We start from the raw sequence: 72,089 nt of genomic DNA, 5'->3' as shown, positions 1-72,089 counted from the left end.
GAGAGTTAGCTAAGGGATCTAGTAAAAAATCAGGTGGAAAGTTTGAGTAGATTAAATATCATAACTTATTACACATTACCTAAACAGGAGAAACAGAATAACAGAGACTCCAACTCAAAACCTGGAAGATCTGGGTACAAGTCCATCTTCTGACATAAAAGAGATTGTATGACCCTGTACAATGAACCAGCCAGAACTCTAGGTAATTTGCTAAGATTCTAAATTGCAGAGAAAGTGTCAACTTGCATTAGTGTAGAGAGTTTCATCCCCCCTGTAACTCCCTATGCCAATGAAATCACAATCAAGTCCCTATACTACTTAGATATGACTAGCCTTTCACTCAACTTTCAAACTCTTCTGTCACTTAGTGTCAAAATTTGGGATTGAAAGGCCCAGTAGAGGCCATCTAGTGTAACCTCTCATTTCATAGATGAGGAAATTCAAGCATTAACCCACCCACATCACCCAGGCAATGATTGGCAGAGATCTGCTGCTCTGATTCTATGCACAGTATTCTTTCTACTACATCATCTTTCCTCCTCTATCATATTTAAGTATTTATTCCAAACAAAATCTCTAAAAATCATTCTAGTAGTATCAGAAATAATTTTCCAGCATATGATTCAAGAGTTTAATCATTGTTTTTTACCTTTTACACAGTGATTATAACTGATAAAGGTTGTAGCACAGGATTTACCATACATAATAATAGGTCAGCTTCAAAGAACATATTGGTTCTAGTAGATGATGGCATAAATGCCGTCAATAGAATTTAAACTAAGAACCGATACTAAGTAGCTGTAACAATCAGTGAAACAAAATTCTTCTCATACTGCTTACTGAAGACTGTCTGTAAGTTTTAATCATAAGAGAATTATAATACACTACAAGGAAAAAGGTTAAGGGCAAAAATCTAATCATCAAATTTCAGAATTGGAAGGTACCTCAAAGGGCATGTTGTCCAAACAGTTCCTGAATAAGAATCTTCTTCCCAACTTCTCCAAGTGGATCATCTAGCAACTACCCAAAGATATTAGAGATAGCTAGTCGTGCAGTGGATCAAGTGTTGGACTTGTACTCAGAAAGACCTTAATCACTCCATTTGCCTCAGTTTCCTCAACTGTAAAATAGGCAATAACAGCACCTATATCATGGTTATTGTGAAAAGCAAATGAAATAACATATTAAAATAAAAAAAAATTAAAACACTTAGAACATTGGCTGGTACATAGTAAATGCTATACAAATGTTTCTTCCCTTTAGATGTTATATAAATAAAATTTCCTTTACCTTCATCTAAAGACCTCCAGTGAGATATAGAGTTGTGAAAAGTGAAATGATGAGAGAAAAAATTGAGGTCAAATGCAGCATCATAGATTTATCCTTGAAAGAGACATTGGAAGTAGCTTAGTGTAGAGACCCCCTCCTCCAAAAGGCTAAGTGATTTGGCTCTAGCCATCCTGATAGAAATGGCCAAGTCAAGATTTGAAACCAGCTATTCTGGCTCCAGGTTTAACCCCTAAGGAAGGAAAAGGCATCTTCTCTAGTAAGACTGCTTAAGTCTTACTCCCTTAGGACAGGGCTGGTGACAACAGCAGAAATTAGTGGTAGGACTACATTAAAATGCATTAAAATTTCAAGTTTCTTCTGTGAAATAGCATATAGATAGCTGAGACCATAAATATTCTTCCTGGCCCACTTTCCTCTGATTTTCACCTAAAAAGAACTTGGAACCTCTTTCACTATTCATCTTTCTGTTTCAGTACCCAGTGTCCTCCACAGTATATAGTTCTTCACTTTTATCTGGATATCTTTCTTGATTCCATTCTCATTTATCTTCTCTATCAGATCATCAAGTTTTTTAGCCACATTATATGTGTGTATGGTTTTTAATCTTTTTTAAATGTGGAGACAATTCTTTTTTCATAGGCTCATAGGATCAAAAATAAAGAACTGGAAGAACTTCACCTACTCCATCTTTCTGACCTTATAGAAAAGGAAATTGAGTGCCAGAAAGGTGGAATGTGTTACCTAAAATCACAGAGATAGGAGCATCATCTTTTTTTCTATGGTAGCAGAATATATATACATATATATATATGTATATATATATACATACACACACACTATATATATATATACATATATACATATATATATACATATGCAAATAGATACCTACAGGCAAGTACTTAAGAAACTTTTTTTCTGAGATGAAAAATAAAACTAATTGTCATCTTCCTACACACAAACATACACACTCACACACAAACACACACACAGAAAAACACACTGCTTTCTTTAAAATCAAAGTTCCTCCCAAGTTGTTCTTCTCTTTTGATTCTAGTCATGGCAGTACAGCTTCCTGCCGCTGAGACTGTGTTAAAGACCATGTGTGCATTGCTTAAGAGGCTTTGCTACTTCTCCACCAGCTGTCTTGTTCCTCTACAAAACAAACAATTTAGACTGTTGGGACAGGCATTTCAGAGAGTAGAGAAGCAATAATGCATCATGCAGCTGGCAAATAAATTGCTTATTAGCAGTATCACACTCCAATTCATGTCATATCATGTAGATTCAATCTATAACCCTTATGAGCAATTGGAAAATCTGATCATTAGATGTAGTTCTATGCCAATTCCCTGAGCATTTTTCTTGTTATTTCTTAAAGCTCTTCTCCTTCTGGCTCTATCCTGAACTTTCTACTTGCTAGTGTGAAATGAGGGCAGCATAGGGTCCATGTTCTCTAAAAACTATCCCTCCGAGAAGAGTACTCTTGGGTCCTCAGATTCAACATTTTAAAACCACAATTTAAATGCAGATTTTTAACTCCCTTGCTCCACAGCCAAAAGGGAAGCTTCTGACTTGATTAAAATACTAATGTAAAATTATATGCACAACATTTTTTCTTTTATAGCATGAACCCAAGAATTTGTGGTGGTACTAAAGAAAGTTTTTTCCATGAACTTTCAAGTAATATATCATCTCAAATGCTTATTATTTCCATCAGTCGGTTTTCTAATCCTTAGCCCTAAAGACAAGAGTATATTATCTACCATGGTACATATTATTGTCTTTCTGCAGGTTAGCATATATATTTGTCAGGACTGCTGATATCCATCAGCAAACCAAATAAATTTAGGGCCTTAAAACACTATATGCTTAATAAAGATTAGTTGTTGAAATGACTGCCCAACCCTAACTCACAAGCCTTAGTCATAAACTGTAACCTATTCTCACTGTCATAGAAGTTCTGAAATGCAAAGGATCCCAGAAGTCATTTAATACAACCTAGATGTGAACAAGAACCCCCTCTACAACATTTCTGACTAATGGTCATCTATCTTTGGCTTAAAGACCTCCAGTGGGTCACTACCTTCTGAGATAATCTGTTCAACTTCAGAAATAGTTCTAATTGTAGGAATTTGGAGGGTTGCCCCTTACAATGAACTGAGATATATTTCTCTGTAATTTCCCATTAATCTTAGTTCTGATTTCTGGGACCAAGTAGAACATGTGCAATTTCTCTCCCACATGACAGTCCTTCAGATATTTGAAAATAATGATCATATCCCTTCCTAGACTTTTTTTCTGTAGATGAAATATAATTCCATCAACTGGAAATTTAGAGGATGCCCATCAGTTGGGGAATGGCTGAATAAGTTATGCTATATGAATGTAGTAGAATATCATTAATCTGTAAGAATCACTGGGAAGGCTGATTTCAGAAAAGCCTGGAAAGACTTACATGAATCAATGCTAAATGAAGTGAGCAGAACCAAGCTACAGCAACAAGACTATGTGATGATCAACTGTGATGGACTTGGCTCTTTTCAACAATGAAACACTTTAAGGCGATTCCAATAGACTTGTGATGGAAAGAGCCATCTGCATGCAGAAAGAACTATGGAGACTGAATATGGATCAAAGCATAATATTTTCACCTTTTGTTGTTGTTTTTGTTTGTTGCTTTTTTTTCCCTTTCTGGTGTTTTTTTTTTTCCCCTTTTGACCTGGCTTTTCTTGCACAGCATGATGAATATGGAAACATGTTTAGAAGAATTGCATATGTTTAACCTATATCAGATTGTTTCCTATCTGGAGAACAGGTGAGGGGGAGAAAAAATTGGAACACAAGGTTTTGCAAAAGCAAACACTGAAAATTATTTTTGCATGCATTTGGAAAAATAAAATAATATTAAAGAAAAAAGAAAAAAAGAAAATAAAATTTGCCTAATTTAATCATAAAAATATATATAATTCTTCCAATCAATAATTATATGGCTTAATCTCAAGGTCTTTTGCCATTTTAATTAATCTAGGAACCTAGTTTGTCACTATTCTTCCTAAAATATAACATCCAGAAATGAACACCATAATACAAATATGATCTGTCTAAAATCAAATATAAGAGAACTATCACCTCCATTATTATGGATAATATAGATGACCAAATACAATGTAAAATCATATTTGTTATTGGAGTTGCTATGCCATACTATTGGATCATATAGAACTTACAATTCCCTAAAACCCCCAAATCTTTTTCACACAAACTTTTCTAAACATATCATCCCATTGTATATTTGTTCAGTTTACTTTTAAATCAAATGTAAGATTTTATGTTTATTCCTAATTAACTTTCATCTCGTCATTCTAATTTGCTGAAATTTCTTTAGATTCTGTTTCTATCATATATTGCATAAACTATCCCTAAATGCAACCCCTTTTAGATTTTTCATCATATGAAAATATAATAAGTAAGCCTTTCTACCTTTAAAACAACTGATAAAAATATTTAAAAAGTAACATACTCTCATGCTCCTTGTCCCCAATTAAGGTGAATCAATCAACTATAAGAGACAACTAAGTGGCAGAATAGATAAACTGCTAGATATTATGTCAAGAAGTTCTAAATGAGATGTATACCCACTATGTGACCCTGGACAAGACTTAGCCTTTGATTGCCTTAGTTTATTCAACTATAAAATAAGTATAACAATAGCACCAATCTTATAGGATGTATGAGGATCAAATAAGATAACATACAACACTGCTTTGCAAACATTAAAAAAATGCCAGCTGTTATTATTGTAAGAATACAGATCTACATTCTCAAAATGCTAGTTGGCAGATATGTTAATGAGTGAGGGGCAACACTTATTGAATGGGAGAGACAATGAAGGGTAAATTATAATATGAGAAGTTGGCAAGACATGAGATAAACAATAAAATGAAAATAAGAGAGAACCTAGTCCTTTTTCCCCCTCAGAATTACACATCTTCAGCTCTGCCTCTTCAGCACATTAAGAACAATGAGGGGGTAAAAAACTTAAGGAGCAATCAAAACAGGATTATATACCTTACCACATGCATTACAAGATGCTACAATTATTCTCACTATCTCAACAATAATATAAACAAGAAGAATTTCCATTTAATTCCTACTGATCATGATAATCCCAAAAGTTAATATGATCTTCAATAGCAATAATAAAAACAAAGTATCCAAAGCAAGAAAAATGACAAGTCCTCTGGACTCTGTCTTGATCATACCACATCTGGACAACTGTATTCAGTTCCAGGTTCCACATTTTAAGAAAGAAGTTGACTGGCGCACATGCAGGTGTTGAGCACAATGAGAAAAGGATTATAGACAAAATCATATAAGAATCTAGTAAAGGAACTGGGGATATGTAGGTTGGAAAAGGTTTTTTTTTTTTTGGGGGGGGGTAGTGAGGTAGGTGAAAATGATAATTTTCTTTAAGGATCTGAAGGGCTGTCATGTAAAAGAAAAATCAAACTGTTTTGGCTTGACCCCACAGGGAAAAACTGGGAATGGTGTTTAGAAATGATAGAAAGACAGATTTTTGTCTTCATTATTACCCCTATTTTATAGATAAGGAAAAGGAGGCTTAGGAAAGTCAAATAAATTGCTTATGATCTCACAGTTAGCATAGTATTTGTAAATAAATAAATAATGCTAGAATTGCAGTCAGAAGACCTAGGTTTTAATTCTGCATCCTACTTCTTGTATAATTTGAGACAGACCTTTTAACCCTTCTGGGCCATAATTTCCTCATACGTTAAATTAAGGTTTTGGAATAGATGATCTCTAAAATCATAGCTAAGTCTGTGATCCTTTGATATATAAAATGAGAATACTAGATGACCTCCAAAGTCCTTTTCATTTTTAATTCCTATGATTTTTCTGTAGTAAGTACAACAAAGTACAGCTAAAAAATTCAACAAAAGATACATCTCTGCTACAGATAGAACACAAGTGAAAAAGGTACTATGTCAGTCTTGTCAAGAGTTTACCAACAATATCCTTTGAAATATTATCATCCCTTACCTTTACACCAAAAAGTTAATTCTAACTTCCTCAGATTAAGATACAAGTTAAGAACAAGATCTATTTTCAGTGTTGCTTTTGTATCCCCAATATTTAGCATAGTACCTGTTATATAAGTACATAATTGATAAATATTCAGTTAAATTATTTGAGTAACATATATAGTTTTCAATTAACCCAAGAAACCAAGGTTTAATTTTATTTTATTGAATTAAATCAGGATATAAACTTATAGTGTGTTTTGAAAGAATAAGCTAAAATAAAGTATAGTTTTTGTCAGATGTTGATATTCCTTCCTCTTCTTTCTCTGTCTCCAGTTTGATTAACTGAGGAAAATAAATGTGAGCTGGAGACATTATTCATGACTATAGTTGGGGATACGTTTAGGAGAAAAAAAGGGAGGAAAGAAAAAGAGAGAAGATATCAGTGATGACTAAAGAATAAATCAACAAACATTTTTAAGTTCTTACTGTGTGTTAGGGGCAGCTAGGTAGTATGATGGATAGAGTGCTAGGCCTACAGTCAGAAAAACTCATCTTCCTGAGTTCAAATATGTCCTCAGACACTTACTAATTGTGTGACCCCGGGCAAGTCACTGAACCCCATTTGCCTCAGTTTGCTCATCTGTAAAATAACCTGAAGAAGGAAATGCCAAATCATTCCAGCACCTTTGCAAGCAAACAAATAAATATACCCCAAACTTCAAATGGAATCACAAGAAGTGGAACACAACTGAAATTACTGATTGACGATAATAGTGTGCTAAACTCTGGGGTTATAAAGACAAAAATGAAACAACTTCTGCCCTCAACAACTTATATATTATAGGAAGAAGGATCTTAGGGGATTTACCTTCATGTTGCCTAAAGATACACAATAAGATAAAAGAATACTCAACACTTGTCCTCAACTTACCTGAAAATTTCTGGGCTCCCTGGCTGTGCTGGAGCTACTACTAACATGTAGAATGCTATCATTCATTTCAGATCTGTTTCCCTCCTTTAAAAATAAAAACTTTCTTCTGTAATATAGTGAAGTTGGGACTTGCAAGCACTTGTAAATGTAACTATACTAAAGTGACATCTTGCATAAATTTTCCCAGATATCCTGGGTAGAGGCTATAAATAAAGCCAATAGGGTTCCAACTCAGGTCTTTGTAATATGAGAATCTGAAATGAGGATATAAATTTAAACTACTTACTCACTTTGTTATATTCTTTTTTCATATCATGATTGAACAAAAATTAAAACTTCCTCCTTGCTACTTGTATTAAAAAAAAAAAAAGTGAAAGATGCATTTTCATTAAGAGGAAAAATCAGGAAGCTAATAAAATACTAGCCTAGAAAATGTTTCTGAATCAATTACCATATTAGAAACATATAATAGATTAAAGGTGCCATTATTTAATATAACTATTCTTCTGATTTGGTGTGAGTCAATTAACTATTTGTAACTGAATTTTCTTTCCTTTAAACTGTGTAGACTATCTGTCAAATGATGATTTTTTTGATTAATGTCTTTTTTTAATTTTGATTTTGATTTAAATTAGATATGTCCTTTTTAATATCATGGTTAGACTGGAACATTAAAATTCACTCTTTGCTGGGTTTTTTTAAAGCTATAAAATAGATAGCGTTTAGGTTTTGCAGAAAATTTTAGATTTGCAAGGCACTTTAGAAATGTTATCTTATAATGCTGAATGTTGGAGAGGATGTAGGAAAACTGGGACACATACATTGTTGGTGGAATTGTGAATACATCCAGACATTCTGGAGAGCAATTGGAATTATGCTCAAAAAGTTATCAAACAGTGCATAGTCTTTGATCCAGCAGTGTTACTACTGGGTTTATATCCCAAAAAGATCTTAAAGAAAGGATATATGTGTCAAAATATTTGTGGCAGCCCTCTTTGTAGGGGCTAGAAACTGGAAACAGAGTAGATGCCCATCAATTAGAAAATGGTTGAATAAATTGTGGTATATGAATGTCATGGAATATTATTGTTCTGTAAGAAATGACCAGCAGGATGATTTCAGAAAGACCTGGAGAGATTTACATGAACTAATGCTGAATGAAATGAGCAGGACCAAGAGACCGTTATATACTTCAACAACAATACTATATGATGATCAATTCTGGTGGACGTGGCTCTCTTCAACAATGAGATGAATCAAACCAGTTTCATTTGTTCAATAATGAACAGAATCAGCTACACCCAGCAAAAGAACTCTGGGAATTGAGTGTGAACCACTACATAGCATTTCTAATCACTCTGTTTTTGTCTGCTTGCATTTTTTATTTCCTTCACAGGTTAATTGTACATTATTTCAAAGTCGGATTCTACTTGTGCGGCAAAATAACTGTATGGATATGTATACATATATTGTATTTAACATATACTTTAACATATTTAACATGTATGGGTCTACCTGCCATCTGGAGGAGGGGATGCAGGGGAGGAGGGGAAAAATTGGAACAAAAGGTTTTGCAATTGTCAATGCTGAAAAATTACCCATGCATATATCTTGTAAATAAAAAGCTATAAGAAAAAAAAGGGATCTAAAACCAAAAAAAGAAAGAAAGAAAGAAATATTATCTTATTGGATGCTAAAAATTTTGTGAAGCAGATGTTATTTTATCCCAGATTTACAGTTAAAGAAACTGAGGCTGAGGGAGAATAAGTGAATTGCCCAGGCCACATATGTAATAAATATTTGAGGCAAGATTTCAACTCAAATCTTTCTAACTCCAAGTCCAGTGATCTAGCCACTGTATCATCTAGCTGCCTATACATTTGTTGAGCAGAAAAACTGGAAATTAATGGCATGTCAGCCCAAAAAATGTAACCCATAGAATTAAAACAAAATCAAGATTAAAAAACCACTAAAATGCAATTATTTGAATATTTGGAGATAGCAAAAGGAAGACTCCCTTTTATAAAAATCCTTTTATAAAATCCTTTAAAAATCATTCAGCTGTAAAGACTTTCAAAATACTTTTTCCCTGTTAATAATTCCCATATTTTTCTTTACTATAGAAGTGGGAATTTTTTCCAGTTTTTTACCATGTCTGAAATTTATGAAACACTTTTGGTTTTGTGAGCTTAAATAGGTTGAAGGAACTAGAGAGGTTTGTCCTAGAGAAGAGAAAATTATGGGGAACATGATAGCCATCTTCAAATATCTGAAGACTTATCCTGTGAAAGAGAGATTAGATTTGTTATTTTCATCTTAAAGAGCAAATCTAGAAGCAAATAATAGAGATTGCAAAAAGGTGAATTAAGCTTTGAGGTGAGGAAAAACTTCCCAACAAATTAAAGTGATGGAAAAATAAAATGTTCTGCCTTAAGGATAAGTGGATTCCTCATCACTGGAGGTCATCCCAAAAGGACTAGAAGAGTACACCACATTCTTGCTAATATATGGATTGGGCTAAATGTCCACTGAGGTCCCTTCTGAATCAGAATCTCTCTGATTCTTACCATGAATACATATTAGCACAAAGTCCAGGGATTTTTTTCTTTGGGGGGGGGGGAGGTAGGAGAGAAATTTGTAGGGGGAAATAAAATTACTTTTCCTTCTCCAAATAGGTAGTACTGTTACTACCTATTTGGTGCTTATACAGAAGCATGCACCTGATCTCTTCACTTTAATGTCTTGTCAGATATTTCTCAGTAGAAGAAAAGGTAAATAAAATATAATCTCTACCCTCAAAAAGCTTTTATTTTAACCAAATGTATCACTTCAATAGAATTAGGAACTCCTAAGTCTAAATATATACCACTCATTTAAATATTAGCACTTCTCTGTCCTTATATTTTTCATTCCTCACCTCACTTAAACCCAAATTTCATCAATTAAAAAACCTCTTGGTTCAGATTTTGCTAAGTAAGATATGATTCATCACATAGTCATCTTCAGAATAAGGAAGGATGGGCTCAAAAAAGCTAGGTATTGCTAGTGCTCTCATCCTTAGCCACTAGCCCTGTTTGTAATCTTTTTAAAACCACTCAGGACTATTTCCAGTCACACAAAACCCCAAAACAGTTCTTCCTTGGAGCTCCCTCTCCCTATCATCCCTGCTGCTTTTAATCTATCTTTTTTTAAAGCTCTATTTTCCTCTCAACTTCTTGGGAAACATGTAATGATATTTAATGTTAATTCCCTAGCTACAGTGTGTCTCGTTGATTAGAAATGGAAGTTTCATGATGCAGTACCTTAATCTTCTTTGAAAACAGCACCTGGGGCTCTCTGCAGCTGGAAATTTTCAAAAACAAAGGCAGAATAGTGTTGTTGGTTTTTGTTTTTTTCAAAAAAAAATGTACATACACATGCTTTACATAATTAATTAGAACTGCAATACACAGCAGGTTTAAAAAGAAATGGATCCTTTGAATAAGTGAGAGGGTCTTTTAGGGACATCATTTTATTCATAGACTTTAGAGGAATCATTTAGAGATCTAATCCAATCCCTTCATTTTTTGGAAAAAAAAAAAACTAAGGCCAAGAGACTTGTCCAAGCTTACATAGTTAATAAGTTAAAAATAGGGATGGTATAATTGAATTCTTTTATCATATTGAATCTCTTTAGCCTTATTGTACTGCTAAGTAACTTAGTTTCTTTTTACATTTGAAACATCCCATTGTCTTCCACATTTGAACTTGACCATCATCTTTTCTGTCAAGGACCAAAAGAGAGGTATTGATCAAAAATATCATCACTTCTGTCACCTTCTTACAGAATATTGAGAAATAAAACTTATTTCCTAGTCATTGCCACAACCAAAAAGATCAATGCAGATATTACTTAGAGTAGGTCTGTTGGAGGCAAAGCTAGAAAAGAGGCAATAGATGTTATGATTCTTACAAAGTGCTAAGTCACTGGAATTGATAGGCACTTTGGGAGATTCACAAGTCCAGGAGATTCACAAGTTCAGTGGAGGAGATTCACAAGTTGCAGCTCCCACAGTCCCACTCTTGGAGGAGGAGTCAACCTTTGAGTTCACACTTTTAAGAGATCATATATAAGGCGCTCCCACAAGCCAACTAGAGACTTTGGAGAGATTGAGAAGCCAGGATTCAGTTGGTCAGAACCAAGAATTCAGAGAAAGCTGGAGGCTGAAGCTGGCAGAGGCAAAAGGACTAGCAACAGGAGCTCTTGGAACCAAGGAGAGAGAGAGAGAAAGGCCTCTAAGAAAACTAACTGGGCTATTTGGAAGAGACAATAAAGGACAACTTTTAACTCCTGGCTGCATTTGGAGTTATTACTCTGAACTGAAACTAAGGCTGCCTCCAGAAGCCCCCCAAGAAATCTGCTCCCAGAGAACTTTACATTTTAGAGAAGAGAACATTACAATATTTCTCTTTAAATACACACACACACACACACACACACTCCTAAACCCTTCCCTCCTTTCTGGGGTTCTTTCCATATGGTAAGTTTAATATGCCTAGTATGGGCATCCAAGCTGGTCATGTTTCCCTGGGCTACTTGGAATAGTTATTTTAGTACCCTCAGTTAGACTTGTTCCTTTTTCCAAATAATGACCTTTCAGTCTCTCTGTCTCTTTCTCTGTGTTTCTCTCTCTCTCTCTCTCTATTTCTCTCTCCTTCTCTCTCTCTCTCTCTCTCTCTTTCTCTTTCACACACACACACATACACATACACACAAATGCTTATACACAAGCATGCACCTGATCTTATCACTTTAATGCCTTGTAAAATGTCAGATTTTGCTCAGTAGAAGAAAAGGTTAATCAAATATAATCTCTACCCTCAAAAAGCTTTTATTCTAGTAGAGAAGATGACATTTTTCAAAGATAAGTATAATTTTAAAATAGAGTATAAAAGTATAGAGCATACATAGTATATAAACAAAATGTTATTACAGTAAAAAGCACACCATTTATGGAAAACCAAACATTGCTGGTTCCCCACTTGGTCAGAAGACCATCACAAAGCTATGCATTTGTGTAGACTTTTACTTCTGTTGTAGTGTTCTGTAGATGTTGCCATGAATGTTTTAGGAGTGAGGAGAAATGTTGGTACTTCTTTATTTAGTTAAATTGGCTGGTTGCTGTTCTTGTACAAAGATTGCTCTTGTTCATTTGCAGTCATTTCTGACTCTTTGTGACCCCATTCAGGGTTTTCTTGGCAAAAATACTAAAGCACTTTGTCCTTTCCTTTTTGAGGATAAGGAAATAAGGATAAGACAAATAAGGTTAAGTGACTTGCATGGGTTACATAGCTAGTAAGAGTCTGAGGCCTAATTTGAATTCAGGAAAATGAATCTTCCTGACTCCAGGCTTCTCTATGTATCTGCTTGCACCACCTAATTTTTGTTAAATTGCTCACAAAGTGAAAATAGGACTGAAACAATCCTCTAGAACTTAGAAAGATCACTTTTTGTTACCTGAGTAAATTCCTGAGGAGAAACTTCCCTGCCATGGACAGATATTTGTTTCTCTTTCCCTGTGTGCTAACTAGCAGGAAAATAGTCAGAGAAAATATCTATGTCATTCCCTTAGGTATCCAATAGCTTATGGCTCTCCTCAGCACCATCTCAAAGTGGCAAGAAATCATTGTTCCAGCAATGTCTAAGATAGTTAAGAGATCTTTCAGATATAGCTATATAGATATATATATATTCAGATATATTTCTATTGTGCCAGTTGTTCTGAAAATAAATGAATCAATAACAAGTAATTAAATAATGCACAATGTATGTTAAAGTTTGCAGAGTACTTCACATATATTATTTCATTTTGTCCTTAGAGCAACCATGTAATATAATTATCATTATTATACCCATATAACAGATGAGGAAACTGAGGGTGAGAGACATTAAATAACTTGCCCAAAGTCATATGGCTAGTAAGCATGTTTAAAGTCTTCCTTACGCCAAGTCCAGTATTCTATCTGTTATACCCCCTCGTTATATACACTTCCATCATCGTAAGGGCGTGCTATGACAGCCTAGATTTAACAGTGAAAAATCATGTTTGAGCTGAGCTGAATCATGAAAGAGAAGAATGCCTTTGATGATTGGTAATAAAAAAAAAGAAGAGCATTCCAAGTAAAAAAGGAACAATTTGATTGGAGACGCAAAGTGAAAAAATTTGGGGTTTATCCAGGGAATGGCTTATAGTTCAATTTGGTTAGAATAAGGGTATGTGAAGGAAAATGAATTTTTTTTTAAAATTAGACTGTATTAAGATTGTAGAATGCCAGTGAAGGTGTTTTATATTTTATTTCTTAGGCACTCACAATGGGGGTGACTAGGAAAGACTTCCTGAAGAAATGGGATTTAAGATGAGTCTTGAAGGAAGTCAAGGGAGCTGGAAGGTGGAAATAAGAAGGGAAATAAATCAAGGAATGATGGACAGTCATTGAAAAGTCATATACTGTGATGAATGACTTTTACGAGGAACAACAAGAAAGCCAGTATTGCAAAACTGTAGAGTACATGTAGAAAGAGTAAATCATAGGAAGACTGGAAAGATAAAAAGAGGCAAGATTTTGAAATCCTGTGTATGCCAAAAAGTATTTTTGTAATAGATGTAATATTCTCCTGGATGTAAGACCCATTAGAGTTATTGAATATTTGGATGATCTGATCAGACCTGTACTTTAGGAAAATCACTTTAGCAGCTCAATAGAAAATGGATTAGAATGGGGAGGTAATTAAGGCAGGAAGACCTACAAGAAATCTATTCCAGGCATGATATTATGAGAGCATGTACCAGGGTAGTAGATTTGTGAATGGAAAAGAGACATATAGGAAGAATGTTCACTCAACTGATAAAACCAACCAAAAGCCCAGAAACCAAATTAATCCAGTTTCACCTGGTCAAGATCAAATATTCTGATTTCAGCCTTATATCTGTAAAAGTACACTCTCATGACCACGGTTGTCACAGAATGAAATTATGTCAAAATAATTGCATGTCCCAAATATTTTATATATAATCACTATAACGAAAATATTAATGACTGATATTTTAACATGATATTACACCCAGAGTATTTACAGTTTCAAGTTGATTCCTAAAGATATAATACTATTACCTTAAGGACTTAATCTATAAGGCAACATGACAGGCCAGGAAAGATATTGAGGGACATGAGATAATATTGCAATCCTATCACAGAAGCCTCTAACTTCTCTGTCTACATATAAGATTAGGTATGTCTATCAATTCTCACCATAGGTCTTAAAGTGGTATTTATAACCTTTAGTTAAATTTACATCATAATTATCAATTAATTCTTTCTGTGAACAGAATTTATATTTATATATAAATATATTGTTTTTTAAATACAGAAAAGAAGAGATAGACAAAGAAGCCTGGCTTATTTTCTATTTGGGAGGGAGGACATGAAAGAAAAGAAGATTCAAAAAGATAGACAAACTCACTGCTACTTCTTCACTAGAATGTGTTCTAAAAATGGAAGGAACCTTAAAACAGGTGATTAAAGGTAAAGGGTTAAAAAAAATCCTAATCTTCTGAGGTTAAAAGGAGTCCAGGTCGTCTCCCCCTTCACCTTCACTTTCAAATAGGGAAGGATTTTTGGCTGGAGCTAGTCCTGGGAAACTTTGTGAAGGTTTGGTTATGTTTTGTAATTCAGTTTTTTTTAGTTCAGGTCTGTTGTAGGAAACTTCTGGTGAGTAAGTTCCCTCTACCAAAGCAGGAGTACAGCTTAACAGTGGCCTGAAAATTTGAAAGGCTGAGTGATACACAGTCAGTGTGTGTCAAAGACAAGAATCAACCTATCTATGCCTTCATGACCCTGTGGCCAACTCTCTAGTCACTACACCATGATGTCTTGAACATAGTTTGCCTTATACACACACACATTTTAATTCCTTATCCAATGCTTTATTTTTCTTTTTTAATAGCTCTTATCTAAGAGACACAATGCATATCCTGCCCGTAGTATTGATCCAGTGCATATAACTTGCATATAACTTGTAAATAAAAAGCTATAATAAAAATTTTTTTAAAGATTAAGCCAGTTTTCTGTAATATAGTGAGATATAATTACTGAGATATAATATTAGAACCATATTAGAACCAGAGCTTAAATGTCCAGGCAAAGGACAGATCCAAGATAGTGGATGAGAGGTAAACTCTTTCAGCTCTACTAACATTCACCTCCCAAAAAAAACTTTAAAATGATACTTCAAATCATTTGGTTGCAGAACCAACAAAAGGTTAGAATGAAATATTTTTCTAGCTTAAGAAAATTTAGTAGGGCATCAGGACAGAGTTATGACACTGGGCTGGGGTATGTCCAAAGTGAATGCATATATTAACAGTAACAATTGTGGTGGCAGAGGCAGCTTTAGGAGCTCTCAGGCCACAAAAGGTAAGGGGGTCAAACAAATGGTCAGAAAGAGATTACAGAAGTCTCTTTGCTAACAGTTGTTGCAGCTAACACTGATGAGCAACTTTGTTGCTCAAATGTATTTCTGGGTTGCAGTTCCAGGATACAGAAGAGCAGTTCTTGTTCGTCACAAAGGAGAAGGAATCCAGTTCCCAGTTCTGTGACAATAGGAGAACAGGGAACCTGGTCACAATTCTGAGACTAAGAAGAATATTAGTGCTTGTGGTTACAGAGAAGTAGAGATACAAAAAGCACAAATTAGGAGAGCAGTCACCACATCTCTCCCCAGATCACACCATCTTGGAAGCACCAAAAAATTTGCAGAATCTCTACAACTACCTCTGAAGACAGCAGCAGGAAAAAGCATAAAGCTGAGTACCTCCCCACATAGTGAGCAGAGCCCGACTTTAACATAAAGTTCAAAATTAAGATATAGGCTGGAGAAAAGAATAAACAACAAGTAATAATAATAACTTGCATAAAAAGCTACTATATAGCAGGGAAGACCAAGACAAACTCAGAAAAAGACAACTTGAAAATAGCTACCAAAAGGCTCAAAGAAATATGCTAATTAGATGCAAGCTCAACAGTAATTCCTGGAAGAGTAAAAGGAGAAAAGAGGGGTAGTGAAAAATTTGGAAAAAGAAATGAGAATGATGTAAGAAAATTATAAAAAGAGATTTAAAATCCGGGAGGGGAAGAAGCTCAAAAAATACTGGAAAAATAATACCTCAAAAAACAGAATTAGAAAAGAGTAAAAGAAGCGCAAAAATTCATTAAAAAAAAGAACTTATTAAAAAGCAGAATAGGCCAAATTAAAAAAAAAAAAAGATACAAAAGCTCATTGAAGAAAACAATTCTTTAAAAATTAGAATTGGACATGTAAAAATTAATGACACCAAAAAAAAAAAAAAAACCAATATCTGTGAAATATCTTTTTGGAAAAACAACTAATTTGAAAAACAGATCAAGAAGAGATAGTTTTAAAATTATTGGACAATCTGAAAACCATGATCAAAAAAAAAATTGCCTAGCTAGTATCTTTCAAGAAATTATAAAGGAGCACTGCCTTGGCATCCTAGAACCAAGGGGTAAAATAGAAATTTTAAAAATTCACTAAGCAGATCCTGATCCCATCCTATTCCATCTCTGACCCAAAATGAAAACTCCCAGAAATACTATAACCAAATTCCTCACTAGTGAAGGAGAAAATATCATGGAGCCAGTCTAAGTCACAAAAGATTTAATGGGGGCAAGGAGATAGAGCACTGGCCCTAGAGTCAGGAAAATCTGAGTTTAAATCCAGACTCAGACACTTAATGTCACTAGCTATGTGACCCTGGGCAAGTAACTTACCCCAATTGCCAAAATATTTTTAAAAATACTAAAATAAAATAAAAAATATTTGGTAGTTTCTATGCTAAAGAAGTAGAGGTATTAGAATATTATATTCCAGAAGCAAAAGGAGCTTGAATTACAACCAAGCATAATCTACTCCACAAAAAAGTAAAATGCTTCAGGGGAAAATATGGATATGTAACAAAATAGAAGATTCTGAAACATTTCTGATAAAAAGACAAGAACTGAATAGACATTTTGACTTTCAAATACAAAAACTCAAGAGAAGTATAAAAAGTAAACATGAAAAAGTAACCATAAAAGGCTCAATAAACTTAAACTGTTTACATTCCTATACGGGAAGATGATACATACAACTCATAAGAATTTTATCATCGTTAAGGCATTTTAAAGGAATTTACATAGACAGAGGGCATGGGAGTAAAACAATTATATTAGAATGATCTTCAAAAAAAAAAAAAATGAAGAACAAGAAAGAACACATTCCCAAATAAACAGAAATGGGAAGGGAGTGGTAGAAGGGGAAGATTTTTTTACATGAAAGAGAAAGAATGGGGAGAAATGCTTGAATCTCTTTCCTATCAGAATTGGTTCAAAAAAAGGGAAATATATATATATACTTTCAGCTATGTATAAAAATCTATCTTAGGCAATAGGCAAACAGGAGGGGAATGGGATTACAAAAAGGTGGGAAGGTAACAAAAGGGAGGGAAGACTGAGGGATGTAATGGTTAGAAATAAAATAGCTGGAAAAGAAAGATAAAGAGAGAAAAGAAAAGAAGAAAACGGGGAGGGAAATACACAATAATCATAATTGTGAATGTGAATCAGTGAATTCATCCATAAAATGAAAAGGAGATAGTAGAATAGATTAGAAATAAGAATCCAACAAACAATATGTTGCTTAAAAGAGACACACCTGAAGCAGAAAGATATACATAGAATTAAATAATCTAACATGCTTCAACTGAAGTAAAAAAAAAAAAAAAAAAAAGGTAAAGGTAGCAATCATGAGCTCAGACAAAGCAAAAACAAAAATAAAACCAATTTTAAAAGATAATCAGGAAAACTACAATATGCTAAGAGGTACCATAGGCAGTGAAGTAATATCAAAAATTTTTACAGCAACTTTCTCTAATAAAGGCCTCATCTTCCAAATATATAAAGAACTGAGTCAAATGTATAGAATTTATTCCCTAACTAATAAATGGTGAAAGAATATAAAGAAGAAATTTTCAGAAGAAGAAATCGAAGTTATATATGATCATATTTTTAAAATGCTCTAAATCACCATTGATTAGAAAAAGGCAAATTAGGACAACTCTGAGATACTACTGAGGGGAGAAGAGAAAAGAGGAACACAAGTGAATTGTTAATGTAGTCATAAACTGGTCCAGCCATTCTGGAGAAAAATTTGGAACTATGCCCAAAGGGATATAAAAGAGTGGATACCCTTTGACCCAGAAATATCACTATTAGGTGTGCATCACAAAGAGATCAAAGAAAAAGAAAAAAAATGTATGTACAAAAATATTTATGGAGCTCTTTTTGTGGTGACAACTGGAAATCAAAGAGATGCTCATCAAATGGGGGATGACTGAAGATGCTGTAGCAGATGAGTATGATGGGGTCCTATTATGTTGTAAAAAAATGTCAAGGGGATGTCAGAAAAATATGACAAAACCTATATGAACTGAGGCAAAGTGAAACGAGGACCAAAAGATCATTGTGCACAGTAGCAGCTATTTTGTAATGATGATCAACTGTGAAAGACTTGACTACTCTGATCAATAAGGACACATGGTTTGATATATATATATATATATATATATATATATATATATATATATATATATCTCCAAAGAACTGGTTAATTCTTGAGTGCAAATTGAAGTATTTTTTTTTTGCTTTTTTTTGTTGCAATGTAATTAATATGGTAACATATTTTGCATAATTTCACATTTATAATTGATATCATAGTTGTTTGCCTTCTCAGTTTATAGGGAAAGGAATGAAAGGAAAGGAGAAAATTTGGAACTAAATTTTGTAAAGAAATAAATATTAAAAGCAATTTTAAAAAAAGATGTCAGTCAAAAAATGTCAAAGCAAAGGAGTTTGGAGTTCATTCATATGCAACCTCACTTCCTGACTCCAGTACCACCTAGAATAGGAATCTGGGCACAGCAGATCATAAGGAGGAGGGAATTTTATATTCCAAGGTTGTTTTTAGTTTTGTATATATGTGTACTTTGATACATTAAGAAATAGCCAAGGTTATTTCCTGAATTTCTTTTAGAAAAAATAATCTATAACTGATGAAGGGGAAGGAAATTTATGAATATTAATTTAGGATTGTTGGACCATATAATCATTATAGTTCCTTCTGGATTTAACATTTTAACATTTTGTTATTTTAGTCTGTATGAAGGGACCCCCAAAACTCTAAAACTCCTTTAAGGACAAATTCTCCTTGAATCCTGCCACTGTGGGGACCTCACCCAAGGACAAGCAGCTTCATTCTGTTGTCTGGGTGGGGCTGAGCTGGAGATACCAATCCTATTGAATTGGAGAAACACCCTATTCAACTGAAAATTTTCTATTCAATTCCAACTCCAACCATCAGACTCATCAGGAGGGGGAAGCAGGCCTTGGCTTGTAGCCAAAGACTTCCTTATAAAAATTGCAATTTTAAACTCATTTCTTTGCAGAGGTCATTCCATGCCATGCTATGCCATGCTATGCCAAGGAAACCTCTGCTTGCTGGAATAATATTCTCTTCCAGTGCTACTCTCTCTTTATCTCCCTCACCTATTTCCCTAATGAGACTTTATGCCTCTCTGTCAGGATTTCTCTAAACTTTACTCCTCCACTAAGGAATTCAGCCTTTGTGTTCATGCATAGCAAAGGCTTATTTTCCAATGCCAATAATAAACCTCTTTTATCAATCTAGGTTTTGGGGTTCATAAATTCCTTTACAAAGAATCTCTGCACCACCAGAAAGGGGATTCCCAAAACTCCCTACCCAAAGGGGTATAGGGTAGCCTAACCTCTCCATTTGGTTCCCTGAACCCTGAACCTGCCACTAGACTTCATCATTTAACTCCCTGACCACCAGGAACTCTAATCTTGACAACACTAAATCTAGACCTCATCATGTAGGCAATAAGGATTGTTCTACCTATAAATAAAAATTGTCATAATGATGAGGTCTAGATATGAGGTACCTAAATGAAATTAGGGTTTAGTTGAGGTCTAGTGGCAGGTTCTGGGTACTGGGAGTCAAATAGAACTCCCCTGCAACCCCATTGGGTTCAGCGCAAGGATACTGAGTTAAATGAGGTCTAGAAGCGATGCAAGTCCTCAATAAAAGCATTTATTGGCTCAAAAAGCTAGATTGATGAAAGAGGTTTATTATGGGGTTTGGAAGTAAGGTTAAAGTATAGTTAAGGAAATAGGTAAAGGTAGAGATAAGAAGGGCATTGGACACAGAGTTCCAGTGGACAGAGGGTCCTAACATGACAGGTATAAGGTTAGCATGTTTGGGACCTCTGCAAAGAGAGGGTCCCAGCTTGGCCCCTTTTATAATGGGAGATTTAGCTAGAGGGGCCTATGGGTGTAGCCCCAAATTGGCTCAGATCCGGGTGGGGCTGGGACAGGCCCAGATCTTCTATTGTAATTCAAAGGGACCAGGATTTGTGAATCAAAAGGTCCTTACATCTACTAGGAGAGGTTGGGAATCAGAAAGAAAGAAATCTTAAAGAGACAACACCCGCATCATTCCCCCCTCAAGCAATTGAAACTCAAATTCATTTAAGAAAAAAGACTTGGGACAAAGTGTCTTATTGAGGAAGAATTGCAGATTTTCTCCTTCCAGGATTTTCCAAGTTCGAGGGTCCCCTCTTCAATATAAACTATTTTCAAAGCAATATGGAAGTTCACATGAAGGTGCATCTTATAGCAAAAGAAAACAAAATCATTGAACTGTCAGAAGTTAAGGGAAGAATAATTGATGAGGAGAAAAAAAAAACAAAAAAAAATTTCCATAATAAAATTACTGATATTAGAAAAGGAGAATGTAACATTCAATCAAAAAAAATTATTTTAAAACTTTAAAAAGTTTAATTAAATTTACTTATTTTCATGCATTTAAAAAAATTAGCCACACTGCCAGTTAATCTAAAGGATAGTTCCAGATATAGAGTTTATTGAGAAAGATACATGAACAAACTGAAGTTTTGCATAGCAATGCACCATGTAAACTGAATGACTAAATATAAATTTAACAATTTTGGAAAATTTTTACTCAATTTTTTCCATGAGGATCCCACTTCCCTAAGTCTTCTGGGATAGCCTGTATAATACAAGATCTGAAGAAGAAGAAAGTTCAGGGTACCAGAGAGGCTTCACAGAGAAGATAGCAGTGAAATGGAAACTGAGGCCCAGAGAGATTAGATGGCTTACTTGAAGTCATACAAATAATAGGGAGGCAGAAACAGAATTTAAGCCCGAACCCAAGATTCCAGATTCCATGTTCTTTCCACTCTATCATGCTGCCAAGAAAATAAAAGCCTCTTCAAAATATTTTTAAATCAAATTTATGTTTATCTTTCAGAAAATAAAGTTGCATAGGGATGTGTTCAATAAAGTGTTCAAAAGAAAACACATAAGTTACTTTCATATTATAACTTCCCGTTAAAGTAATTGTAATTTGCTATTATAGTTTCTCTGTGATCATTTCTCTGTGTGTTTTCTATCTTTCTCTTGCTTTCCTTTTCATTCCCTTCCTCCCTAAATTTCTGCTATATGTTTCTGATCCAAGGGACCATTTGAAGTTTAGCTACTGTCTCTTTCCTCAGAAAGCCAATTAATTTTAAGCCTGAGGATTACATGGGGAAGATTGCAATAATTGCTGCTCCCCTGTAAATGTAAATAATTTTTAAGTAGATCATGTGTCATAATCTCTCAATTTAATTTCAGCAGTAATGTGTCTTTACTCTATAAAATTTTCCTCATAAAGAAAAATAACAAACAACTGGAAAAACCAAGAAGTGAGAGAGTCATGCTATGACTAAACTTGCAAAGCATCCCATTGATTGTCAACTAAAATTAGGTAAATAAAACCCCTAAAAGTTGAAAAGCAAGAATGGATTAAAATGCTTCTTTCATTTTTTTTTAATTACATAATGTAGCGAGGAAAGTGTTGGTCTTGGATTCAAAAGAGCTGGACTCAAATTCTAACTCTGCCAGCTAATTCTTATCTGTAAAATGGAAGAAAGCATTTATGGAACTTAAAGTTCCATGTGAGTATGTTATATATAACTCACATAAGTATATGTGAGTATATATATGACTATATACTTATATAAGTATATATAATACACATAAGTAAAGTTGTTATTCTCAACAATAGGAGGAAGAAAAAAAAAGCTTTTGCATGCTTATGATGTTTTAATTACTCCTTCCCTTTACATAATTAAGGTGAAAGAACAAGCTCTACCCTCAAGTAATTTACTCTCTATTAATTTATGTGAACATATTTATTCAAAAGGATAAGTATAAAGCCAAGTTAGTAGGAGTAAAAATCTTGAACCTGACCCTCCCTCAATGATCACACATAGGAGAATGGAGAACTGGCTGGCAGAGCACCTATAGTTAGAATTTTAGTTTAACTTAAGTCAAATTTCACCCTCAGAGATATGATAGAACTTAGACTAGAAGCAGGAGTAGGCTAGTAAATATTTAACAACTATCTCCAAGGAGGAAAAAATATGTGTATGCAACACACTATTAGCTTTAATCTGCATTATTAACACTTTCTATAGCACTTTCTTAAGTCTAAATAGTCAATAAAACAAGAAACCAAACCCTGAGTAATGTTCAAATGCTAATAATGAAAATTTAACAAATAGCTGAGCTAGTGGGAGCAGGATCCAGCATCCACACTCAAGGGATATTAAAGATTATTTAGTTTCCCTCCACCTCATTTTGGGGATATAGGTACCCAGTTTTTAAACTGCCTATCCTGAAGGAAGACTTGAATTCAAATCTAGACTCAGACATTTCTTAGTCATGTGACACTTAACCCTGTTTGCCTCAGTTTCCTCATCTGTAAAATGAGCTGAGAAGAAAATGGCAAACCATTTCAGTATTTTTACCCAGAAAATTCCAAATGGGATCACAAAGATTTGGGTATTAACTGAAACAACTAAACAACAACTCACTTTATTTTACAAAAAAGGAAAATAGGGCCTAGAGAACTTAGAAGACTTTCCACAAGTCACACAGTGAAAAGCAGTTGACACTATCATAAAATATAATTTGAGTTGATTCACAAATTAAAATTTAGGTTTGACTCAATCCCAGTGGGCAATATTTAGATACACAGAAATCCATGGTTATGAAAGCGTTTTACCAAGATTAGTTTGCAGCAATATATAGAATAGTCTGAAGAATTAGAAAGTACCTGATGTCAAAATGATTAGCTAAGTAGTCAAAAGTGACAATCAATAATCAGTCAATAAACATAAGCACATATTATGTAACTGTGCTAAGAGCTGAAGATACAAAAAGAGACAAATGATAGCCCCGGCTCTCAAGGAATTCACTCTTTAATGGCAGAGACAATAAGCAAACAGATATGAACTTGATATATACAAAATAATTTTTAAAAAAATTAAAAGAGGGAAGACATTAGAATTAAGAATTACTGGGAAAAAGCTTCCTGTAGAAGACAAGATTACATTATAATACTATTAATGAAAATAGAAAAGAAAGAGTTAAATTCAAGATATATATTTAAAATGTGATTTGAGTCCTTGACTATGAGGCAAAATCAGTGGCTGAGTCCACAAGTGCAGTATTTCAAGAATTGATAATCACAGATACTCAAAATTGGAAGGCACTTCAGAGGACATTGACTTCAATTTATCCTTTATGAGAATCCCCCCAAAATTGTCATATTTCCTTCACTTAAAAATTACCAGTAAAGGGGAGCCTATTTGTGCCTCATGAGGCTACCCATTCTACTTTTGACTCCTTGTTCAACTCTCAGAGGTGAAAAAGTGTCTAATATATTTAACATTATTATACATGTATAACCTATATCAGAGTGTTTGTTGTCTTAGGGAGGGGAAGGATAGAGAGGAAGGGAGAAAAATTTGGAATTCAAAATTTTACCAGAAAATGAATGTTCAAAATTATCTTTACATATAATTGGGGGAAAGGGGAAATATACTATTAAATGGTTGGGAAGGTAAAAAATAAGGTAGAGGCTGTGCAGCCTTTTTCCCCCTTTATGTCCCCAGTAGTTAGCACAGTGCTTAAAGGCATGTGGTAAGGTAAACATCTAATAAATGCTTTTTAATTTATTCACTCTACATTCTTTTCTAAATCCTCTATATATTAAATAAACATGTTGTGTATATGTGTATATATATATATGTACACACATATGCGTATAGATGTATATATCTACATACACATAAATATACAGATGAATATTATCTTCCCACTTTTGTCTTTGTATCACCAACATTTTACGTATAGTGCCTGGTACATAGTAAACATTTAATAAATGCTTGTAGATTAGTTTATAAAGATAATCTCCATTAAAACATTATACTCTATATCACCAGAATTTATCACAGTAATCTCTCCATAACAGATACTCAGTAAACTGCTTGATGATGATGATGATAAACATCATCATCATCATTGGAGGGAAAAAGAAACTGCTTTTGTTACTTTTGGGGAAACAGAGGCAAAATGAAGGAATAGGCTGTTGGCTTTTTATAATAGATCTCACAAGAAGTAAAAAAAAAAAAAAAAAAAGTACAGATTGTATCTCTATCCCTGCAGGGCAAACTTAATTATATATTTTGCATCTCCCTGGTGCTATATTAGATTCTTTTCTTAACTTTTCACCCTTTTAACTCAAAACACATTCCTGCATCTCTTTGCAACCCATAGGACAGTGTGAAAATTCTCTGGAGGTCAAGCCCTGTAGTTCCAACACTTTTCCCAACCCTCATTTCTAGTAGCCACAGCAGGACAGCCCATTGGAAAGGAATAATATGTTCTGCCTCTCCTTGTCCCTTAGGAGTCTAGGTTCCCAGATGTCTCTCCTCAATCAGATACTGTTTGTGTTTTAATTTTTTTAACTGTTTTTTTATTCATTTTCTATTCAGGTTGATGGTTTCCAGAATTCATGAAAATTCAAAAAATCCAAAGATCTTTCATGAAAATTCCAGTTAGAGAAGTCTAGGATAAAAGAGATCTGAAAAATTCAGGTCTACCTAATTCCACATTAATTGTTTCCTCTACATTCTGAGGTCTACCTAAAGCAAGTAGGAATAAACATAAATGAAAACTAAGATATACTATATCCTCTACATTACCCAAACTGGAACAAACTAGAAGTCCTATGGAAACTATAAATTATAATGTCTTACATCTCCTTTTCAATTCCTCTTAAATAAAAAGTTAAATAAGTTTTTTTTTTTAATTTATTCTATTGTTGGATCATTCAGTCATATCCAGTTCTTCATGAACCTATGGATCACAGCATACCAGGGCCATTCACTATCTCTCAAAGTCTTCTAAGTTCATTAACTTTTTCCATAACACTATCTATCCAAATCCACCTCTGCCATCCTGTTTACCTTTTGTCTTCAATATTTCCTAACATCAGGGACTTTTATCATTGTGACAACTCAGAATCCAGAACTAAGTTGACTTTAAAAGTTAAACCCTTTTGCAATTAAGACAACTCTGAGATACCACTATACACCTGTCAGATTGGCTAAGATGACAGGAAAAGATAATGTTGAATGTTGGAGGGGATATGGGGAAACTGGGACACTGATGCATTGTTGATGGAGATGTGAACGAATCCAACCATTTGGAGAGCAATTTGGAATTATAGTCAAAAAGTTGTCAAACTGTGTATACCCTTTGATCCAGCAGTGTTTCTACTGGAATTATATCCCAAAGAGATCTTAAAGAAGGGAAAGCTCATGTATGTGCAAAAATATTTGTGGCAGCCCTTTTCATAGTGGCTAGAAACTGGAAATTGAATGGATGCCATCAAGTGGAAATTGGCTGAGTAAATTATGGTATATGAATGCTATGGAATATTATTGTTCTGTAAGAAATGACCAGCAGGATGAATACAGAGAGGCTTAGAGAGACTTACATGAACTGATGCCAAGTGAAATGAGCAGAACCAGGAGATCATTATACACTTCAACAACAATACTATGTGAGGATCAATTCTGATCAAAGTGGCTATCTTCAGCAATGAGGATCCAATTCGGTTTTAATTGATCAGTGATGAACAGAACCAGCTACACCCAGCGAAAGAACACTGGGAAAGAGTGTGGACTGCTTGCATTTTTGTTTTTCTTCCTTATTATTTTTACCTTTCTAAATCCTATTTTTCTTGTACAGAAAGAGAACTGTATAAATATGTACACATATAGTGTATTTAAGATATACTTCAACATGTTTAACATGTATGAGACTGCCTGCCATCTAGGAGAGAGGGTGGAGGGAAGGAAGGGAAAAGTTGGAACAGAAGTATTTGCAAGGATCAGTGTTGAAAAATTACCCAAGCATATATTCTGTAAATAAAAAGCTATAATAAAAAAAAAATGTTAATCCATTTCACAGAAAAATGGGAATCTAAATTGCATAAAGTACTAGAGAATGTCCTCCCTATAAGTGAGTCCAGTACCATGGGACACAAATATTATCTGGCACACAGGTGACAAAAGGAACTAACAATGACCTGAGGAAAACAGTTCCAGCAAGTATGGAGAATAAGGATTTTTCAGATAGCTCTAGAAAATCCATTTTACTTATATTTCTTCCACTGTAAATTAATAGAAATATATGCAAAATATAGATGTCCCTATGTAAAGGTAAGGTGGAAGAACAAAAGTAAAGTCTCTATTCTCCAGATAAACCAGGAGATTGAATCATTCCTTGAAAGAAAGAAAAATATTTCTAAAGGAAAGCAAAAGAAAAAGAATCCAAGGAAGCAAAGGAATATTCTTAGTGTGTCAGGAACTGGAAGAAGAAAAAAAAAAAAAGGTAAGAAAAATCACTGTACATATGTAGCTATCTCATAGGGAAAAGCTTTTTTTTTTTTCATATATAACTGTCTTTTTCCCTTTTGATTTGATTTTTCTTACACAATACAACAAATATGGAAATATGCTTAAAAGAAATCTATATCAGGTTGCTTGCTGTCTTGGGTAGGGAGGAGGTAAGGGAGGAAAGGAAGGAAAAAATGTAAAGCACAAAGTTTTACAAAAATGAATGTTAAAAACTATCTTTATATGTATTTGGAAAAATAAAATACTATGGGGTGGGGAAGAAAATTATTACCTCTAAATAATGCACAAAGAAGTCCAGTTAAAATGAATGTTCCTTTCATCCTAGTCACTATCACACTCTTCAGTTTATTATTTCTTTCAATTTTTTTTATTTATACCTTTAAAAAGCACTTAATTACAGTCATAGCTATTCTCCATTACTAAATAACCTTTATTAAATCAGATGATAATGAACATATCTATGCGGATGAAAGCCAGTCTTTGAAAGACTGAAGCAATTCAGACACTGAGATAGAAAGGGAAAAAAATTCTGGATAACTCTCTTTTGAAAATATAAAACCTAATCTTTGTAAGAAATGACCAACAGGATGATTTCAGAAAGGCCTGGAAAGACTTACGCGAACTGATGCTGAGTGAAATGAGCAGGACCAGGAGATCATTATATACTTCAACAACAATACTACATGATGACCAGTTCTGATGGACCTGGCCATCCTCAGCAATGAGATCAACCCAAATCATTTCTAATGGAGCAGTAATGAACTGAACCAGCTACGCCCAGAGAAAGAACTCTGGGAGATGACTAAAAACCATTACATTAAATTCCTAATCCCTATATTTTTGCCCACCTGCATTTTTGATTTCCTTCACAAGCTAATTGTACAATATTTCAGAGTCTGATTCTTTTTGTACAGCAAAATAATGGTTTGGTTATGTATACTTATTGTGTATGTAATTTATATTTTAATGTATTTAACATCTACTGGCCATCCTGCCATCTGGGGGAGGGGGTGGGGGGTAAGAGGTGAAAAATTGGAACAAGAGGTTTGGCAATTGTTAATGCTGTAAAGTTACCCATGCATATAACCTGTAAATAAAAGGCTATTAAATAAAAAAAAATAATCTTTGTATTTCTCCTATTACAAAAAATCATGAGAAGATTCATAATTATTTCAGCAGCCAGTAAAGGAATAAACAAGTACATACTGTCCTTGAGGACAAATAAAAAAACAAAAACTTAAATAGTTTCATTTATCGCCCAAAATGTCATGATGTGATTTGTTTTTTTCTTAATTATGTTTGATCTGAGGCTAAGAACTCCTATATAAAAATCCTAGACTCCTAGTATACCCAAACCATGTCCAATTTAACAAACATTCATTGAACACTATGCATAATACTCTACTCAAAATTAAAAATAATAAAAAAGATAAATAAGACCCAGTCATCACTGCTCTCACTAAACTCACTGTTTAGTATTATTAATGGAACTGGATAGCTCCTTATCCCTGCAATAGCAATCTAGCCTTTTGTATTCTGAATGAGATTGAAAATTTGTGTCAAGTATAAATAAGAGAAATCAAACTAAGACTTTTTAATGATTGAAAAGATTGTTATGCTCATGATGATTTATCTGCAAGAATCAACAGGACATAGTTAAGAGACAGCCTCCCAGCTAACAACTTTAAAATAATACCTCAAATAAAATTTTGGACTGATAGAGCCAACAAAAGGTTATGGTAAAATATGTTTCTAGCCTAAGAGATCAGTAGGAAAAGTCTTTGATATCTGGTTGACTTGTCCTCCAACATATGCTGCCACCACAACAGCACCAGTTTTGAAACGAAAAAGAAAAAAGTAAGCAAGCAAGCAATAACAAAAACAAAAATAAAAAAAAGTGAAAAACTATGTTGTGATCTACATTCAGTCTCCATAGTCCTCTCTCTGAATGCAGATGGCTTCCTCCATCACAAGGCTATTGGAATTGGCCTGAAATAGGCCACATTGTAGAAAAGAGCCAAGTTCATCAGAATTAATTATTACATAATTTTATTGTTGTTGTATACAATGTTTTCTTGCTTCTACTCACTTCACTTAGCATCAGTTTATGTAAGTCTACCGGAAACATACTTAAAACAGAAAGGCACACACAGAGTAGAGAAGAATTTAAAATACTTCAGTAGAAGTTAAAATAAAAAAAAAAAAAGTCTAGAAATCACAAAGCAAAAATAAAAACAGACTTAATTAAAAGAGATAATCAGAGAAACTATGTTATTCTAAAAGGTACCTTAGAAAATGAAGTAATATCAAAAATTTTATGGCAACTTTCCTAGATAAAAGCCTCATTTCTCAAACATATATTAACTATAGACCTGAGTCAAGTTTATAAAACTAAGAGCCATTCCCTGATTGATAAGTGGTCACAGAATATAAACAGAGTTTTCAGAAAAAAATCAAAACTATCTATAGTTATATAAAAATGCTCTAAATCACTATTGATTATAAAAAGGCAAATTACAAATAATTCTGAGGTACCACCTCATACCCATCATAAATGACAAATGCTGAAACAGATGAGGAAAAAGATGTATATAAATGAACTGTTAATGGACTAGTGAACTAGTCTAGCCTTTCTGGAGAACAATTTGTAATTATTCCTAAAGGACTATAAAACTTCCCTATCATTTAACCTAGCAATACCACCACTAGATCTATAACCCCCCCCAAAAAAAGGGAAAAGACCTATATGTATAAAGATATTTAAAGCAGCTCTTCTTATGGTAGTAAAGAATTGGAAATTGAGAGGAAAGAGGGAAGGAAAGAAGGAGGGAAGGAAGAAGAGAGGAAAGGAGAAAGGGAGGAAGGGAGGAAAGGAGGGAGAGAGAGAGAGGGAGAGAAAGAGAGATGGAGGGAAGAAGGGAGGGAGAAAGGAGGGAGGGAGGAAGGGAGAGAGGAAGGGAGAGAGTGAGGGAGGAAAGGAGGGAAGGAAGAAGGAGGGAGGGAGCGAGGAAGGGAAGGAGGGAAGGAGGGAAATGGAGGAAGGGAAGGAGGCAAGAAGGAAGGAAGGGAGGGAGGGAGGGAGGAAATGATGAGGGGTCTGGTGTAATGCCAGAGAAAGTGAGCAAGACAGAGATTAGAGAACAATGAAAGATACAAAATTGAAATGTAAGAACTTCCTTTCTTTTGTGAATCAAACAAAAACAGAGACTAATCTAAGTCTTGGTTTTATCTACAATTAGGACCCTGAGTCTGATAAGGTCTAAATTTAGGGAACCAAAATGAGATTAGGGTTTCTGGTTGTCAGGGAGTTAAATGATAAGGTCTAGTGGCAGGTTCAGGGTTCAGGGAACAAAATGGAGAGGTTTGGCTCCCCTGCACCCCCTTGGGATTCGGTGCAAGAGTAGGGAGTTTTGGTTACTTCCTTCTGGCAGTGCAGAGATTCTCTGTAAAGGAATTTACAGACCTGAAAACCTAGATTGATATAAAAAAAAAAAAAAAGTTTAATTATAGGGATTGGGAAGTAAGGTAAGAAATCTTGACAGAGAAGCATAAGGTCTCATTAGGGAAATAGATGAGGGTAAAGAGAATGGCACTGGAAAAGAACATTATTTCAGTGGGCAGATCTATAGAAAATGGAGTTTTGCACTGAGAATGCAGTTCTCAGTGGACAGAAAATCCTGGCAGAAAAAGGAGCTGCCAAGGTCCATCTAAAAAGGACTTTAGTTAATGGAAACTATTATATCGAGTGTCTTAGAAGGTCTTAGGCCGGGACAGCCTAAGCAGAGCAGGTCAGACCCAGTGGCAGCTGGGAAAGTCCAAGTTGGCTCATCAGCTTGGGCTGGGATTTGAATAGAATTCAATGAGTTTCAGGACTGAACCCACCCTACCTAGATAACAAGAATGAAATTGTCTCGGACAGAGTCACTCACTGAGGCAGAGTTGAAGGAGATTTTCTCCAAGGATTTTTTAATTTTGGGGTCCCCTCTTTAGGTCTACTTGTTGATTCTTCATTAAGATAGGGGTTAAAAAAAATAAAAAAGTTTGGAGATGGAGAGCTAAATGGCAGGTTGTTCACATTATTGGTATCTTGAAAACTTCACATTTGGGAATTCTAGAAAAGTTTATATGAAGAAGGACTACATAGTAGAAAGCATGCTATTCTTAAAACCTGGTAGAACATGCTATTCATCGGATAGTGTTTGAATCTTGGCTTTGTCTCTAATCTACTCATCTCTTCCTTGGATAAGAAAGAGTATTAAGATGTACATATAACTATCTAACAGAGCTAATGATTATGAATTCACTTCTTAAAATTCAGTCAAATTTTATTAAAATGATGCTTATAGAACATATCCCCCATATTCAATAAGTTGCCAAGTCTTGTTTGTTGTGCCTCAGAAATAGCACTTTTATTAGTCACTTCCTTTCTACTCCCACTGACACCATCACAGTTTAAAATTTCATTAGCTCTCACCAAGATTATCATAGTAGATTCCCACGTGAAACTTCCTTTCTTTAATCTACCCTTACTGCCACTGTTGAAGTAAACTTCCTAATGCACAGGTAAAATCATATTATTCTCCAGCTCAAAAACCTTTAATGGATCCCCATTTCCTACAAAATAAAATCTAAACTCCTCAGTTAGACAGTTAAGGTTTTCCATAGTCTAGTTTACTTTTTCTAGGATTCTCACACTGCTCCTCTTTCAGCAAGTGATATTCTAGTTGAACTAGATTACTCTCTTCTACACTATTTTCTTTTTTGTAGTTTGGGAGATAGTTTTTATTTTTTGTTTGTTTGTTTGTTTGTTTTTCATTATAACTTTTTATTGACAGAGCCCATGCCTGGGCAATTTTTTTTACAATATTATCCCTTGCTCTCACTTCTGTTCCAACTTTTCTCCTCCCTCTCTTCACCCCCTCCCCCAGATGGCAAGCAGTCCTATACAAGTTAAATATGTCACAGTGTATCCTAGATACAATATATGTGTGCAGAACCGAACAGTTTTCTTGTTGCACAGGAAGAATTGGATTCAGAAGGTAAAAATAACCTGGGAAGAAAAACAAAAATGCAAGCAGTTTACATTCATTTCCCAGTGTTCTTTCTTTGGGTGTAGCTACTTCTGTCGATCTTTGATCAATTGAAACTGAGTTAGATCTCTTTGTCGAAGAAATCCACTTCCATCAGAATACATCCTCATACAGTATCATTGTTGAGGTATATAATGATCTCCTGGTTCTGCTCATTTCACTTAGCATCAGTTCATGTAAGTCTCGCCAATCCTCTCTGTATTCATCCTGCCGGTCATTTCTTACAGAACAATAATATTCCATAACATTCATATACCGCAATTTACTCAACCATTCTCTAATTGATGGGTAGCCATTCATTTTCCTTGCTTCTAGCCACTACAAACAGGGCTGCCACAACATTTTGGCACATACAGGTCCCTTTCCCTTCTTTAGTATCTCTTTGGAATATAAGCCCAGTAGAAAAACTGCTGGATCAAAGAGTATGCACAGTTTGATAACTTTTTGAGCATAGTTCCAAATTGCTCTCCAGAATGGCTGGATGTATTCACAATTCCACCAACAATGTATCAGTATCCCTGTTTTCCCACATCTCCTTCAACATTCTGCATTATCTTTCCCTGTCATTCTAGCCAACCTGACAGGTGTGTAGTGATATCTCAGAGCTAGCTTAATTTGCATTTCTCTGATTAATAATGACTTGGAGCATATTTTCAAATGGCTAGAAATAGTTTCAATTTCTTCGTCTGAGAATTGTCTGTTCATATCCTTTGACCATTTATCAAATGGAGAATGGCTTGATTTCTTATAAATTAAGAGTCAATTTTCTATATATTTTGGAAATGAGGCCTTTATCAGAACCTTTGACTGTAAAAATGTTTTCCCAGTTTATTGTTTCCCTTCTAATATTGTCTACATTAGTTTTGTTTGTACAAAATCTCCTACACTATTTAAATTTTTCCATGTTATACATCATGTTTAAAATGAACTCTTTCCACAACTCCATTTGTTGAAATCTTTCCTTGAAAGTCCAGCTCACTTCTTTCCTGAAGCTGATACGAAATTCTCTCTCTTCTTGTCCCACCTTCAAGTGAAAATAATCTCCTTTCTTTTTTGAGACAATTGGGGTTAAATGACTTGCCCAGGGTCACACAGCTAGTAAGTATCAAGTTGATAAGCTCAGATTTGAACTCAGATCCTCCTGACTCCAGAGACAGTGCTCTATTTGCTTTACCATCAAACTGCTATATCTCTTTCCTTTTTAGACCATTCTGTTTAGAGCTATTCATTCTCAATATTCTAATTTGCATTATAGTTACTTGTGCTTTCATAAGTATAGTAAATGATAGATTATAGTTACTAGTATTTAGAAAGAAAGATAGAAAGATATAGAGATATAGAGCAATCCAGATATAGGTAGATGGAACAACTAGATGGCTCAGAGGCTGGAATACTGAACCTGAAGTCAGGAAGAGCTGAGTTCAAAGGTGGCCTCAAAAACTTACTAGCTATGTAATCCTGTGCAAACCACTTTTTTTTTCTTAATCCACTGGAGAAGGAAATGACAAACTACTCTTGTGTCTTTTGTTAAGAAAATGCCATGGAAAGTATGGCTCACAGGGTCACAAAGAGTTAGACCCAATAAAACAAATGAACAATGACAAAAGTAAATAAATAGGAGAGAGAGATAGTATAGAAATAGAAATAGGTAATTCATCTCTCCTATATTATTCTTGGATTATTATATTCAAAGGTTGAATTGTCTTATTTGATCTTGATAAAGTGAGCCAATTTTGATAACTCTTTGCATTTGTTGATCCTGTAACAATTGTTATCTTTTGTCACCTGAAGAGAAACTCAGATAATTTCATTGAAGATAATTTCATTACCAGGTTAGAGAAATGATGATTTTTCATCAAAATTCTCAAAGCTCATAGACTAAATGGGTACATCAAATGTATACTGAATTAAACTGGGGTCTTCCAATTTAATTCATTCAATTTAAACAAATACTTCAGCTACAGTTCAAGGTTCTTCTTTTTACATATAAACATGCATTTCTTATTCAATGCAGCAGTTGCTAACCTCATGCAAATTCCATATGGACTCTGGTGGATGAATGTCATCAATTAAATCATTAAAACCACCTCCCATTATGCCTGATAGGTTTCCAGTGCTATTCTGTGATAAAAATCAAGTTGAGAGATCATATAATTATATATAATAGATTTGGATGGGAAGAGCTCTGCAAGGTTAACCAGTAAATTTCTCTTCTTTCAAACAGGAACATACTTAACCCATCCCAGAAGACTATAATTTTATCCTATATTTAAAAGTTGCCTTTTTCCTCCCTCATCAACATTTGATAGGGATCCCAAAACATATTTACATAAGATCACTTTTCTTCCTCACTACCTCTGCATCCCTAGCTTCCCCCAACTGAGATGATTGGGCTTAAATATTAATTTTTTTTCTTCCTTTATTTCCAGAGAAGAGTTAGCATCATGCCATACTGGATTTAGTGGAGAAGAGTTTCTCCAGTAGCTCCCAATTCCCATAAGCATAATATTGCTGCCAAGAGTAGATTGTAAACTGCCCTAAAAACAGAGGCTATTTCATTTTTATCTTTTATCTCTGTATCTACATCAATCAGCTTAGTGCCTGACATATAAGACTTTAAATGCTTGTTGAATTGAATTAAACAGAAAATCCCTGGTTCTAAAATTTTAGTGTCTATAATGCTTGGAAATTGTTTGTTTGTTGGTTTGTTTTATTCTCTCTCGGGTGAGAGGAGGTATTGAAAGTACAGATCTGTGATTTTATTAGCAGAAGGAGTTTCCAGTATGGAAACTCCCTCTACTGATGAAGAGCAGTAATTTATCTATAAATGACAGTAGGAGAGTAGGCACTGAATGACAGGAATGAAGACTATCACTGTGATTTCTCTAATACAGAGAACTCCCAAGGAAGGAAATTCTTTTTACCAGTGCAAACCAGCACCTTGACTAAAACTTGTGTAATTAATAAATTATCTGGAGTATTGAGATATTAAGGGATTTGCCCTTTAAAAGATAGTTAACCATATATTTTAACATGTATAACATTTATTGGATTGCTTGCCATCTAGGGGAGGAGGTAGGGAAGGAGAGGAAAATTTGAAGCAGAAGGCTATTCAAAAGTCAATGTTGAAAAATTATCCATGCATATGTTTTGAAAACAAAAAGCTTTAAAAACTACAGCGTTAACATGTGTCAAAGGCAGGACTAGAACCCAGGTCTTCCTTCCATTGCTCTATAAGGCTTCTCTAGAATTTGTATATTATGTTAAATTAATCTTGCTCCATTCATAGATTGGAAATCTATAAGGCAGAGTGGAAACATGCATAGTCTTCCAAAATGGCCATAAAAATTTTCTGTCTGTATATCCCAACAGCGACTATTGTGTGGGAGGCAGAAATATGCTAATGATATGACTATTACTCTATCCCTAACATACTCCCAAAGTACCCCTTATTTTTTGCTCTGTACTCCCTCTGCACAGCTGCCATAGATATGCATAAAACAACAGTGATTCTCTTCCACCACTATCACCCTCCAACTATACATGAGTATTTGCCCACATATAAGCTCAAATTATGCAACCTAGGAGTATTTGAAAATATTGTCCCTCTAGGTTTCAAAATTGTACCCCCTGTATATTACTATTTGATTTTGCGACTCTATTGTAATGTACATAATGATTTACTATGACATAATCCTTCTGTACCCTCAAGAGCAGTTTCTTGTTTCAAAAATATATCCATTTATAAAAAGTAATATTAAAAAGTGTCCTTCCTTAGAGTGCCCATGCGATCCTTGAGGCAAATATTCATATTGCCTACCCCTGATATAAGTTTTACTGCCACAGGAGTGCATTGATTCATGTCTGAATCTGGGAAAGAGATTTAAATATCAGAAGTGCTTGGGAGGATGGCAAACTGCAGTGATGAAGCAATAGGATTTTTTTGGCAAACAAAAAACAAAAACTCAAGAAGATATTCTAAATTGCCTTCTCATTGCTGATCAAAGAGTAGAGGGATGAGAGAGAGAGAGAGAGAGAGAGAGAGAGAGAGAGAGAGAGAGAGAGATACTGTATGCTAAATATGCATGAATCCTCCCACACAAGGAAGCTTTCTATTTCAACAGTGTTATGAATAAATGACTTGTCTGATCATTAATGCCATTTCCTGGTCCTTTTCAACTTGTCTCATTATTTAAATAACAAAGAAAACAGTTTAAACTGGCTCTTTTCTTATTTTGACCTCTAAACTACATTGCCTAGTTAAAGAGTATTTTAAGAGAGCTCTATTTCAACCAAGTTTGCATCATAGGGCATTTTTTCTGTGAGTATGCTATAAATCCACAAGATGAATTATGATTCAGTCCTGTAGGTGTTAGCATGGGATTATGTAAGTCTTGTCCATAATAGGGGGAGGAAGATATTACTAGAAATTATAGCAAAGAAACTGAACAAAAAAATGTGGCTATAAATTCTAAAAATAAATGCTAGATCTCCTTATTATGATGAAAGATTGGGCAGAGAAAGATAAAAATAATTCACAACAGTTACTAAACAAATCTCTCCATTAAAGTTCTCCCTTAGTGCTTCATCATGATGCAGAGGTGACCCTGAGCTCTCCAAGACTAAGCCAGCAAAGAATAGACTCTTGAAATTTCTAGTAAGCTGGGAAGGTTTCCACCATGGGCCCAGCAAAAAAAAAAAAAAAAAAAAAAAAAAAAAAATGTGTTTGTTTTTGAGAGATTAGACTGCCTCACTTTAGAGGCTTTTATCAACAGAAGCCTGGCCACCAGGTACTGATTTATTTCATTTTGACCAGGGAAGTTCATAAAGGATAACTACTAAATTTAATGCAAATCAAAATTTTTCGTGTAATGATCAATAAATCATCATATATCACTGTAGAAAGAAAGAAAGAAAGAAAGAAAGAAAGAAAGAAAGAAAGAAAGAAAGAAAGAAAGAAAGAAGAAAGAAAGAAAGAAAGAAAGAAAGAAAGAAAGAAAGAAAGAAAGAAAGAAAGAAAGAAAGAAAGAAAAAAAGAAAGAAAGAAAGAAAGAAAGAAAGAGAAAGAAAGAAAGAAAGAAAGAAAGAAAGAAAGAAAGAAAGAAAGAAAGAAAGAAAGAAAGAAAGGAAGGAAGGAAAAGAAAGAAAAGAAAAGAAAAGAAAAAATAGAGCTCTCTTCCTCCTGGTATCTTTCTTATCTCTATCCATGTTTGTCTTTACCTCTGTCTGTCTGTCTATCTGTTTGTCTCACCCCTCCTCTCTCTCTCTCTGTCTCTCTCAGTCTGTCTCTCTGTCTCTGTATGTTTCTGTCTCTGTCTCTGTCTCTGTCTCTCTCTTTTTATTTATTCAAATAAATTAGATTTTTTTCTTTTCTTTCACTGCTACTCCAGATAGTTCAGCACTGTTTTGTCAATCCAGATGCTATGTGTGTGTCACTATGTGTGTATCACTCTATCTGTCTAAAATTTTTAACTCCTAAAGGACAAAGGACATGTCTGGGTTCATAACTCTTTGGAAAGCAGTTAACACAATGTCATATGTTATAAAGGATTAGGGCTTGATGACAACATAGCCAACAAAACTCCATCATATACCTTTATGTGTCTTTGTTATACTTGGCTTCTCAGTAAGACTATTTGCTCTTTACAGATGGATATCATGCCTTATCCTTATCTTCTTTGTGCCCCCAAGCACAGTACTATATACATATTAGTAATCAATAAATTCACTGAATGAATGAGAAATTGAACTCTTCTTAAAAAAACATCATCCTGTGGCTTAGCAGTACTAAATGAGATGAGGTGAGATGTCTCAAAACAGTTGTGAAAATCAAGTAAGGCTTCATTTACTTCAGAGTTTGAGTAGGCCTGAAGGTCTTTGAGCATTGATTCAAGCACACTTAAGTCTCTTTCTCTATCCCCCATGCTATACTCCCATGACATCATTTTCTCCCTATTTCAATCAAATATGGGCAACTACGTACTTATTAGTCAAGTTCAATTTCTTGGGTAGTTCCCGTGTTTAGAATGTAAAACCCTCAATCAATAAGGATGAAGGTCAATGGTGGGAGGGGTATTTGAGTTAGGGATTTAAGTCAAATCTGTCCTGAAAGGTGCCTCTTCCCTTCAATTGCGATTGGTGGGACACCCGATCTCATGGGAATGTATAATAAATTTTTGTTTTGCTCCTACAGATCTCTCCAGCTTTTTTTAAAAATGGTGACCCCTCACAAGTCACTTCGCAATTGATAAATTGATAAGAAGATATGAACAGATAATTTTCAGATGACATAATTAAAGTCCTTTATAGTTTTATGAAAAAATACTCAAAATCACTATTGATTAGAGAAATGCAAATCAAAACAACTCTGCAAATCAAAACAGATACCTCTCAGATTGGCTAAGATGACAGGAAAAGAAAATGATAAATTTTGGAGGGGATGTGGGAAAATTGGGACATAATGCATTGTTAGTGGAGTCATGAAATGATGCAACCATTCTGGAAAACAATCTGGAACTATGCCCAAAGGGCTATAAAACTGTGTATACCCTTTGACCCAGTAGTGCCATTACTGGGTCTATCTCCCAAGGAAATCATAGAGGAGGGGAAAGGATCCACATGTGCAAAAATGTTTGTAGCATTTTTTAGCTAAGTTTCTTTTTATGGTAGCAAAAAATTGGGAAAGGAGTGGCTGTCCATCAATGGGGGAATGGCTGAACAATCTGTGGTACATGAAAGTAATGGAATATTACTATTCTATAAAAAATGATGAACAAGTTGATTATAGAAAGGCTGGGAAAGATTTACAAGAACTGATGCTGAGCAAAACAAGCAGAACCAGGAATACATTGTACATAATAATAGCAAGAATGTGTGAGGATCAATTATGAAAGGTTTGGTTCTTCTTGGCAGTTCAGTGATCCAAAACAATTCCAATAGATAGGCTTTAGACAGAAAATGTCATCTGCATCCAGAAAAAGATCTAAGGAGACTGAACGTAAATCAACATAGGTTCACTTCTTTTTTCTGGGTTTTTTTTTTATCTCTCCCATGGTTTTTTCCTTTTGCTCTGATTTTTCTCTCCCAACATGATTCATAAAACAATGTTAATTAAAAATAAATAAACTTAATACACACACACAAAAAAAAAAAAAAGAAAAGAAAAGAAAAGAAAAAAGAAAGACACCATTCTGGTTTCAACTCTGGTCCATTCTGGTTGTTTAAATCAGTACTTGTCTTTAGGTGAAAAAAACAGCAAAAGTACTTGGATCCCTATTTTAGTTGGTAGAGATACTTAAGAGTTACCTTCTGTGGCATTGAAAGGTAGCTTGGTGACATCACAGAACATAGAGTGCTGGGCTTAGAATCAGAAACCCCACATTCCTGAGCTCAGATCTGACTTCAGACACGTATTAGTTGTATGACCCTGGGCAAGTCACTTAACCTGTTTGGTTCTGTTTCCTCATCTGTAAAATGAGCTGGAGAAGGAAATGGCAAACCACTCAAGTATCTTTGCCAAGAAAACCCTAAAAATGGGGTCACAAAGAGTCAGACACAACTTTAAAATGACTGAACAATTTATGGTGTTGAATATGCATCCCTCAATGTGAATGCTTTTATATAATCAGAATTTAGTGGTTTTTATAACTAGGGGGCTTTCATAAGAGCTACATGCTTATAAGCAACATTTCCACGGTCTGAGGGAACACTCTGGCCTATCTCTGATGCATATTACTTGTTGTTAAATTCCACAAATTCTTTATCTTATAGAAATAACCAATATGACAGTTTGAACCTAAAATAGATAATGTGCATAGGAAAACAAACAACCTAAGAAGAGCAAGAATACAATTTAATTCAATAAATATTTATTAATGTCTTTTATGTGAAAGGTACTGTTTTATGCTATGGTTATATGTCAGATATAAAGTTAAAATAGAAAGTCCTAGCTCTTTATGTTTAAGGATATGGGATAGGCACTAAACCTATTTATATATCCATCTAAGGAAATCTCAGTGAGGAATTTCTTCTTCTAAGATTGGCACCTCAACAACTTCCAGTCCTAGAGAGATACCTAAAGCACTAATGGGTTTAATAATTTGCCCAGGGTCATTCTACCAATATTCATCAGAAACAAGACTAGAACCCAGTTCTTCCTGATACTAGTGGCCAGCTCCCTATCCACTATGCTTCATTGTCTCTCTTAGCTTTGTAGGAGAGGGGTGGGAAGTTCAAAACACCAATGCAAATGTATGGCAAGTGCATTTGAGATTTTCTTAAAAGTCTGATGTAAGATCTAACCCAAAAAGTCTTCTTGAAGGAGGTGAATTTTAAATTAGTCTTTAAAGTATAGCTAGGATTTCAACAAGGAAAGAGGGAGGGGGAGGACATAAGGAACTGTAAGTAAGGGCATGGAGGTGGGAGAACATAGGATGTGTTCAGAGGCTGTTTTCCAGTTTGGCTAGTATATAGGAACATATGGAGGGGAATAATATAAGCTAAATAAGGAAAGGTATCATGGCACCAGATTGTAGAGTCTTGTATATTGGGCAATGGAATTTGGATTTCACTTATCAACAAATACTGAATCCTTGAAAATTTCTGAAAAGAATTAAGAGACATGACCAGATCTATGTCTAGAAAAGTTCTAAACTGTGATAGAGGCAGTGGGGATGAAGAGAAAAGAAGAATGTGAGAGATGTTATAGAAGTAGAATTGACAGGGATTAATAACTTTTAAGGTATGAAAAGCAACAAAGAGAAGAATAAGAATAATCCTAAGATTATGAATCATATTAAATAGGGTAAATAGTAATGTTGTCAAAAGAAAGATAAGAAGCTTGATTTGTGGTTATGATGGGAAATGAAGATGTAATAGTCTTGTAATCAATTAGACATATGGGCCTGGCACTCAGAAGATAGATATAAAGCATGCTCGTCTTCATTGAGGTGCTAGTTGAATCAGTGGAAGTAAAATTGAGATATTCCATGGAGTGAATTTAGAGAGAGAAGAGAGCTAAAAATAGAATCTTGGCAAAGAGAAATGCAAACTAGAGAAGGGCATAAAAGTGATTAGAGGGATAGGAAGAAAACCAAATGAGTGTGATACCTCTGAAGCCAGAAAGGAAAGAACATTCCATAGGAGAAGCAATCAACCATCTCAAAACTACATAAAGGGTTTAGGATGGCGAGGATTTTAAAATAGGTCAGTGGATATGGTGAATGGGAGGTCATTTGTGATCTCTGAGAAAAAAGTTTTAGTAGGATGGAGAGGACAGAGGTCTGATGGAAAGAATTAAAAGAGCATGCAGTGAAAAAGTAATGACATCAGGTGAAGGTGATTTTTTTAAGAAAAAAAAGGAAGAAAGCTGAAAAAGAAGGAGCACCACATCATGAGACACAAAATAGAAATGTGCCATATGAGGCAAACAAATGCTGATGATTAAAGCCTGACACCTGCTCCCATCAACACCTGGGTTTGAAATATATTAGAAGAGAAATTGCATTCCCAGAGAAAGAAATGTCATAGCAACTAATAAGTATCTACCTCCTGTCCACATTCATAGAGTTGGGGGTGGCAATAAACAACATTTTAACTTTTTTTAAATAGTGAAAACTACAGAAAAGAAAGACTATGTTACTGAAAAAACAATCTCAGGCAAAAATATATTGTTCTGTTCAGGAACATGCAATACACTGGCAGTCAAAATTAGGATGGGGTAATTTTTGTGACTATACAGAAAACAGCAATATGAGGCTAATTCCAGAGACTTCCATCACTTAAAGTTCCAGAGAATTCCAGTTTATCCAATTTTACAAATATTTTTCTTCATTTTAGTGCATTTTTATAACAAACTGCCATAGTCAATATTCTTCCTATCCTAAATATTATCAACATAACCATCCCAAGCATTCAAATGAAAACAAAGTAGCACTGGAATATAACTATTCATCAAGGATCCATGACCTAATGTATCCTTCTAAGTAAAATGTATCATGATTGACTCCCTTTGCTGGCTCTTTTTCCCTCAACGAATTTTTAAAAGTATCCTTGGCCTGAATTTGTATTTTCTTCCCATAACTTTTTGATATTTTCTATCTATTTAGTGACATTGAGGATTCTATCCTCAACTCAGCTGTGAAGATATACAAAGACTGATAATCTAGAAGAGGGGAACTCAGACACAATCTATCCTAAACCCTTTACGTTACAGATAAGGAAAACTAAACCCAGTGAGATTAAGAGCTTTATACAATGACATATGGGTATCAAATAGAAGGGTTAAAACTCAAATTTTAGGACAGAGCATTGACTTTGGAGAGAGAGGATATGGGTTCCCATAACTTCTCTATCCCATGTGATTTTAAGCAAATCCTAACTTTCAATGGCCCTTAGTTTCCTCATCTGTTAAATAAGAGGTTTGAACTACATGGCTCTTAAGATCCCTTATAATTCTAAACAAATACTACTTTAAGTATATTAAAGAGCAGAAAAAAGGCAAATTTGATCACTTAGATTACTGCTTTAGATCCAGAGAATTTGAGGTGCTGTTTAAGTGTAAGCATCAAACAGACAGTGGCAAAACCAGTATAGGAACACCAGTTACCTTCTTAATCAATAGTGATCATTGCAGATCATTCAATTGTGTAGTTGCCAATGTGAGTCATTAAGAGAGAGAAAGAAATTAGATTAGTTTTACCATAATCCAATTACTTTAGTCCCATATTCAAATAATTAGACTGAGGTTATTATTCCAGAAAACGTGGCTCATAGAACTAGTGTTGCCCCATATTAAATATACTGACATGGTCTAAGAACAGTAGGATTCCAAGAAAAGAAAAAAAAAATCCAGCAGGAATGGATTTGGGCTGGATTGTGTCTGGGTTTAGATAAGTACTTGTGATAGGACAGTTAAAGATGGAAACTTCAAATATCCCTGACAGGAATTTAATATGAGGGTGGAGTTGGGGAATCAGGAAAATGATGGGTAAGCAGAACTTATCCCCAAATAGAGGATCTTAAAATCCATTGGAGAGCCAGGATAAACAGATGAAGACTTGGCCCAAGTTTCTGCCTCATTTCCTTGGAACTTGACCTCTGTTGGCCATGAGACTCCAATGTGCTTTGCCTACTAGTTTGGTCTTGAGTCCTGTTTATCCTGGCCCTCTAATGGATTTTAAGATCCTCTACTTGGGGATAAGTTCTGCTTACCCATCATTTTCCCGATTCCTCAACTCCACCCTCATATTTCCTCTTGTCCAATGGTACCAAGGAAAGCATCACTGTTCAAATTTCTGTCAGTAGCCTGTTATAATTTTGTCATCTCTGATAGCCCCTGATGGAGATTCCTTTCTAAATCCTTGAACATTTTTTTAATTCTATACAGAGCATCTGAGCTCAACAAGTCAAAAGGGATATTTCAAGCAGATCTACACAATAGATTTGAAAAAAAAATGGAAGAGTTTGTGGTATTCTGGAGCCAGGAAAGACTAGGTTTAAGCACCACTTGTTACTATTCTGAATGAGTGGCCATAGGTAAGTGACAACTTCAAATGCCTCAGGCAACTTGCTAAGACTATAACTTACAGATGAATTGTGCATCAGAAAGGAGTGGAGGGAGTTTCTAAATCTAAACCTCCTCCTAATCTGACTCTCCACTCTCCCAATAGATATAACAATTTTGAGTAGTGGATCTGAAGAAAATATTCAGTCATTTTTCACTCATGTCTGACTCTTCATGATCCCTTTTGGGGTTTTCTTGGCAAAGATACTGGAATGGCTTGTCATTTCCTTCTCCAGCTCTTTTAATAGATGAGGAAATTTATGTAAACAGGGTTAAGTGATTTACCCAGGGTCGTACAGCTGGTAAGTATCTGAGCCAGAAAACATTTGAAGTCAGAAACATGAATCTTCCTGACTCCAGGCCCAGGACTCTATCCATTGTGCCATCCAGTTACACAAGTAAGAAAGACTTGGGTTCAAATCCTACCTTCCCCATTTATTAGCTGTGTGACTATAAGCAAGTTATTTAACCTTTCTGAAACCTTGTTTTCTTAAATACAAAATGATGGACATAATACCTTATTACCCACATCACAGAGCCATTTGGGAGTTCAAATTAAATAATGCACACAAAGTGCTTTGCAAACTTTAAAGTGATATATAATTGTCACTTCCTATTGGATTCATTGTCTTAAATACCAAGAAGAAAAAACTGACTTTGTAAAATAGTGCTGTTATTATGGTTTACATCAATTTTTGTGTCCATATCGTACCTACCAACAAAGCTCTTTTCCTCCCATGTCAGCACTATAGTATCAATAGAGCTGTGAAAGAGAATTGCATTCCCTTCTGACTCATACATCACTTACATAATTACAAGCAAAGATCCAATTCTCAATTACCAGCACAAAACAGGTCTATATTTTAGTGTCCACCATGCCCATCTATTTCAACAACTTACTCTCCAACTCTGATGTATGACTTTAATACAAGCTAGGGCATTAAAAGATCTCATAAAATCCCTATACTTCAGGCTGAAAACATAGAAGAATAAAATAGCAAAGCTTTCTAGCTTGGAGTTTGGGGGGCATGTAGCCCAACCCCATCTTTTTCTACATAAGGCAACTGATATTTAAAAAGGGGAAACAGATCAGCCAAGATCTCACTTTGACAATTAACTTCAGGTTCCTACATCACAATCAATGGGGATCAACTTTAAATATGAAGTAAGGGAAGGGAAAAATACCAGTGAGGGGGAAGGGTGAGGAAGGGGCAGATTGAAGTGTGAAAGGGGAGGATAATGTCACCATCTCATTACCAGTATTTGGCAACATTAGAAAACTACCCCAAACAAAATCCTACAATGTAATTAATTCAAGTTTCCTGTTAGTCTGAAAAAATGCTTGAGTACAGACCCTTTGATCAAAGGGTAAATTCCCCTTTGCCTCTGGTGTAGGCCAATACAAACTCTTTGTTATGATGCTGATAATACCACTGACATGTATAACCTAATGGTGAATTGCTCATCTAAAAAATAGAATCATAAGCAATTTTCTGTCTCAGGGTTATTTTTTAAAAATAAAAATGTTTGGGAAGTGATTCATGAGAAACAGTCTGATGAAGTACAAGAAAATAATAACAACAATGATAACAGGCAGTTGAGTTATGCTTTAAAGTTTTCAGAGCTCTACAGATAGTATTTCATTTGATCCTCATAACAACCCTAGGAAGCAAATGCTATTCAATTGAATTTAATAAACATTTATGAAGTGCCTAGTATGTGCCAGATTCTGTGCTTAGTGCCAGCCACACCAAAGGAGACAAAAGATTGTCCCTGTCTTCAAAGGTTTTGCAACAAAAGGGACTGGGGGGGAAAGGAGAGGGGGAAAGAGACAACAAGCAAACAAATAAACCAAACAAATTATCTTTAAGATAAAAAAGGAAATTCACAAAAAGAAGGCATTGGGAATTAAGAGGATTTGGCAAAGACTTTACTATTCCCATTTTATAGATGAGAAAGCTGAAGCAAAGATAATGCTTGCCCAGCAAGCATCTAAGGACGGATTACCACTCATCTTTCGGAGTCTAAATTTTTCACTCTATCCATGGTGCCACCTCATGGATTAGGATTTAGATTTAGGAGAATTGTGTTTGAATATCTGCTTAATTGTTCGAATCATTTAACATCTCTGATGCTGACAGCTGGAGGCAGACTTTGTTCACCCGCCCAGCTCCTTCCTTTCGACCCTGAAGAGGGAAGGGGGAAAACTTCAGGACTGGAGGTTAAAGAACAAACAGGTGCAGAAGAAATGCTACTTTTTTCAGACCATGTATGGTTCTAGTTAATAACATATTTCTTTAATAGCTATGGAGCAAAGTATCCCAAAAAGATCATAAAAAAGGGAAAGGGACCTATATGTGCAAAAAAAAAAAGTTTGTAGCAGCTCTTTTTGTAATGGCAAGAAACTGGAAACTAAGTGGCTGCCTATCATTTGGGGAATGACTGGATAAGTTGTGGTATATAAATGTTATGGAATATTATTGTTCTATAAGAAATAATCAGCAGGATTATTTCAGAGAAGCCTGGAGAGACTTACATGAACTGATGCTAAGTGAAGTGGGCAGAACCAAGAGAACATTGTACACAGCAACAAAATTATATGATGATTAACTGTGATGGACGTGGCTCTTTTCAACAGTGAGGTGATTAAGGGCCAGTTCCAATAGTCTTGTGATGATGAGAGCCATCTGCACCCAGAGAGAGGACTGCGGGAACTGAGTATAAATCAAAAATAGTATTTTCACCTTTTTATTGTTGTTTGCTTGCATTTTGTTTTCTTTCTCATTCTTTTCCTTTTTTATCTGATTTTTTGGTGTGTACCATGATAATTGTGGAAATATTAATAGAAAAATTGCACATTTAACATATTAGATTATTTGCCATCTAGGGGAAGGGGTAAGAGGAAAGGAAGGGAGGAAAATGGAATGCAAGGTTTTACAAAGGTAAATGCTGAAAATTATCTATGCATATGTTTTGAAAATAAACAGATTCAATTTAAAAAAAAAAAAAGGTGTGGGGCAAGAAGCAGTTGGAGGTACAGTCTATAAGATCATTTTTGGTCCAACAAGGGCTTGAGAAAGGCTTATATTCTCCAGACCTCATTTTGCCTGGAAAGGAGACATTTCAAGGACTGCTTGGTGCACTGTGGGATATTGGGGGAAAGGGGACAGAAGGTAGAGAAGGTAACATAGCTCCCGGACAGTTTAGTGGCAAATTGCATCTTAGAAGTGATCCTCTGACCCCAGAAAAAAAACCACTTAAGTCTTGGTCTTTCCAAGGATATGACCCAGGCTGATTTGGAGAATACGTTTCTTAATACTAGCCAAAACCTACATCTCAGTTAGGATTTTCCTCTAAAAGAAATGTTTACTCATAGATATGAACCATTAAAAGTCAGCATGCTGTATTTGAAAGAAGAGTGGCCTTAGATTCAAGAAGACTGCCCTAGGTCGGTCTGCCAGGCAACTTGAAAGGAACAAATGGCCTATTACAACTGAATATGCCCAAGGTTTCAGAATTCTTATTATGTCTCTTCTTTGGTGGTATTGTGAGGAAACTGTTTTGTAAACTTTAAAGGACTATGTAAATGAGTTATTATTTCACAAAGCCATCTATATGAGTGCAAACAAATCAGATGCCATTCAAACAATCATTCCAATTCACTACAATGAAGGCCTTCTTTACTTGACATTAAAGTGACCCCTAGGGAATGAGAACAGCTAATTCAGTCCTAGTCTGTTTGGTCTAGGGTTTTATAATCATACAATTATAAGATCTTATAATCATAGGATCATAGAATCATAGAGTTATGGAGAAGGTAGAACTTAAGGCATAAAGTATTTTAACCCCCTCATGCTACAGATGAGGAATGTAAACTCAAATGAGGTTAAGTGATTTGCCAAACGTTACTTATGTGCTAAGTGAGAAGGTTGAAATTCAAATCCCAGACATCTGGGATTACAAACAGAGCATTTTTTTTTGGCATCACATATTGCCTCTACTTCTATCTATTTCCAAACCAAACTAAGTGTTAAATAATAATGATAATACAAGCAATAAAAAATTTTTCCTGAAGTAACTAAAAGTTACTATGTAAATCTGTTTTATGAGAACACACTGTTTAGAGGATGATCTAGTCCTATGAAAGGATTAGTATAGACAATTCCTGATGAAGAAATTCCCTCTAGAACAGCAATGAACATGTTTACCTATTCTGAAATTTGTAATTCTACAGAGTTTCCTGGCCACTGAAAAGTTGAGACTTGTCCAAAGTCATATATAGTCAGTAATTATGAGAGTTGATATTTGGTCATGAAATCATATTAGTATGAATAACTTGATTACCTATATTCTAATCATATTTAGCTCCTTTGATACTCTGAGAAAGTTAAAAAATTTCATTGTTATTGAAATAAACCTCCATAGATAAGGATGATTCCTTCTAATCCTGTGTATCTTAACTTTAAGTATGAGGATAGGGAGATAATGTACAGGGAAAGATTGAATGAGGAAACTCCTTCAACCAATGCAAGAGAACACTTTCTCTGATTTTTATATTTAAAGAGTTCTCTACTCAGATACCACTTACACCTGTCAAATTGGCAAGATGACAGGAAAAGATAATGATAAATATTGGAGGGATGTGGGAAAACTGGGACATTAATATATTGTTGGTGGAGTTGTGCACTGATCCAGTCATTCTGGAAAGCAGTTTGGAACTATGCCCAAAGGGCTATCAAACTGTATATACCCTTTGATCTAGCAGTATCTCTACTGGATCTATATCTCAGAGAGATCATAAAAAAAGGAAGGGGACCCACATGTTCAAAAATGTTTGTGACAGCCTTTTATGAAGTGGCAGGGAACTGAAAATTGAGTGGATGTCCATAGGCTGGGGAATGGCTGAATAAGTTGTATATATGAATGTTATAGAATTCTTGTTTTATGACCAGCAAGCTGACTTCAGAAAGTCCTGGAATGACTTACATGAACTGGTGCTAAGTGAAGTGAATAGAACCAAAAGAACATTGTACACAGCAATAACAAGATTGTGTGATGATCAGCTATGAGGTACTTGGCTCTTTTCAACAATAAGGTGATTCAGAACAATTCCAATAGATTTGTGATGGAGAGAGCCATCTACATCCAGAAAAAGGACCCTGAAGACTAAATATGGATCACAACATAGTATTTTCACTTTGTTGTCATTGTTGTTTGCTTGCTTTTTTTTTCTCTCATTTTTCCCTTTTGATCTGATTTTTCTTGTGCAGCATGATAAATGTGGAAATGTTTAGAAAAATTGCACATTTAACCTAAAAAAAAAAAAAAGTGGTCTACAGCACTGAGAGGCTAAGTGATTTTCCCAGTGTTACAAAGCCAATATGTGTCAGAGGCAATATTGAACCCAGGTTCTCCTAGCTCCCAGGCCAGGTCCCTAGCTACTATGTAATATTGTCTCTTCATTGTATACACATGTTATTCCATAATTCTTCCAAGATCTGCTCCTCACCTCCACCAAATTCCCTGGATGTATACTGTTGATATCAATGTGCCTTTCAATTTATCTGTCAGTTCTCTTCATTTTCACTATTTGACCAGCCTACTTCCTTTTCCTCCTAGCGATATAGGCACTTTTCCCCCATAGCTCCTCACTGATAATAAACTCTCTTGAAGCCGATTTATGTCCATTATGAATCTTTCCATTGCCCTTTAGATTGCTTGCAATTTTGATTCTCCCAAGATCATAGTGTTCCATGAGGCATAACTATATAGCATTACGAGGAGAATATTGGCATTAAAAAGATAGACCTTTCTGGCAATGAGTAGTTTGGGATAATTGAAAAGCACTGAATAATTTCCCAAGTGCAATCTAGTCCTATCTCTTTCTACTGAATTCTGGACTCAGCACACTGTCAACCTGCATTTTTTGTTAAAGTCCAGCAGAAATAAGGCTAAGCACAAAGACCTGTGCTCAAACTCTATCTCTAGCACATACTGGCTATGCAATCTTAGATAAATCACCTAATCTCTGAATAATCCAAGCAACTGAGGATATAAATTATAGATGAATTCCCAATTTGAATCCCCACAAGGAAACTCCATACTGATGAAATCACAAGTTCAGAATATAAGAGATGGACTACCTTGATATTCAGCCCATTCAGTTATGTATCATAGCTGTCATAATATACAATTTTCAACCAGTATGTTTTTCTAAGATGGATGCATAGAACAATTCTTTTTTTCCTCCTATAAATTATTCTGAACAAGCTTTTCTTTGTCCCTAGGTTTGATGTTATTGATAAAATGGCATAATGATGAAATGGTGCCTTTACCACAGAAAAGCTTTTCACCAACAAGCACATCTTTTGTTTGATTTTTATGTAGGACATTTTAATGCCACTATTAAAATATTAGATAAACATATTTTTACACCTTACTCTATAACAAAAACTCAGTAACTTGTTGAGCAAAAATATCTCCATTATCACATCTTACAGAATTCTGACATCAGCACAGAATACCATATCTAAATCTTCAAAGCTCTGCTTTTGTTCACTCAAGCTAAATGCTTTTTTAAAAAAATAATAACAATAAATCGTAGACATAATTGAATTGTATAGTCTATTCCTCTCTATTAATTGTATGATAATAAGGATGTGTTCTACTATAGAAAATTGACTGAAAAAATCTGCTTTTGGCCTTTCATGTTGTTAATATTATTTAATACTAATTTTAGGGATAGTTTTAGTGTATGCTTAAGCAATCCTCAGGAAGATTTTGTAAAAGTAAAACAGCAAGCATATGATTAATAGTTGCTGGTGTCTTCTCACCTTCTTTCAATAGAGTGGGAGTGGGGCAAGCCAATAAAAACTTCTAGGCAAAGGTCCTTAATCCAGGATCTGTGAATCTTTTTAAAAATATTTTGGCAACTGTATTTCCATAGAACTGATTTCCTTTGTAATCTTATATATATATTATTTAATGCATTTAAAAGCATTAATCTGAGGCAGAGACCATAGGCTTCATCATGAGGCTACTGACCCTAAAAGTCTTATGACACCAAAAAAGGTTAAGAACCCTTATGTTAGAGGAAGTTATGAAAGTATGTTGATTAGATCCACTTTTTATTTATGTCAACTACCTCACCTCATTCTTCCTATTGTCCCTATTGGTGTTGATAGTACCATTGTACTCTATGTCAATAAGATTTAAATTTGGGAGTCATTTTTTACTTCTCTCTCCCTCATCTCTGCCACCCAGAGAGTTGGCAAGTCCTTGCAATTTCATGTCCATAACCACATCCATCCCTTTCTTTTTATTCTTATTTCTATCATGCTAGTTCAAGACTTCATCACCTCTGCATGCTCTATTATAATAGCTTATTATCTAATCTCCCTGCTTTAAGTCTTCTCCCTGCTCCAAAGCCATCTGTCACAGAGTTCCAAAAATAATCTCTTTGAAAATAATATACATACATAGACTTACTTTGAAAAGTTACACTGGTTATAGGCCATACTCAGGTTTTATATAAGTCACATGGGGGAGAGACATGAAGGATTGTGTGTGTGTGTGTGTGTGTGTGTAAATCACAATGACATTAGGCAGGATCTTTGCCCTCTAGGCAGCTATTTTATAGTTGAGAAGACTAAGCATATTTTCAAAAAACTGTAATCCAAAATAGTATAAGATGTCATGTGAATAGTTTAGAAGAGGGAGAGAACACATATACTTAGAATTATCCAGAGAAGCTTCATGGAGGACATAGGATTTAAGCTAAGCCTTGAGGGATAGATAGAATGTCAATATGTAGACATTGTTATGGAGAGCATGATGGAAGAGAGCAATATCTACCATGGAGACTGGAGTAGGTTGTTTGTTTCTAAAAAGTCCCTGATTGGTCCAGGAGAGTCAGATTTCAGCTATTCCTCCATCTGCCTAGAATGCTAAGCTATAAACCACCAATCTGTGAAGAGTCAGGTGCCCTCAAACTTGAAGCATGCAAGTCACTACACCTAACACTGATAAGACACATTTCTGTATGTAGGCTAGGGAAAGGCCACCTGTATCTGCAACAGTTTGTGCACTTGCTAAGTATACTTTCCATGTTATGGCTAAGTAAAACTTTTATCATTAACTTTTTATCATTAGCTTTTATTATTAACTCTGTTTATGCATTGGTCTATTTCATTCTCAATTCAAACCAAAAAGACCAGACATGATTCATGACAGCCTATAACAAGGGAGTAATTCAGACAAGGGAAAACTATAGCAAAGAATATTCTAGAAATGGGTAAGTAGACCAGTTTTTTCAGAGTCAAAATTTCATACATGAGAGATAACTTTTGCATTGACAGCTACCATCATTACTCTACCCATAGCCTATGCTCTAGCAAACCTGGACTAATTGCCATTCCTTTAGCATAGCCTGCATTTTCACCTACCCACCTCCATAATTTTTTTCATGCCTCTCTGTCTAAAATACCTTTCCTATCAAGCCTTAAAATACTTTAATGACAGAAAAATATCACTTTACTATGAATCTTTATCTGATTTTTCCACTATGTGCTTTTGCCTTATCCTAAAAGCCAAGTACATATTGTGTTTTTGCAATGGTAGTTATCATATTCAATATTGCATAATAATTTTTTCTTTTTCTCAATTCCCCTGTTATATATATAAAACATATCATATATTATAATATATTATAAATATCTAATACCTAATAATTATAATAAATGTCTAATATAATACATAAATATAAATATCTTAAAAATAAGAACTATTGTCTCATTCATGTTCATATCTTTGATAATACCTAAGACAATGTCTTCTAAACAGGGAAGATAACTAATATTTATTTAATTAAAGAATGAATGATTTAGATTTTAAAAATAAAGACCAGATTGTAAAATACCAGGCTAAAAATTTAAATATTGTTGTATATGTGTAGTTCTAGATTCAGAGAACCAATGTTCAAAGCCTGCATTCGAGTCATACTACCTGTTCATTCTTGGGAAATCACAACCTCCTGTTTCCTCATCTAGGTGGCTTCTTTGATTACTGAGGCTTTTTGAATAGAAAAGTCACATGATCAAAATGATATTTTGAATTGATTAATTTGACAGCAGTGTGCAGTGACAGAAGGAGGAAGAGACTTGAGGCAAAGACACCAAATTAGATGATTCCACAGTTTATCTGTGAAGTAATAAGGATTTGATGAGAATGTTGGCACTATGCTCCTTAGTCTTTGTCTTCCTAGACAGAAAAGTCACATTTATTTTTATTCAGTTTTCTTACTCAGTAAGCCCTTTGATCATCTTGTTGGTCCTCTGAATTTTCTTCAGCTTTATAATTTTTTTGAGGCCCAAAAAACTGAAATATAATAACTTCATAATTTCCCTGCTTCTGATAACTAGAATATGCAATCTTTCCAAGTTTTGTATAAGAGTACAATAATATTTTTAATTTTGTTTCCAACAGCCTTCTTAATAATGCCCAACATGCTGGACATTTTTATCTAAAGCAATAAATTGGAATAATGATTCAAGGAACTAATCTTTCCTGAATCACAGAAAGAATAGTGGACATCAAAGTCAGAAGGCTTGGGTTCAAAGCTCAGCTCTGTCTGTTCTTAGTTCACAGTAGATCTAGGAGGTTTTTGACTTTCCTGGGCCTTATTTTCCCCCTATATAAAAGAAAGTGTTGAGCTATATGATTTCTAAGCTCCATTCAAGCTCTAACATTATATGATTTGGTGAGTCCTTTATTCAATAAGTGCAGTTTGTATTTACTTTTTCTTTAAATGCATTACCTTGTACTTATCTCCATAGTGAAATTCATCTGTATTCAGTTCCACTCAGACTCACGGATGGAAGAAACTAGGGTCAGGTCTGGAAAGGCCCATGGCTGAATGGCTTGCAGAGTGCTAATTTTACCTTCCTCTGCTTAAGAAGCCAAGGAAAGAAAAGCTGAGACATTGCAGGGCAAGTTGAGGTCAGAAACCTTGAGCAATGGGTCAATATTAAGAGAGAAAAAAACTGGCAGACAAGTCCATTTAAAAAGGGTTAGAGGCAAAAAACTGAATATGAAATAGTAAAAGGATAGGGAGATTTCTGCCCTTGTAAGTTCATTGTAGGTAAGGAAACCTATATGCTAGAAATCTCCTGAGAGAATGCTGGTAGCTGGAGGAACAGTTAATTAAGCACTGGACTAAAAATCAGAAATAGCTAAGTTCAAATCTAGTCTTAGAAACTTACTAGTTATGTCATTCTGGCAAAGTCACTTTAATCTTTGTGTACCTCAGTTTCCTCAACCATAAAAGGGAGACTATAATACCATCTACCTCTCAGGGTTGCTATAAAAATCAAAAAAGAATGAGATAATATTTGAAAGTGTTTAACAGAGTTCCTGCCACATAGGAAGCACTACATAAATATTTATTTCTTCTTTCTCCCAAAACTTTCTTGTTTTGTTTTTGCATGTTTGTTTTAATAAGTCTGTTTGCAATCTCTGCTGCTGCTTAGAGCTGACAAGAAGCCATCATCATGCCAGGAGTCGGGCAAATCTCTTTTGGACTCGGACAAACTTGGAAAAATTATTCATTCCCTTTTCTAGATCTTTCCTGACCATTCTAAGACCAATTCCAGAAAATATTTATTGAAGTCTTAATTTTATACATAATTCCAAGGGGAGAAAATGTCCCTTATCCCTACTCCCTACCCTTTTTTTCCATCTCCAAGATTGTTATAGTAGAAAGAGGCCTGCAGGGTTCCAGGTTTACAGGACCTGGATCGCATATTTTCTATTTGCACTGGGCAAATCATTTTATCTCCCTGTACCTCAGTTTCTTCATCTACCAAAAATAAAAACAAAACAAAACAAAAAAAAACTGTCTAGCTCTGTATCTATAATCCTAATTCCCTGTCAATGATGAAGTGATCATGGGATCATTAACTTGGTGGCAGAAAGGAAAGTCACCCAGATCAATGGCTATATTTTACAGGTGAACAAGCTGAGATCACAAAGGTTAAATGACTCATGCAGAGGAAGAGAAAGAAGGGAAAAAGACATGTATTAATTACATAACTGTTTGATTATAAATACTTATTTAAATTAAAGATATTGACCATAACATATATTCCCTGGCATTTACATTAAATCAACCATTAACATGCATCTATTATTTTGTTTTAAATGCTGTGTGTCCTGACAGCAGAATAATGAAATAAGTCCAAATGAATTAAATCACTCACAAGTTATCTGAACAGATTCCTCAAGCATATGAGATATAAAGTAGGCACTATACACATACAAATATTATCCTGTTTGTTTTTCACAACAACCCTGTGAGATAAGTACTATTATCATCCTTGTTTTTTAAGTTGTGCAACTGAAGCCAAGGCTAAATAACCCAGTTGCCCAATATCACACAAGTTAGTTGGTATTTGATGCAAAATTTGCATTCAGATCTTAAGGCTAGTCCCCTATCTACTGTACCTCCTAGCTGCCTCAGCAGGGAGTACATAAAAGAGCCCTGGTTCCAAATCACACTCTCTTTCTACTATATCATACTGCTTCCCTTAGTTCCAGTCAATTGTTTGATGAGGAATTTCCTTAAAAGTTGTTAAACATCTCAGAAGATTACATCTCCTTTTTTCCTTTCATCCTCACAGACAGTTATCTTTTCAAAAAATTCTAACAAATGTTTTCAGTGTATATCAGGAACCAGCCTTGAAGTCAAAAGTCTAATCTCTGATGCCCATTGATTCTGGACCTTCAACAAGTCATTTACCCTCTCATGGCTCAATTAATTCTTTTAGACTATGAGATGGCAATCTATATAGACAAAGATGATTTCTTCATCTAAGAGCTCTCTCTGCCAGTGAAATCACAGGATAGTCTTTCCTATGCTCTTTCCCAAGTAGGACATGTTTATGTAAGTATTCAGCAACCCTACCATAATATGGATTCTGGGAGTTTATCTTACTATATAAATTAGATTTGTCAGTTGATAGTTCCAAGGTCCTCTCTAGAGTGTTTATGATAACTGACATTGACAATTTCCATTGCTAAGCCGAATAGCTTTATGACTCAGCAGAACTTTTATAATGTTCTATCCTTTCTCTGAATTCCTGTAACACTTTTAAGTCCATAATACAAAAACTTGACCCAGTCTTATGTTTTGTATTATTTTCTAAATATTTCATATGGGTGATACAATGAAAAGTGTGGTATATTTGAAATCAGAGAACTTGGATTTTCATTTTGGCTTGCCATCTATTAACTGTGTGATCATGGGCAAATCAAAATCTTTCTGAACTCAGAATCCTCATGTGTAAAGTAGTGTTAATCATACCTACAATATTCACATCACAGGGTGATTGGGGAGTTCAAATTAAATTAAATGTAAGTATGTAAATACACATACACATATTACATATACATATGTAATATGTGTGTAGTGCTTTCCAAAATTTAAAGATTGTAATTATTATGTGTTATTATTGCTGTATGTGAGAAAAATGACTTAGTAAAGCAAATAGCATATATCCATTTTTTGTTTCCATGTTGTACTTAACAACAACGTTTTTTCTTCCATTTGTCAGCACTCTAGTACCAACCAAGCTGTGGAAGAGAACCACATTCCCTTCTGATTTATGTATCACTTATATAATTATAAGTTAAAATCCAATTATCAACTACCAAGAATCTTCAGTGGCTCCCTGTTGTCTCTAGTATATATATTTATCAGCTTAGCCTTTAAAGCTTTTCAAGACAGCTGAATAAGTTATGGTATATGAATGTTATGGAATATTATTGTTCTATAAGAAATGATCAGCAGGATGATGTCAGAAAGGCCTGGAGAGACTTTCTCCAGGCTAAGTGAACTGAATAGAACCAGGAGAACATTGTTATACAGCAACAAGAAGATTATATGATGACCAGTTCTGATGGACATGTCTCTTTTCAACAGCCAGGTGAGGACTGTGGAGACTGAGTGTGGATCACAATGTGCTATTTTAATTTTTTTTGTTATTGTTTGTTTTTTTCTTTCTCATTTTTCCCTTTTTGATTGTTTTTTCTTGTGCAGCAAGATAATTGTAGAAATATGTATGGAAGAATGGCACATGTTTAACATATATTGGATTGCTTGCTGTCTAGGGCAAAACACAAGGTTTTGCAAGGTGAATGTTGAGAACTATCTTTGCATACATTTTGAAAATAGCTATTATTTAAAATGGAAAAAGCTATTATTTTAAAAGAATATATAAAATCCTTCATGATCTGATTCCACTCTACCTTTCCAGACTTAATTCAGTGTTTTCCTTCAAGCATTGTATTCCAAGTAAACTACATCACTTGCTATTCTCTAAATTGAGACCTCTATTTCCTCCTACCTCATAACCACACCCAAGAATGTTGCCATCTCTGGAATGCACTCCCTTATTTCCATCTTTTAAGCTCTATAACTTTCTTCAAGGAGGTAGTTATGGGGCTTTGGATTAGAGTAGTAACTGTGAGTGGAGAGAAGGGAATAGATTTGAAATTTGTTCTGGGTCAGTAAGATCAATGAATTGTTTTTAATGAGAGAAACTTAATGAGTAGTTTTTTCCATGGGCAAAAGTACAATGAGGGATAGTTTAATGTGCATCCCTAAGGTGACATATATTGACTATGGTTTTAGGACCACAGTATACCAGCATGGTTCTATTTAGCAAGTAGCCTTGTGAGCTTTCTCTAGAATTCCTTATGAGGTTTATAGGAAACATAATGAAAATTGGGTCACAGGGCCCTTATTCTAGAAGACATGAGACATTTCTTGGTCCAACTAAAAACAAGCAAAGCCCTATCAGGCATTTACTTCATGGTTAGTACTGTGCTAAGGACAGAGAAGAGAACAAAAATTTATGTAAGATGGTAGGCCTGCCTTGAATAATGTGCATTAATTACAGTTAGGAAAACAAGAACATGGATGCTGAGATGGAAAGATTTTTAGAGGGATTATCTATTCCAAGGTTCCTTACCTCAAACTGATGAATTTGTTTCTTTTTAAATTGTATTTCAATATAATAGATCTCATTCATAATCCAAGTATTTTTTTCTATACATTAAAAAATCTCATTCTGAAAAGGTATGCATAGATTACACCAAACAAACAAAGGAGTTCTTTACACACACACACACACACACACACACACACACAAATTTAAGAACAGACATTTTACAGTTGTACTAAATGAAACCCAAAGAAGTTAAAATGTCCTTCCCAAGAGAAAATTTCCACTTTCCTTTCTCAAACCTCCTTGCTTCCTCTCTCTACTAAAAATATATATAACTAACCATCACTAAGACTTTACCCTTGATCATATTTTTTTTTACTTCCTCCAGGACCTTACTCCAGTAATCATATCCTCTCTCCACTATAAATCTAGTCTCTCACACTTCACTGGCTTCTTCTTAACTATCTATAAATATGCTTAGATCTCTCCAATCCTTTAAAATAAATTAGACTTACTTTGACTCTTTTCTTCCCACCAAAATATCATTTCAACTGTTATTTCTCCTTCACTGCTAAAAATTGTAATAAAAAAGTTATTTCCTTCAAATATCCATTTCATCACTATTTCTTCTCTCCTTTATCTCTTATAATCTTGTTACCATCACTGAGTGAAAACGCTTTGTCTTTATAACTTATATTTGTATTCCCAACACTTAGCTTAGTGCCTGGCAAATAGTTAAGTATTCAATAAATGCTTGTTGATTTATTGACTTGACTCTTTCAAACAATACTGTATGGAACCACACAAGATCAAGGAGATATCTAGATATATCTCCTTGATGATATGATGAGTCATCTGATCTGTGTAGGTCTCAAGGAAAGATAGAACCAACTAAAGAAGAAGATTATTTGACATTCTCTGAAAAGAGTTTTTCTAACAATCAAGGTACTTGGGTACAAGCTTGTTTTGTGTTTTTGTTTTATTAAATTAAGCTTTTCCTCTAAAAAAAAAAGTATTCCCTCAAACAACATCAATGAGGTCCTATTCAGTTCAAATTGTCTATGGGTTTTATACTGCTGACCATCCCCCTTTCAAGAGACACTGCTCTTTTACTCTGGCTTCAGAGACATCTTATATTCTACTGGTTTTCTTACTCTTTCTAGCTAATTCTTCTCTGTATTATTTGCTGGTTTTTCTTGATACTTTAAGGAGAAGGTTTCTAATATTCTGTACTGAACTCTTTTTTTCTTTCCTTTCTTGAGAATCACATTTACTGCTAGGTATTTAATGACTACCTCTAAGCAGCTAACTACCAAATCATTCTCTCTAGCACTAATTTATCTTTAGAGTACCATTTATTACATCTCCTCCTTAAAGTCCCATTAAAATCTAAAACTTAATATGTTCCAAAATGAATTTATTATCTTTCCCCTTAAACCTATTTTTTGACTTCACTATCTCTCTCAGTAGTAAACATATGGATTTTCATATTTAAAGGTCGTTTTTGACTTTTCCCTTCCCAAAAAGGAGAGAAATTTTTACCTTATACACAAAACATTTGGATTGCTGATATATGTTTTTTAGATAGATGATAAAGTGGATAGATCCCTGGACCTGGAATCAGGAAGATATGAATTCAACTCTAAACTCACTTACTATTTATGTGACCTTTGACATCTCACTTAATCTGTATTCCTTAGTTCCCTAAACTGTAAAATGGGGATGATAGCATCTACCTCTTAGGGTTATTGTGAAGCTCAAATGAAATTTAATTCAGTACCTGGTATGTAGTAGGAACTATATAAATTCTTATTATTTTATTAGTATTCCTGTTCTACCCCCTCATTTTTCAGATTTCTTTTTTTTGTGTTGTTTTTTTCTCATTAAATGGTAAGCTCTTTAAGGCAGAGACTATCTTTCTTTTCTTTTTTTAGCACTGTGTCAGAGACATAATAGGTGCTTAATAAATGTTTATTGACTAACATATGAATATGTCATTAAATTCAACATTAGCAATTAATGTCCTGTAAACTGATTTTCTTGTAGTAGGCATGACTTTGCTAATTCATCTACATTCTTTTACTAAGAGCTCTAAGAATCATTAAGAAAAGCATTCATTGGGGCAGCTAGATGATGCAGTGGATAGAGCACCAGCCCTGAAGTCAGGAGGCCTTGAGTTCAAATATGGCCTCAGATACTTAACACTTTCTAGCTATGTGACCCTGGGAAAGTCACTTAACCCCAATGAATGCTAATAGCACTCATTGCAAATATTCCATTTAGTGCTTAACTGCTAAGGCAGGTCCTGCTCTCACATCCATAGCTTTTATAGGTAACACAGTGATGTGGAAGAGAAATGGTGGATGCCCAGTCCCTTTAAAAGGATGGAGAATGTTCTTATAAACTTCCTTCACAAGACAGGCAGTCCCTATTCCAAACCTAAAGCTGTATTATTAACAATCAATGTAAAACATGTCATAAAGTTTCAACATGCCCCAAACCAAGTTGAATATCTTTCCTGTTAAGTCTATTTTACTTTCTAACTTCACAATTTCCATCAATGTTATCATACAGACTTCCTTCCTTATAGTATATCAGGGATCAGAGCACCAGACTCAAAAGCAACATATGAAACTGTAACTTCTTAGAGTCCACTTATTAGGGTTTGGAAATCACATGATCACAGTCTTCCTTCTCCAAGTAGATGGGAGTTCCAATCAAGGATATGATTGTTAACTTGGATATCAAGTCATGGTACCTATAGGTTCTAGTCATGAGCTTTCCCCCTCAAGATTTCTCCCACCTATCATTTAAAATTTTAAGGTCAATGGAAAGCATAATCCTTAAGTAAAATTATATTGAATTTCTTCATGCAATTTTATTTTTGTGTTTTAATAATAGATTTTCTGCAGGAATGTTCTCAAGTGATATCCTCACAACTGAGTTTGTTTTTATTTCCTGTGGTCATTCATCTAGTCATCCTTTCTCCCACCCACTCATCCACCTGTTCTCTTCTTGATTTAATAATTCAAGTTGAAACTCCTAGAGTAAATAAATTTTAATACCAATACTGCAGAGACAAATGCAATAACTCCTACTGACTGAAGAAACAAACAAAATGCTAAAGTTAAAAATTACAAACTACTGTGATAAATGTCATAAGTTGTTTTTAAGATTTGTTATGGTTGTTTGGTCCCAATTTTCATATAGTTAGAAAATATGCAAAAGTTTGCTTGTGTTTTAAATGTTTCATCTTTTTGTTCATTTCACTTTTGTAGGAAAAAAATGACAGAGCTGATTTCCTGATTTGTACTGAATCACACTAGATGAACTTCTTAAATACCTGAGGTAAGAATTATAAAATATAAAATAGACCTTTCAGTGTTTATTAAAGGCATTTCCTATAACAATTCTCAAGGAAATCATTTATTTGTTTTGAAAATAGAATTCACAAAACAAAGAACAGGATATTTCCAAAGAATCAGAATTGAAAGTGATCTTTAAATTAAGAATAAAAATTTAAATTAATGCAATTGTCCTATGTATGAGGCCCCCAAGTTATCTGTCTATAGTTTTAATAGTTGTAAGTTCACACTCTAAATGGATTTCTGACCAACATCTCAGATAACAGGTCACAGAATTTGAAATTTAGAAAGGACGTTAGTGCCCATCTAACCCAACCCAATATGCCATGTTGAACAAATGGTCTAACAAACTTTGCTTGAAGACCTTCTTAAGAAAGGAAACCTAACTCATTGCAAGAAAATCCATTCCACTTTTGGATAGCTATAAATAACTGTTAGAAGTTGTTAATGAACTTCTTAGTCACTAAGACATCAAGTCTAAATTGGCTTCTCTACTACTTCTATGCACTGTTCCCGATTCTTCCTTCTGGAGCAAATAGAGCAAGTCTGCTTCTTTCTCCAATGTGACAGCCCATCAAATGGTCAAAGACTATTTGCCAGTTCACTGACTAGTAATGTTCTCCCCAACTTATAGTCTTTGTCTTACCAGTTTCTCATTTGGTCACCCATCTACTCTCTACTTTCATCTACTAATCAATTAACCAACATTCTTCTGGCTGCCAAAGACATATTCTTTCATTTTTCTTCTCACTTGTCCTTCTGAGTGTATATGTGATATTGACATTGAGAGTGTCAGGGCATATATAGATTCTTCATCTCTAAAATGAAAGAATTAAACTAAATGGTGTTTCCAGCTCTATGGTTAGGAATTTATATAATATTCTAATAAAAACATTTTAAAGAACATAAGGGACAGAAACTGGACCCATTATTTCTCTAATAAAAGATTTCCACATGAGGAAACTTCCTACCAATTAAGGTCATTATCTCCTCCAAGATTTATAGTTGCTTATAACACTGAGATTTACTTGAATCCTGACTCTAAAACTGATTTTCTCTCCACTACGCCATGCCATGCATATATGAAGGAAGCTACTCTGATATTGACTTTCTATAGGTTTACAGTCTAAGATAAATAATACCACTAAAATCAAATAAAGAATAAACCAGGCAACAGTAGAAAAACATTAAATTAATGCACAAATCTGTGGCAATGTCCACTGGACTAAGAGAAGCCATCAGTTCCATTCTGATAAAACATATAAGCTTTATTTTGTCCACACCATTCATTTAGCCATTTGACAAACATGTATAAATCATGGAGCACTCTTCTATACCCAGGCCAATTAAAAAAAAAACAAAAACAAATTATGGTCCTACATTTTTTAAGACTGAAGCTTATAGGACAATAGATAACATAAAATGACACAGCACTCTGAGGTATTCAATAAGCTTCATTTAGTCCTCATAATAATCTTATAGAGATAATGCAGCAGTATTATCATCTTCATTTTCTAGATAAGGAAACTGAATCTCAGAGGGGTAAATGAATGTCCAAAATCTAATGATCAATAAGTAACTGAACTAGATGTCAAGAGACAGAGATTCTTAGCAATAGCCTATATCTGAGATAAACAGATCCAATTTCCTACTCCTATGAACTCTTCCCAAAATTGACTAGAAGGAACTCAAAGACACAATGCAGATACAAGACCAAAAGTGATTAACAACTTGAATCTATATTCTCATCTACAGTCATATATTGCTTTATGTAAAATAGGAAAACCACTGGCATGCAGAATCCCGGCAGTGTCTATTCCATCAGGTCTCACTCCCTAGCATTCACTATTTCACACACTCTCGCATGTATATACTCAGTCTGTGCCTCCTAAATTCACTCATTAATCCACTACCTACTTTGTTCAAGTTCCTGAGGTAGAACTGGTCTTCATATTTCACACCAATTCAATTTTTTCATTTTTCCATGCAATTACTAAATTGTTTCTCCAACCACACATCCACTCAAGAACTAACCTCCTTTCTTCTTTTTTAATATAAAGCTTTTTACTTTCTTTTTAAATTTTTTGTTGAAGCTTTTTATTTCAAAACATATGCATAGATAATTTTCAATATTCACCCTTCCCAAATTTTTCCTTCCCTTTCCCTCACCCCCTTCCCTAGACAGCAAGTAATCCAATATATGTTAAATATGTGCAATTCTTCTCTATATATTTTTACAACTATTATGCTGCACAAGAAAAATCAGATCAAAAAAGAAAAAATGAGAGAGAAAACAAAATGCAAGCAAACAACAACAGAAAGAGTGAAAATACTATGTTGTGATGCACTAAATCCCTATAGTACTATCTCTGGGTACAGATGGCTCTCTTCATCACCAGACCATTGGAACTGTCCTGAATCATCTCATTGCTGAAAAGAGCCACATCCATCAGAATTAATCATTGTATAATCTTGCTGTTGCCATGTACAATGATGTCCTGGTTCTAGATACTTCACTTAGCATCAGTTCATGTAAGTTTCTCCAGACCTCTCTGAAATATCCTGCTAATCATTTCTTATACAACAATAATATTGCTCTATAACATTCATATAACATAACTTATTCAGCCATTCTCCAACTGATGGGTACCTACTCAGTTTCCAGCTAAACTCCTTTCTTCAAAAAACCCAGGCCAATTTCCAATTTCCATAATAGGCAATATCTGTCTTTTGGCTATTTTCCAACACCCTTGGAGAGAGCTTGGCAATAAGTGGCAGCTGCATGCCCTCACAGCCTCAGGTGCACAATTGTTCCTCTGACAAAGAGTCTTAAATCACATCTTCTAATTTCAAGTTCCTTGCTCTGGCATTTTTATAAAACATAATACTGTCTTTTCTCAAATATGATACAATTCATTGGTGACAAAAGAAAATAAGGTATCTTTATCCCAAATCACAGAATCACAGTTTTTCTTCTCATTAGAATTGGAAGGGATCTGAAAATCTATAGATCACAGATTTAGATCTGGAAGGAATGTTAAGAGATCACAAAAAAAGGAAATTAAGGTCTGACATCTTGCCCAAAATTCATCCAAACCATAGTTTTCTTATTCCAAGTCTATTTTTCTACTACATGATTGTTTCCCAAACCAATAACGTCAAATGAATATTCATAACAATAATACTCAAATCTTTGCTGTCTTTCTGTCTGGATCAGCCTCAATGAACTGATTTTTAAGTCTCATCTAGATAATTATTTAGTTGATTATATTAAAGTTATTGGATCTAGAACACCCACATTTTCTGTACTTGTAAAGGGATCAAATGCTATTAATTTATCAGTTAACACTCCCTAACCAATCCCTTTTCTTCTTAGGTATCCATTAAAGAATTTTTAACAATTTTGTTTACAATTAGACTCTGAAGTTCCAAATTCGTTTGTGGTTGTTATTGCTGTTGCTGTTGTTGTTTATTTACTTTTTTAAGCAAGTAGGGGTGGTATAAATAAAAAAATTAATGTTTTCATGCTTTGGGTTTTTCTGTCCAACAAGTACTACACAAATACCTTTCCTTTCTTCCCATTCCTTTTCTCAAATCTCTTACACCCGAAACCTTCTATACCTAGAACTTTCAAGAGTATGTTTCAATTTTTCTAATCAATTGACTTTTCCCTGCCAATGACACCAGAAGCTGATGATAAACTACATATGAATGGCATCCCCAACCACAAAAAAAAAAAAAAAAAAAAAAATCATGTGCTTTAGTTTTCCTAATTCAAACAGAGAAGATGGAATAAGATATCCCAGGGAATTTAAGAATCTGCTAAAACCCAGGAACAGTTTCTTAAAAGAACATTATGGAATCCCTTCTTCTGCCATGACCTGACAATTACGGTACCCAAGTTCATTCAAAACATTCTTGGTTACATCTTTTCTCTGTTCTATATTGGAGTTGTTATTTTCCTGTGGTTTGGAAGGGCCACTGGATGGATCGGTTTGGGGTAGATGCTGCCTTAGTATTCTTTTTTTATTTTCCTTGCCTTCCAATGCATCTTCCCTTGGAGGTCTTCAGTTAAGTCAGATAGCCATTCTTTAAACTCCCTAGAAAAGGAGCCTATTATTTTCAGCACTGATCAGTTCATCTATTTCTTTTTCTAAGTCCATTTAGCCTCAGCAACAGACCTTAGGACAATACTTATTTTTAAGTCTGGCATTATGCCAATACAAAGTTTGCTTCTAACTTCAATAAATTTTTAGTATTATTTCTTCTTTTTCAGTTTGTTTCATGGAAGTAGGTGCCACTCCACCCCATCTGGTTATTTCCCTATTTTACTCACAGATTCCCACAACTCAACTCCACTATCCAAATCCAATGTTGATTTCTCTCCAATAAAATGGACTGAGGGTCAGAAAGCAAATGGTAAATAGAAATCATCTCCAAGACAATATTCATAAAGTATTCCCAAATCAATGGAACTTATGTTTTTATGGATAGACAAATAAGTATATAAAAGAAATATTACATAGACTAATCTCTAGTCCTCTGGTCTATACAAAAGTCTATAAAATGCCAAAATGCTTCAGGAAGTTCAAAACATTGATCTTCATAAAGGAGTAAAAAAAATGGTGAAGAACTTTAGCTCATGAGTTTTCAAATAAAATGTTTCTAATTATCCTCATTGGTTTTTTACTTTGAAAAATCAAATCCATAGACTATGGAAAGACAAACACACTAACATACTAATGATGGGACTATAAAATGATCTAATCATTCTGGACAATAATTTGGAAGTATGCCAGAAAAAGGAGTAATTTGTTTTATTTTGTGCCCTGGGATATCACAACCAGGAACATAACCCAAAGTCAATGACTGGAAAAGGGCATTTGCAGATCAAAATAGTTAAAGCAATGCTTTCTCTTGTGATTTAAAAAAAAGGAGTACTAGAAATGAGACACATGTTTATCAATTGGGGGTAATTTTTATTGAATTTTATTTTTACAAGAATCTATGATTTATTTGGTATAAGGAATTCAGTTAAGAAATTTCTTCTACCAGTGCAGATTAGCAATTGAAAGTCTCTAGACTACCTGGAGCAGTATGAGATTAATTCAGTGACAAAGGAGACCTGTTAGTGTGACTCCAGGGTAAGATTTGAACTCAAGCTTTCCTGAACTTGCCCTGGGCAAACTCTGTAACCACAATGTAACAGGATAGAATATTATAATAAGAAAGGTAAATATTAGGGATTTGGAGAAATGGTTTGAAATATTTATTGTGTCTGCTATTTACCAGGCACTATGCTAAAATCTGGGGATATAAATATGAAAAAGAAGGACAGTCCATGGCCTCAAGGAACTTACAATCTAATGGAGAAGATAATACATAAAAAGAAACTGAAAAAATACAGGAGAGATATAAAGAAGGTAGTAGACAGTGATGAAAGATGCCATCTAATCCAAAGAGTGTAACTAGTAGTAAACAAATGGAAAGGGGTGGCTGATATTGAAGCCCTTTTTAAAAAGGCTTTGGGAGTTTTTTGCTCTGCCCTCTGGCTCCAATGAGAGAGGCAGAATAGACTAGAATAAAAACTTGGGAAAACTTGTATGAATTAATAAGAGAAAAGTAAGCAGAACCAAGAAATCAATATATACAATGAGAGAAGGAAAAAAAAAAGACTCTAAAAGGCATTAGAGGAGTGATATATAACAAACTTGACTTGATAAGTTGATAAGGAAATATCATTCCCTCACATCACTAGAGATGAGATATAAGATAAAGACATAAAAAATAATAAAGAATGAGAGTCAAAGTTATATATGGTTAATGTATTGGTTTGTTTTGCTTAGTAGTAGAGAGGGAATATTAAGATGTATAGCAAGATGATATTTTTAAAGCATCAATAATCTTATTAAATCAAGTTAATCTTGGATCAAAACCAGTTCTTATTTTCCAAGACATGGGATTTCCTGGTTAGGAAAAGCCCTTTACCAATGAAGATCTATTACCCTTCTGCTATTTGTGATCTAATCTGGGCCACTAAGAAGTAGATGATTTGCCCAGATTCACACAGCCAGAAGATATTAATGGTATTTGATTTACTTGACTAGTCAGTACTTTGCTGTTCCTGGTGTGTTTCTTAATTCTGATCACTTTCTAGGAATCCTGCTCTATTAAATAAGTACATAAGGGCTGTAGTGTCATTCATTTAATGGAGGATGTGTAGATTTGTGTATGACCCTACACTCCTGCCTACATTACTTTGCATTTTGAATCAGGGAAATGAACTAATCACACTTTTTATTTATGTCTCAAATAATTTAATTTGAATTAAGCTCTCTGCTAAGTTGTTAGTGCATTCAAATTTTAATTGTAAGCTAATTAAATTTTAAACTCTTCCTACATTTTATCTAATCTGTGGCCTCCTGGTTTTCTAATCAATAATTAAACAGTTTTTCTCCTTAGCTTCAAACCTGAACTCCCTCACCTCTCTTGGTGAGAGCTTATCTCCAATGAACCAGTTCAGACCAAAGAAAAACTAATTGCTTAATAAGAGAATAAAAATAGTAGTACAACTGATAAACTCCATTAGTGGCAAGAGGTTCAAAGTATTTCTATCCATATTTTCTATTTACCTCATATGGTCCTGGTAAACAATACAAACCTAACTGAGAGACACATACTTGTCTTTCAAAATTGGTTTTCTTCTCCCTCTTCCCTAACCCTTTGAAGACCAGTGCCCTTTTATTTTTTAATCCCCTTTTCACTTCTCTTGCCACTTCTATCAAAGAAGCAAAGAATCTTATCATTGATCATCTTATTATTTATATCTATAATCTTAAAGAACTGGAGGTTAGAGAGTACCTCAGAGCCCATCTAATCTAATCTCTACCCAAAACATTAATATCAATTAATTTTCCTTTGAAATTTCCAGTGACAGAAAAATCATCTCTCCCAATGAGGCTCATTACATATTTGGATAGTCTTAATAGTGAGAATAACTTTTTTTGCATTTTTGTTTAATTTCATGCAATAAAGATGAATAGCTAGAAAACAAAAAAGCATTTTTTAATTATAAAAATACCAACAAAAATGCATATTATTAAAGTTTCATTATTCATTTTAAAGAAAAGCAATGTGTTGTACTTGAGAGATTACTAGACTTGAAGTTTGTTATAGGATCATTGATAATTTTAGGAAAGGAATGGAGGGAAGTAGAAAGATAGGGAGGGATGGGGGGAGGAAGGGAGAAAAGAAGGAAGGAAGGAAAAGAGAAAAAAGGAAGGAAGGAAGGAAGGAAGGAAGGAAGGAAGGAAGGAAGGAAGGAGTATTTTTGAGTAGGCAGAAGATAAAGCCTAAATACATCTCAGAAGTTAGTAGTAAAGCAAGTAGTAAGACCTGGTGGTCCTCCATCTCACCAGAAAGAATTGAATCGGTGACTCCCAACTTATCTAAGTTGTTTGAACTGTCTAGCAGACTGAAGGTGCAAGTATGCTCAGCTAGAGGAGAGGACAAAGGCAAGTCAAGGGAAGTTAAGTGCAGGATAGGGAAGAAAGATAGGTTTAAATCCTGCTCTCAACCCTTCTAAGTTGCAGACAACTCTCTAGGATTTATCTAAGTTATAGACCAGTAGCATATGTGGAGGGAGTTGCCACACTCAGAAATCACAGATCCTCGACATATAATTATTACAACAGTCAAGAACTTAATTTAAGAACTCAAAGGCTTGACTTATTGATTATATTTTAGTGTAAATGAGTGCCAGACAGCTTGCTATCTCAACAAGTCATTTGAATCTTAAGACTTTCATCTCTAATTATGGAATGAAAGGTTTTATCCCCCTTAAAAGAAATCATCAGGCAGGTGAAGAGCAAAAGGAAGGAGGGGAAAGAGTGTAGTGGACCTTTCTATCACCTTTCAAATTACACTAGTATCATAAGATTCAAAGCATTTCTATTCTAAAACACTCATTTTATAAGGAAAAAACCCAAAGCTCCTGGCGATTAAAAAACTTGCCAAGACTAAGAGGTCAGTAAGCATAAAAGCCAGGACATAATCTCATGTTTTCTGATGCTAAATGCTTTCTCCTACAGTTGACTATCCTGGGAGGTAAAAGGACATGCTGAGAATAGGGTCTCTAAGTGAAAATGAAAGGACAAGATGGAGTTCTTCCCACCACACAATGTCTGCCCTTCACCAAAAGGCCAGCTCTGAAAGGAAACCAGACAATAATAGCTAGAAAACACAATAAAGGTTACTTACCCACTGTTAGGCTGAAGTAATAGATTCAGAGAATGTATAACTTTCCAAGCTCACACAGGAAGATGTTTTCTTTCAAATACTGGCTTTGGAATAAAAGAACTTTGGGTTAAATCCCACCTTTAGGCCTTATGTTGGGCCTGTGTGATCTGGGCAAGACCCTTAACTTCTCTAGTATCCCATTTTCTCATCCGTAAAAGAAGGGAGCCTCCCATTTAGCCAGACTTATAAACCTAAACTGGAACTCCAATATCAGTTGTCTGACTCCCATTTCAGTATTCTTTTCAATACCAAACTCTGCTCTCCTTCCTTGACCTCATAGAATACACAAACCCTTCCTCATTTACATACAACATTTCTATTACACAATGAAACATAATCCTGCAGCTGACCAGACTATGTGATCTTTGGAGGTCTATTTGCTGGCGTTGCTCTAAGAGGATGGTTACATCCTATAAACAGACACAGCTCTGGACATTGGAGATCACCATATTTGAGTGTAGTTCAAGCTAGCTCCTTATCCTTACCCATCCTGAGCACATATCTCAAACTTCACTACCTTTGTCTTCTCCCTTCTCCTCACTTGGACCTCATATTCCTAGATGCCAGAAATCCAAAAGCCATTCTTACAATCAATTCTCACTTTATACTACCACTTTCTTTTTTTTCTTTTTCTTTTTTATTTATTAATATATATCGCTTTGCTCAGCACCAGCTTGTTCCTCATTTTTATAGAACAATAATATTCCATTACCTTCAGGTACCACAGCTTATTCAACCATTGCCCAACTGATGGGCATCTACTACTTTTCCAATTTTTTGCTACCACAAAAAAAAAGCTGCTACAAACATTTTTGCACCTATGGGGCCTTTTCCTTCTTTTATGATTTCCTTGGGATGCAAACCCAGTAATGGTACTGCTGGGTCAAAGGTTATGCACAGTTTGATAACACTTAGAGCACAATTCCAGATTGCTCTCCAGAATGGTTGGATCATTTCACAACTCCACCAGCAATACAAGTGTATGAGTTTTCCTATATCCCCATATCACCACTTTCTGCTAAGAGCATTCCTCCACCAAAAATGGGGATCCAGTGTGACAGACAAAAATGAATAGTGAATCTAGAATCAGAAGCTGTAGGTTCAAATCCTGGCTCTATTGTTCATGATCTATGTGACTAAGCAAATTATTCTACCTTGTGGGATGTCAGCTTCCTCATCTATAAAATAAGCATGCTGGATTAGAGAATCTCAAAGATTCCTTTCAGCTCTAAATCTATGATCCCATGATTCCCATGGCCCACTGCTTTGATTTCTTTATTTCATCCAATTTTGACTTAAAGAACCATCCACAGCAACCTCCATGAAGGGAGTGTCTAACAGTTGGATAATTTACTTAATAGACTCAGGTCACAGGGAAAGCAAGAGATGAGAACAAAGTAGTGACTCAGATTCAGGATGTTGGCTTTTCATGGATGCAAATGCTAGTGGTAATAATTAAAATACATACATTGTGAAAGAAAAATGTTGATAGGACAATAGTTTTAGATACTGAAAAACTAGGGTGTTGCATTCATTAACAAAAAGAAAACTGGATTAGTTCTATTTTGAATCCTCTCGCCGGCTATGTGACTTGGTATTCTTCTGAATTTCATATGAAAAATGAGAAGAATGCTTGCATAATGACTCCATGATGTTATTGAGAAATGTTTTTGTCAACTGTAAAGTAAATATAAATTCTAGTTATTATTGGTAACAAAAAATACAAGAAAAAAAACTAAAAATCTTGGCTTGGTTGTATAAAAGCAATGCTAACTCTAGTAATTTACATGAACTTCATATGATTTCTATTGAGATAATGGAGAATAATGTGGAAATCTCATGGACTTATACACATAGAGGTAGAGGAAGCATCAGGGTTCAATGTATCCAACTACCTCCTTTGACAGATAAAGAACCTAAAATCCATAAAGTTTAAGTGACAGTTGCTCAAAGTTACTGCACTATGCTAGGGTCATAGATTTTGAGCTGAAATGAATGAATGAATGAATGAAGAATTTACTAAATGCTTACTATGAACAAAGCCCAGTGCTATATGCTGGTGACAAATAGAAAAGTAAGACTTGCTCACAAGGAACTCACATTCTAATGTTGGAAAGAACAAATTTAAAGAGTTTCCAATCATTTCATTTTGCAAAAGAAACTAAAGCCCAGAAAGGGGAAGTAAAATCAAGGTTACATAGCTACCTAACTAGTAAATGACAGAAAAAGGATATGAACTTTGAGTCTTCCCCGATTCAGGCCTGCTGTGCTACTCAAACTTGTTATAAAGTGACCCACATTCTACATGGTGAATTTTGAAATGACATTTTGTCTCTTCATTGATTTTTTTAAAAAGACATCTACAAGGTCTATATTGGAAAGATCAAATTGGTTCAAGACTAGAAATATGATTAAAATCATAGCAATTCTATTTTGAGAACAGAAAGGAGCCAATCACTTTTTGTCTCTTGGTCTCAGTCTCTACACCTGTAAAGAATGAATGGATGGAGACAGGACAGAGCCAAGATGGTGGAGAAGATGCATGCACCATT

This window comes from Sarcophilus harrisii, chromosome 5, assembly GCF_902635505.1.
Source record: "Sarcophilus harrisii chromosome 5, mSarHar1.11, whole genome shotgun sequence".
In the NCBI taxonomy this organism is placed as follows: Eukaryota; Metazoa; Chordata; class Mammalia; order Dasyuromorphia; family Dasyuridae; genus Sarcophilus; species Sarcophilus harrisii.
This window is presented reverse-complemented; position numbering follows the sequence as displayed.